At 40.0% G+C, this 72,089-nt stretch overlaps 2 protein-coding genes across 6 annotated transcripts; one reads left to right on the forward strand and one right to left on the reverse strand.

Annotated features, from left to right (window-relative positions):
- Nucleotides 1-5,681: 5,681 nt before the first annotated feature.
- On the reverse strand, nt 5,682-31,233 carry TMEM144 (transmembrane protein 144). 5 transcript variants are annotated; one of them, XM_072862548.1, is made up of 14 exons: nt 31,078-31,233; nt 28,515-28,600; nt 27,112-27,308; nt 25,792-25,914; nt 25,296-25,395; nt 24,679-24,759; nt 16,208-16,254; nt 15,653-15,702; nt 14,368-14,441; nt 13,349-13,467; nt 11,887-12,006; nt 11,302-11,399; nt 9,231-9,284; nt 5,682-7,813 (listed from the first exon to the last, which is right to left on the reverse strand). In XM_072862548.1, exons 3-14 carry the CDS (start codon nt 27,248-27,250, stop codon nt 7,730-7,732), a joined length of 1,089 nt encoding a protein of 362 aa, XP_072718649.1. In that variant the 5' UTR covers nt 27,251-27,308; nt 28,515-28,600; nt 31,078-31,233; the 3' UTR covers nt 5,682-7,729. The 5 variants fall into 5 exon arrangements, with proteins under 5 accessions (XP_072718649.1, XP_072718650.1, XP_072718653.1 ...); XM_072862549.1 differs by lacking the exon at nt 31,078-31,233 and adding an exon at nt 29,823-31,040; XM_072862552.1 differs by lacking the exon at nt 27,112-27,308.
- Nucleotides 31,234-36,630: 5,397 nt separating this feature from the next.
- Nucleotides 36,631-51,946, forward strand: GASK1B (golgi associated kinase 1B). Its single transcript, XM_072862385.1, has 5 exons — nt 36,631-36,813; nt 37,272-38,555; nt 45,685-45,899; nt 50,547-50,773; nt 51,058-51,946. The coding sequence occupies exons 2-5, from the start codon at nt 37,559-37,561 to the stop codon at nt 51,263-51,265; spliced, it is 1,647 nt and encodes a 548-aa protein (XP_072718486.1). The 5' UTR covers nt 36,631-36,813; nt 37,272-37,558; the 3' UTR covers nt 51,266-51,946.
- Nucleotides 51,947-72,089: the final 20,143 nt, after the last annotated feature.

The raw sequence follows: 72,089 nt of genomic DNA on the forward strand, positions 1-72,089 counted from the left end.
AGGAGATGTGGCAAGATTGGCAACTTCCAAATAAAAGTAATTTCAAACAAAAGGTGTGATCTGCTAAAGAATAGCATGGCTTGATATCACCAAAAACATATGATTGTACATGCATTGTACATAGTTCAGCTTATCCTCCTTTCTGTGAAATTCACTATTGCTTCATTGAATGGATTGTTGCTTAACCAAGTTAAGAAAAAGAATATATCAGGCACTAAACTACAATAAGTGTAATCAGTGGAGAAGAAAAAAAGGCAAGCATTTTACTTCAATGTCTGCAAAGTTAGAAGAGTGCAAGAAGAAAGTTTTGTGGTGACTAGTGTCTTGAAAGCCAAGAAAAAAAAATGTATGTTGCTAGAATCACAAGTTGCAAGTGCTTAACTTATTTTTTAAAAATACCTTGTTCATATTACAAACATCACGTAATATTAAATGCTGCCAACCTCTAAAACTATTCAAATGAGCACAGTTTTTAATCATATACAGCTTTAGTTAGCTAGAAATAGTAGCTTTTGTACAGGTTTATGAACTACATTTCAACTACTTCACTTAAAAGTGCTAGACGTAAACATCTGAAGCAGAAGTTGAAGATGAGGTTATGCATGCTCCCTGCAAGTACATTTGGCGGACTCACAACAAGCCAACAGTCTAAACTATTTCCTTTGAACTCGATGAGCACAGTATGCTTCAAGGAACACAAGCCATGATATGGTTTTATACAAGTTCCAACCTTTCAATTGGACACAAAATCAACTGGAAAATGAACTGCAGAGTCAAGGAATCGCTCGGTGTGAAATATTACTATCCAGTGAAGTACCAGATCAGCCCTTCTCCTAAGCTGGATCTGTGAAGAGCCTGTGACCTTTGCATTCCTGGGGCTCTTCCTCAGCTAGGACCAAAGCTCAGATGTGTAAATACAGGTGGGGAGCAGCTATCATCCTGCAGCTCCTGAACAAGTGCTCCTCTCCCCAGCCCCCATCTGTAAACAATAAAAATGAAAAATGATTCACCAGTTAGAGGCTGTAATTTTTTCTCTGGTCCATGAACAGCAACAATAAACAATGTCCTTTGAGGCTTGCCTATGGGCTCAGTGAGAGCAGCTCAGAGTACTGGGACACAGCTATTTCCCTCGCTGCAGCAAGCCAGAGGGCACAAAAACATCACTGCCACCGGTTCTCCCATATCATTAACTAGTGAGGTGAGGACCCTCCCCACCCCTTCCCTGCTTTGCCCTGGGAACAGTGTGGTTTGTCTCCCAGTTCTACAGGAAATGTTTTTAGAAGATCCACAGCATGAAAAATGCTAGGACATGGGAAATAACTAATATATCTCTGTGTAATTTATTTCATTACTAGTGTATTGGTTCCTATATAAATACTAAAACCTAAGATCATGAGGAGTTACTTACACAATCTGAAAAGGCACAGTGGTGTCAGACTGCCTGAATCACTGATATTAGCAGGACTAATGCAGGTCCCGCTTCCTTTGAGTCTTATTTCCCCTCTCAGGTTAGACTCTTAAACAGGCCCTTTGGTGCAATAAGGGGTACAAGAACTGTTCAGTGTTTACTTTAAAGAGAAAATATGTTTTAGATTTTTAAAAAATGTTTTGTGATAAGCATGAAAATGTAAGAACCATCACTTCAGCTGTATCAGCTAAAATACAAAACTCCATAGTCACTATCTATCAACATTATATATTGCTAAAGGACAGTGGAATCCATCAGTCATTCGGTAATTATGGAATAGGGCATTAAACTTCAGCCTTCTATTTGAAAGCAAGGTCAAAATTAAAAAAAAAAAAAAGACACTAATTGCTAGCTTGCATCATAGAATCATAGAATCATTAAGGTTGGAAAAGACCTCTAGGATCTTCTAGTCTAACCATCAACCCAACACCTCCATGCCTACTAAACCATGTCCTGAAGTGCCATGTCTACACGTTTTTTGAACTCCTCCAGGGATGGTGACTCAACCACTTCCCTGGGCAGCCTGTTCCAATGCTTGACAACCCTTTCAGTGAAGAAATTTTTCCTAATATCCAATCTAAACCTCTCCTGACGCAACTTGAGGCCATTTCCTCTCGTCCTATCACTTAATACTTGGGAGAAGACATCGACACCCACCTCACTACAACCTCCTTTCAGGTAGTCGTAGAGAGCGATAAGGTCTCCCCTCAGCCTCCTTTTCTCCAGGCTAAACAACCCCAGTTCCCTCAGCCGCTCCTCATCAGACTTGTGCTCCAGACCCTTCACCAGCTTCGTTGCCCTTCTCTGGACACGCTCCAGCACCTCAATGTCTCTCTTGTAGTGAGGGGCCCAAAACTGAACACAGTATTCGAGGTGCGGCCTCACCAGTGCCGAGTAGAGGGCAATCACTTCCCTAGTCCTGCTGGCCACACTATTTTTGCTACAAGCCAGGATGCTGTTGGCCTTCTTGGCCACCTGGGCACACTGCTGGCTCATATTCAGCCAGCTATTGACCAACACTCCCAGGTCCTTTTCCGCTGGGCAGCCTTCCAGCCACTCTTCCCCAAGCCTGTAGCGTTGCATGGGGTTGCTGTGGCCCAAGTACAGGACCCAGCACTCAGCCTTGTTGAACCTCATACAGTTGGCCTCGGGCCCATCGATCCAGCCTGTCCAGGTCCCTCTGCAGAGCCTTCCTACCCTCAAGCAGATCAACACTCCCGCACAACTTGGTGTCATCTGCAATCTTACTGAGGGTGCACGTGATCCCTTCATCCAGATCATTGATAAAGACATTAAACAGAACTGGCCCCAACACAGAGCCCTGGGGAACACCGCTTGTGACCGGCCGCCAACTGGATATAACTCCATTCACCACAACTCTTTGGGCTCAGCCATCCAGCCAGTTCTTTACTCAGCATCATCTTGACTGTCATTTTATTTTCACGCCAGATGCATGAAAGCTCAAGGATCAGTCAGACTGTTGAACTAGCATTTAATCAACCTTGAATATTGGTTGAAAAAGAAAATTATGATATAGATAAAATATAAAAATGTATAAAAAGATAAAAAAATTCCAGTTTTCACTGTTCACATTTGAAGACATAGGAATTAATGTACTTAAATTCTTTTTCCAGATAACAATCATTTTTACTAAGAATATGAAAGAATAAAAATCTGGAAGAAGGGCAGGGAGTCTCAGAAAATTAATTGATAATAAATACAGGGAAAAGAATAAACAGGTAAACGAAATCTAAAAAAGGTGGCACTGAGTTCCCTGGTTCCCAACACTGCACAAAAATCTTACTTGGAAACTCCCAGTCTACCTATATTTTAAAGACTAGTTTGCCTCTAAGTATTACCAGAGAAAAATTCTTAAAGTAAGCTCAAATATATTATTAGAAGTTATTAAACAGACACAAACAAATATTTGAAAATATAATTTTCTCCAAGAAATGTGATTCTTCCACCATGGTCCTACTTTTGTTTTTTCCTTCGGTTATATATACAAAAAAACTAACACCACCAACCGCCCCCCCCCCCAAAAAAAAAAATTAGAAATATTCTGGGTCAGTTCTTACACTGATATAAAAGCATGCTGATATAAACAGAGCCATGATAATTTATATTAGCTGTAGAATTTTCTCTTATTAAACTCAGTTGCTGCCAGACTGTTTTGTATAAACAGCCCTATAAACAGATATCTGTTAATCCAGCATTTTAATATGAAAGAAATATCAGTGTTACTTCAAACTTGAAACTTCAAGAACAAGAAAATCTCAGAAATGAGGGGAATATTTATCCAATGTATTCCAAGTGAACATCATAAGAAAATATTTTGGAATAAATACATATTTAAACTATAAATCCTGATGAATTACCACAAGGGATTTTTCACAGACAAGAGCTGCAAGAGGTGGGTTTTTTTTGCTGTTGGCAAGACAAATCCAATAGGATAGCTGCTAAGAAAGCATTTAACAAACATCTTACTTGAGCCTTCACAAACAAGAATTTTAACTAATGCCCTAGCAGTCAGCAATTAAGTTTGCACATCTGATAGCTTTACAATATAGACTGGAGAACTGCATCATGGCAGTTCTGCATGAGAACTGCAACATTACATGGCATTGCTACAGTTAGGAGCTCATTTTTTTGCACAACCAGCACAAGACAGAGACAGTTCTCTGATAAGGGATGGATGTAGCGGATTCACTCTCATTGTTCATTTTCAGATCTATCTTAAAGCACAACAAATAACAAATGCAGCAAGCAAAACAGAATCTGAACTGAAGCAAGTAAAACCAGGCACTACCAGGACAATTTTTTTCTACTACTTGCTGACCTGTCATAACATTTCCACTACAGCACTAGTAGCCAGCTTGTCCTGTCACTAAAAGTTATGGGCTAAAAATCTGAAAAACCCAAGACGCATTCACTCAGGATGCTTACACCATCAAACAAACAGAGCTTCAGGGTACTGCAGTAGTACACAAGGCCTATGGCACTTCACTGTACTGTAGGAGAGGAAATAGGTCGCCAAGGTTGGGGATAAACTAGGTCCCACAGTAATTCGGTTTGAGCAATTCTGTTCATTCCTCGCACAGCTGAGGATGTAGATTACCAAGCAGAGTTGGTGCAGGCCCACCAGCAATTGCATGACAGCCCCTCTGCATTGACTCTTCAGTGAGTACTGTGGCTTGCTCAGCTGTAGAAGACAACTAGGAAACACCATACTCTGTTTTTGCTCTGCGATACACCTAACATCGTCTCACAGCTTTGTCTGCTCCCGTTCCTTTTCCCTCCCAGAGCTTTGCTGTGCTAAAAAAGGGTGTCTTTGATATTCGGATGCTTAGCTCAGTTTTTGATCACGCCATGCATTCTTGCACCTCTTGATCCTCTGACCTCTGTTTCGGCTTGCTCCTGTTCTCCCTTGAAGGTGCTCTAGGGATCTCTGGGGCCCGAGAGACCTGTTGTGCCATATGGGTCTTACACACGCCTTAAAAGCTAGTTCTACCCTGGAAGCAATAGTGTGAACAGGCTAGTTCACTGTCCAAGCCCATGCATACATGGTTCTCCACCCTGAGAGTTCTGGCTGAACATTTTCCAACCATTTTTCCAGACTGAGGCATTAGTAATTCACTTAACATAAACCAGCGAAGAGTATACCTCATTGAATAGTGTAGACTGTACTTGCAGACTTTAACCAAATGTGCAAGGTGATGTAGTAGTAAACTAAACAGATGATCCTTCCTGAGCAATTGCATTGGTACATCACAGTGGACTGGTGCTGGAATCACACTATCTTTATAAATACTGAATTGCACTGTAATTGTTTTAGCAAAATAGTGAGTTACAAGACTAGTATTTTTGTCAGTAACTGTGTGGAAATAAGAGATAATCTGCCACTATTCAGCAATGACATTATAAACTGAAGCGCACAGCACCCTTGTTCCTTCAGTCTTACTCAAACAGATTACAGTCAGTGTTAACACAACTGTGAACACTGGCATAGGAATAAGGACTAATACTGCCTGGGAAAGAACTGACATTAAAGTATATCTATAAAGTAGAGGAGCCCAAGAACACCATATTTTGGTTTTGCCAATTCTTTATCAGCAATTTTCTGGCATGGGGTATATTCCAGGAATATAGAAGTTCTTGTGATCTTTAAGAAGAAGGGAAACAGATCCAGGGAAATTATAAATGTCCATTTTAATTCAAGTTATTTCAAAAACACGTGAACAAATTACTCTTCCTTGTCTGAGTCAATAGAATAATGGCTAGGTAAGTAACAGTCAAGGATCTGTAAAGAAGAAATTGTGTCTGACCTGGATATTAGAAAGAAAACTGACCTGTTTTCTTTCCAATAGCAGGTATTGGGGTCGTACACATCATAAATCTTGACTTGAACAACTGTATCAGATGTTACGTAAAAGCTGGGAGAATGCAGTCTAAATAAAACCACTGTAAGACAGAGCGAAATTGTACTCAAAAGAGTAATCAATTGTTCCCTGTCAGGGTGAAAAGAAGTATTTTACGAGATTCAAAAAAATTAATAAAGGCCAGTATCATACAGCATTTTCATAAATGATTTACAATAATAAGAGATTATGTTTATTAAATTTGCAGATGACATCTGGCTGGAAAATGCTGCCAACTTGTTGGAGGACAGGGTTAACATAGATAGCAAAATTAGAGAAATGCCTTAAGGGGGAAAAAACCTGTTAGACAGCAAGCTCTGACATTTGGGTAGGAATAAACAATACAGGACAGGGAAAAAGCAGGCTAAGTAACAGTTCTAAGATCAAATCTGATAAATAGTAGACAAAGAAAGGTGGAAGGGAGAAAAGAGAAATTATGGTTGCAATCTGAACACGTTAACAATATCAAGCCGTGATGGCAAAAAGTGTCATACTATCATGTGTAACTATGAACAGAGCTTGCAAATTGGATGAAAAAAAAATCCTTCTGCTGCTCTTCTTGTTTTCTATAAGACTGTAGCCTGACTGCCACGTCTAGTTTTACTAGACAGAGCTAGCCCACTTAGAGCTCAGGAAAGAGCGAGAAAAATGATGAGCACATTACAAGCAAGGGAAGACTGCAGGAGCTGGGGTTGTCTAATACACTGAAGAGAAGACTAAGGGGAGGTTCAGACAACATGCTTTGCACTCATTCCTCATAGGGAATTTCCTTTCGACATTAAGGCTTTCTAGCAGGACAGGTAATTAGAAGCTGGTTAGTTTGCCTAGAAATGTTGTGAAACCTACTTCTTTTATTTATTTTTTTCAAAGACACAAGTTAGACAATAACTGTCAGAAGTGATTTACATATAGATGAACTTGCTTTGGGTAGAACAATGATTGGGTAGTTTTACCATGATGTTTCAATGTAATAAATATTGCCATACATAAGTTTTAAGATTCGAATATGCTACATAGGAAAGTAAATATTCAGAAAATGCCCAAAGTTATTTGGAAACGAACTTTGAACCTCATACTTAGCTCATATTGCAACACCACAAGTTACAGAAATGTAATGTTTACTTGCAGAGTTCCATACAACTGAACTAAAAAACCCCCAAACTTCCCCAACTATTCACTAGTCATGATTTCTACATTATGTTCTTGCAACTAAACAAACAGTTTAGTAACAAACACAAGTAATTTATTTTACAGCACCTTTTTTCCCCCCCTATATTTCCTTCAAAATTCTGAAGTGATTGGAAGATAAAGGTTTTATGTAAACTGATGACTTGAAAGAATAATGCTTCTAAATAAAAAAATGCTTCACATCTTCATGTGTAACAATTCCATAAAGAATATTCCAAGACATATTTTACATTCAAGTCAGTAAGACAGAATGTTATAATTAAACAAATCAGCTTGCAAATACATACAGTGTTACAGATTAAGAATTAAAATCCATTTATCCATCATCACAACAGTGAACTGAAATTTATGATGACATGAAGTTTAGTACCTGAACCAGAAAAAAAAAAATTAGTAACTATAAAATCATTTAGCTTTATTTAATAAAATCCTTTGATATTCTTACTGTTCCAAAAAATGCAGAAACAAACATTTCCAGATTTTCTTTCATGGCAAATGGGAACATTTAGCAAAGGTCTTCTTTTTGACTTGCCTGAAGCAAGTTAGGGTAAATGTTGGACATGCATTTTGAAAATTATTATGTATTGCGATATACCAATATTGTCTTTCTGATTATATTAAACAGTAGCACCATCTACTGGTCCAGAAGATCCTTTCAAACTTTAGAAAAAGCCGTGGAGAGTGATCCAGCCAAAATGATGCAAAATGCTACTGAGAGTAACATGTAGTTTTTCAGTCCCTGGATAGCCAAAGGTAGAGAAAAAGAAAAATATCATATTGTCATAATAGGTACCACTTCAAACACACACACAAAAGTAAAATAAAGAACTAGGGGTTCATTTTATGACATTAATACATCCATTACATGAAATGGTAAATTTTATACCATTTTATTTCATATATATGGTATATTATTTCATATACATTGTAACATATTTGCTGTTCAAAACAGTTTAATACAAGTAATCTATGATGCCATACACTTAGTAAAATATTCCCAATTTTTAAAATTTAAAAAAATATTTTTGAAGGCCTTTGTCTATTTTCAGATTATTTTTAAGCAGTAAGCACTTATGCAGAGACTATTCTAAAATGTATGAAAAGGATGAAAGATTTGGTGAGTCACAAAGATTTGGATAATGAACATGATGGTCTTCTAGTGCGGTGCAACATTAATCTGCAGAGAGAGAGAGAACTTCTAGTTCCTGATCCAAGGATGCCTAACACATTTTACACAGTCACCAAAGATATTGGGAAAGATGATCTCTAATGGCAAATTAGGTACCAATGGATCCTGGACAGATTAGCTAAGGGAACCTGAGGATTACACTGCTAGCATTCAATGCTTCAAATTCCACTAGAAAAATAATTCCTGCCATATATATTCCTGCCATTCCTGGTCTCTTCTCCCAAGTAACAAATGATAGGACGAGAGGAAATGGCCTCAAGTTGCGCCAGGGGAGGTTTAGAATGGATATTAGGAAATTTTACTTCCCTGAAAGGGTTATCAAGCATTGGAACAGGCGGCCCAGGGAAGTGGTGGAGTCGCCATCCCTGGAGGTATTTAAGACGTTTGGATGAGGTGCTTAGGGACATGGTTTAGCAGTGGTCTTGGTAGTGTTAGGTTTACGGTTGGACTCGATGATCTTAAAGGTCTTTTCCAACCTATACGATTCTGTGTGATTCTGTGTGATACATGTTAACATCCAGTAGAGTAAATTAGCCTGTTCTAGGCAATCACTGCCATATCACTTTAGGAATCTCTACGTTATACTGTAATTACCAAGGCCAACTAACCTCTGTCTCATTTTTTGGTCCTTTGGTGAATCCAACTCTAAGTCTAATCTACTTGTCTATGTGATTATTAGGATAACTGCTCATTCCCCTGCCCCCTGGCCCTGCTACAGTCTTCACTTATTCCCACTGCTGCTTGTACAGTTATGGAATTCAAATCTTCATTCCTGTAAAAATTGTTCACAGTTTTTCACAGTTCTTCATCTTTCTTGGAAAACTTAGTATTGCATGATATGACTTTCAGCTTGATAATGCAATACTTGTAAGGAGGAGAAATCTAAGAATACAGCTGTATACTAAGTCATGCTATTCCTAGAGCCAGAGACAAGCGAGAGAGACAGTAAGAGACCTAATAAGATTACCTTGATTTCTTTAAATACAAGGACTCCCCACATTGCAGCAACAAGGCCAGGACCCTAAAGAATAAGATTCATTTGTACATTACAGCATTTAATTAAAGTGTGCTGCCTTCTCATTATTGTTCTCAGGGTGGTTGAATTTTGTTTGGACAACAAATTTAGGCCTTTCCATTCCATATAATTACAGCAGTCATGGCAAAAGCATAAACGTCACTGAAATCTTTACGAACTAAGAGACAATAAAATCTTCAAGAAGGGATAAAGAGGCAAGAGACTGGTTTTTTTCAGAGAAGGCACAATTTATTTCTAAATGACACTGTGGAGTCTGCACTGGCTGTTATACATGCTTTTAGCAGGCTCCAAACAATATGCCTCACTTAGTCCAAACTACGGTCCACAATGTTACCACATTTCAGAGGACTATTCAGGTTTATTAATAGCTAAATATTCCTAACATTTCCTTTATTAGCATGACTAACTAGTTGGACAAAGTTTGATTTTATCACTCAGTATGATATCAAGAGACAGGAACATAAATGTATTTCCTGTATAGCAGGCATCTGGACAAAGCAAAGCCAGACAGACAGACAGGTCAGGAAAACTACTGATTATCCTGTGATGTTGTCATACAGATTTCCTAGCTAACAGCAAACAGTGATACACAACAATAATTTTCAGGCACTCCTGGTAATACAGTTTTTCCCCTGTGGGAGCAATGATCTGAATTTTCATGACTGATGAGAAAATATTATCTGAATATGAAGTGAAAACTGGCTCTGTTAATGCTTCCCATTAGAGCTGCTCTCAGAAACACTTGACAGATGTTTGGACAGTGATCGTCCTCTCTCCATCTTCAGTACTGCTGATAGGACACAGATTTAGGCCAGCAGGAAGCAGTGTCTCATGCTGAATGTATTTGTGGGTGCTGTTTCCTAGTGAAATTGCCAACTATTATTTGAATAATAGCTAAGGAGTTATTTCACTTTCTAGATAATGTACGCTGCAAGAGAAATGCATTTTAAAAATGAAACAAATTGTTAAAGGGAGGTGATGAATACCTGTCTGAAATTCTCTCTAGGATGAAGTAAAGCAGCAGTTGCGAGCCTGTGGTCCAGATAGGCAGTTTCTCATCAGTGCTGTCCTTAAATTTTTCATTTTGTCATTTTACATCCTTGTCCTTTAGGCATACTGATAACTGAGTTACTAAAGCTGCTTTCCATTAATCCTTCAATTTCTAATTAGAATGATCCCAAGTCTTTTATTTCATTGCATACTGCAGAGTTTATTCTGATTTACTGCATCTTGAGGCAAAGCTTAATCCCTATTAACGTTGTTTCATTAGTTTGCTTCCAAAATACAGCTGTTCAGCAAAACTTTGAGTTTGATATTTATGAACTCTCATTTGCCAGAAGTTACCCACCTTTGCAGCACCATCTAGTAGATTGGCAAGAAAGTAAAGGCAAAGTTTATTTTTACTTGGTGAAGGAATTTATGCAGCTTCTGGAAATTAACAGTGCTTTAAAGGTACAGTATCATAAATAGGAATAAAGCAGACAAAACAGGCCAACCTATTTATCCCTCATTTGCATAAAAGCATTTTCAGCAATACATAATCTGTTCTGTGCGTTCAAGAACTGTAAAAAGAAAAAATACCTGACTTAACTAAGCAAAATGACTGCTAGAGGATAAAAATCACAAATGAAAACATCCAGAACAAAATGTATTTGCTGGAATGAAAGTATAAAATGTTTCTTCTTTTAATCACTTCAGTTTACTATTTAATATTGATATAGCTCTGGTTACAGAGCTTTGGCTTTTAAATAACCTAAAGACTCACACTTTCAATTCCTCTGTTTTTTTATGCTTGGCATTTGCCAAGATGGTGCTTGTCACAGTCATGTATGTTCCTAAAAAACCAAAGGTTAGCACAGACAAGCAGAAGAAGAGGCAATGTATACTCTTGATTAAAATGCTCTAGACACATCATAATTTCAACTTAATTCCACAAATGGGGGAGGAAAAAAACCCCTTCACTTTTAATTCTAGTCACAGATTTTATTTTTTATATACTTACTGCAGTAATTATTGGAAAGCTGACCACAGCACTGAGATAGTGATTGGCTATGAACCAGCAGCAATTGGCTATTGCCCAAAGCACACCAGAAACAAACCCTAGAAAAATAAATCCCAATCAAAAACATGCACAGCAAGGTATAGATAGCAATTTGTGGAACATTTATATTTATAGCATAATACAGAAATTGTATGTATGTTAGTATGTTAACTACTTTAACAAGCTGGCTCTGATAATCTAAACCAAAGCTCAAGGGATAAAATCAGTTACTCCAACTGAAGTAGCAAATTAATTAAAGTTCACAATTTTCTGGGCAATGTGCTCTCCACTCTGGCAGAGTCACTTTTTGAAAATCCGCTGTATGCAATATAATTTTGTTCTAATCTGAAATTAGAACAAAATTTATCATTGTTTCCTAACCTTAATTAATTAACCTAATAGGAGCAATCTTCCAAAAGAGACAAAAAGTCAAATGAAGAGACTTGAAAGGCAAACCACAGTTCCAACACATAGCTCAAACTAATCACTGCAAAACGGTCAGAAGTAGTAACTGAAATTAATTGATAATTTAAAAACTAGTCATACCTGGCAATATGGCTTGGGGATAAACATTAGGTTTATTTTTTCTGACTACACAGTAGATCAAAAAGTAGACGGTACTTGTAAGAAATATTCCACTGAAGTGTGCAAAAACATAATCTAAATCTGAAAGAGAAATTACAAAATTATATTAGTTTAAAACATTGGTTATTAATTTTAACCAAATTTATTTCACTGATAGCATTCACATAGACAAAAACACATAAGGTGCTACTGTTAACAACCCAAATTCAGTTGTGATTGTGACAAATACAGCTGCCAGTCTGACTGTGGATGGATTTGGTCAATCGCACATATATTAAACATGAATTAACTGCTGCATTGACCCTAGGATTTATCACAAGCTTTTATACATTTCTGTGAGTTGTTATTTTTGGAACTCTATTAGTCAAACTACTGAATTAATTTATTAAAAACTTAAGAAAATCCTGACGTGAGGCTACAAAACTGGGGTGGGGATTTTACATAATTACATCCTCTCCTGACCATCGACATTTGTATTCCTGTATATAGCCTTGTTTCTTTTCTGTACATTTAAGGGCAAGACAACTGCACATACTGTGTAAGCTAAACACAGCACAGTTTTGTCCTTTTTTTTAATCTTGAAGAACCTATCACAATTTTGATCATTATAATCATTAACAATAATAAATCCTTTATGGAGTTGGTATGTGCTAAAGAGAATATTTCCAACATGGTAAAGCAGAAGCACGTAGCAAGGTGATCTCTGTCTCCTTGGAGTTGTAAATCCTCAACAGGAAGTGCAGCTACAGTAATGATAACATCTGTTTTGTCTAGCTGGGGAATATATAAGTTGCAGTATTCAAGAGAAATTGTATGTGACATAAACAATTTCTTAATGGCAACATTACGCGGTCTCAGCAATACGCTGCTCTTAAGCTGCTGCTAGTATTACCTGATAGACTATACACTAAATCTTAAGGAAAATGTTTCTGGGGAAATGTTGTTTGAAACTGGTGATTAGGCTTATGTTAAAAGGTTTCAATTTCAAAAACTACAAGGTTTTAATTACTTACGTTGTTATATATCTCCTCTGCTCATCAGTTATGATCAAGCTTCTCCTCTTCCTTTACTGGTGTACTAAATAGGCAATTGGTACAGCTTGTGCCCTTGTTTACCTCATGTTCCAGGCATATGAGCTTTGTATTTTGAGAATGCTAGCTATGTTTCAGAAAGCTTTAAATACTGTGAGTTAAGTATGATATCCTCTGGGCTGTTTCTCACTCTTCTTTTAATGGTGCAATTCACCTCTGGGAAAAAGGGAGTACTAGTACTATGATTACAACAACATACAAGGTAGTGCAGAACTGGTAAGTTGTCATAGTATATTTCCAGGTGTATCAAGAATTTCACTCTATGCCTTTACGAAAGCAGGAGACCACAATATACTGATGAAATAAAGTAGAAGCAACCTATTAGCCTTTACCAAATTGACTTGCTCCTGTGTACATAGTTTCATTTCTTCTTCCATGGTCCTTGATGTAAAGTACTGGTACAAAACTGGAACCGTAGAGTATTCCAGCTACTACAGCCAGGCTACATCCTCTTTAAAAAGAGCAAAAATCAGAGAAAATAGCCTAGTGTTAATTAGGGAAGTAGACAATACACTTAAGTCCAATATTGCAGTTAAAGACTGCGTATCATACGAAAATTGCTAGCAACACTATAAAAATAATACATTTTAGCACATCTTTATTTTCTAGTGTAGAAATTATTCAACATAGTAACTTAGTTTTCCTGTACTTTGTGGCCAAGTAACACAGACAATTCCTGCCCAAAGAGCCTGCAGTCTAGATTAATGACAACAGAAATCAACTAACAAGGATTTCCTGAAAGGAGAGCTAGGAGAAAACAAACAAACAAAAAATTAAAATGCTCCCACCATCAGCTTCACTGTTGCAGTCTATATATTCTTTATAACTATTCCCAGGTTCATTGCCTCCATGGTCCCCTTCTCCACCTCCAGATTGTTGAGTTCTTGGCTGTCTCCACTCCCCACACTGTCCCCTTGCTAGCTGCTGCTTCCACCTTGGAGCACTTCTGCTATCTCCTCACCATACTAGCATGCCTTCTCCAGATGTATTCACTTGGAATCCACACCTGGAAGCATGTTATTAGCATGCTGGAGTGCTAATCAACCAGTTGATAAAAAACAGCTCTGTAATTACTTAGTTGCTATTGCTATTTACTTTGCAAATGTTGTACTTTTGTAGTAGCAACTAATACTTGATAAGGTAAAGCACACTCAACAGTGTGAAGGAAAAAAACTAATAAACTGAGCAGCTATTCATATAGAGATATGCACACTAGACTAGTACTTTAAAAACTGTTAGTGCATGACTGTGCTAGGAAAACCACAGGACACAAATTCTGCTCTTCCTCTGTGTTAACCTACTTTCTCTAGCTACTTGGCCTGCACCAGTAAAAGAACTCTTAATAACTTACATGAGTCTTTTTTTTGCAGGAGAAAGTCTGTTCACCCATGAGTCATCAGAGGTATCTTCAGGAACATTAATAGACTGCAAAAAACCAAGAGTTTTCACTCAGGCTTTTAGTTTTGGTTTTTTTTAATCTCAAACACTGTATTAAACAGAACAGTTTTGGTCTAAGAAAATAAAATGAAAATGGAAAGAGAAACAATAGGATTTTACATAAATACTCTGAAGAAAGGAGAAATATGTATTTTTTTAAAATAACAAAATAATAATTTGATCTACCTACATCAAAGTTTACAAGTACAAGTTTGGATATGGATTTTGGGTTTACTACACAATAGAGCACTCACTAGCATTTTTTTTTAATCTGCATGCAGGTAGATCTGACTTTCGAAACTCGTTCTTCCGTAAATGTGATGAATGATTTAATCTGTAGATTTTATTTATGATGTGTTTTTGCCTTCTGTTGATAGCTCTGGTGTTACCATTAGAATACCATTAGAATATTAGGACTATTTGCAAACAGGGAAATTAATATTCTTGTCTGCAGCATAAAGAAATTGCAACATCCCTTTATTATAACCCTGCAACCAGATTGTCTTCTGTGATATGCTCTGGTAGACTGGAACCTCTAGTGAGCATTGAGCACAGCTAGAAAATTCCGAGGGGTTCTCTGTTCAGGTAGCAATTGAGTTTTGATGCATCACTGTGCTGGTTTTGGCACAGTGACTACAAGACTAAGGTACAATGGTAGTAGGAGCCTACTGTTCTCCAGCTTTTGTTGCATACTTAGGGCTCCCAAAGGAGTGACAGCCAATCTGGCACCCCTCCTTGGACTCCAACCTGTGCCACAGCTGATGCTGAGAATCAGCGACTCTTGACAGCCTTGTGACCCTGTAATGTGGCAAAAATCTGGTGGATAAGTTATACACCCTGTTGCCTTTCATCTAAGCATCCTCCTAGTTTTACAGTTAAGTTTTAATTAAAACTGCTTCCTCTTTTCAGATAGGAAAGTAATACACTCTGCCTTTTATGTAACCTCTGTCATAATGAAAAAGGACTTTAAGCCATTTAAAGCTGACAATAGAGGAAGAACACTTGGGAAAACCTTTTCTGTTGCTCACATTCGACTGGATATACAAGATCCACAAATGAAATACAATCAATGCATATTTATGTAGTTTTATGTAGTCTACCACAAATCCTAGCAAAGCTGGTTAACATTAAGCAAATTTTTTGTTTTTCAATGGATATGTGCTTTCACTGCTGTAAAATAGCAACTGTATAGTACTTACACTTTCTCTCAGTAAAGGCGTACTTTCTAATGAAGCTGAAGAACTCTGGACTTCAGTTTTTATAAAAAGAAATATGACAGCACTCAGAAGAGAAAAATACACCAATAAATACCATGTCAGCTCATAAGGACATAACATTTAGCGTCCAGAGACAAAAGTTATATTTGGAGGCATATTACTTTATTTTCATTATTGCCCTAGAGTCACTTCAATATATTTTTAAAATGCAATTGCTTTTAACGGTCTTAACAAACAACTTAAGTGAAAGTAAGTAAATAAATTAGTCTTTGTATCACTTTATAGATCTCTTCTATGTAATGGGATTGAAATGTCTCCTTTTTACAGTGTGTAGTTACAACCACATGCTAACAACAGTTGCTTTAGTTAACAGTGCCCTTTTGTACTAAACCACACATACAATGGAACATCTGCATGAAAATTCTATATGGAACAACTTAAACCTGCACAGATTTGGCTCTGTGCTCAAGGAAAAATGTTAACTTTTAGTCTGCTATCATATGCAAGCGAGGGAATACTGCTCCTACAGGGCCTCACGTGTACATGGAAGGAGAAGGGGTATTGCTGAGTGGTGCTCCAGTGCACTAAATGAATAAAATGAAGAAGAAAGGGTAACATTACTACTTGTACCCGCAGCTCCAGTAAATCAGGTAAATACATGTAATCAGAACTGGCAGGATCTGTTTTTTATTTTTATGCAAGATATTTTAATGATTTAAGAATTCCTTCTCACAGCAGTTGTCCTGGTTTCAGCTGGGATAGATTTAATTTTCTTCCTAGTAGCTGGTATAGTGCTGTGTTTTGGATTTTAGTATGAGAATAATATTGATAACACACTGATGTTTTGGCTAAGTGGTGTTTACACTGGTCAAGGACTTTTCAGCTTCCCCTGCTCTGTCAGGTGCACAAGAAGCTGGGAGGGGGCACAGCCAGGATAGTTGATCCAAACTGGCCAAAGGGCTATTCCATACCATATGATGTCATGCTCAGTATAGAAACTGGGGGGAGTTGGCCAGGGGGCAGCGATTGCTGCTCAGGGACTGGCTGGGCATTGGTCAGCGGGTGGTGAGCAGTTGTATCACTGGGGTTTTTCTTTCTTTGGGGTTTTGTTCCCCTCTCTCCCTCTCTCTCTCTCTCTCTCTCTCTCTCGTTGTTTTCCTTCTCATTACAATTTTGTTGTTGTTCTTGTTCCAATGATTAAATTGTTCTTATCTCAACCCACAAGTTTTCTTACTTTTGCTCTTCTGATTCTCTCTCCCCCATCCCACCGGGGGGGGGGGGGGGGGGGGCAGGTTGAGCAAGCGGCTGTGTGGTACTTAATTGCCGACTGGGTACTTAATTGCTAAACCACAACAGTCCTTTTTTGGTGCCCAGTGTGGGGCTTGAAGGGTTTGAGATAATAACAGATTAACCAGAGCGTATTAAGGAATTTAGATCTGTTAGTAGTTGCGGGCCACGATATTGATTCATCTGTTCTCGATATTGGTTTACCTGATCTGCACCATGCTCATTTTTTTGCTGTACATGTTAAAGATCAGTGTTGGTTTTTGCAGTTTGCTGTGCTCTGCTATGATTGGTGATGTTTTGCCTGTGAGATTTGTTATTATAACAGTGACCTTGGGTTTATTTTGGTATCTAAGTGCTGTACTGAAACCATTACTGTATGTCGGGTACCACCTTATGGAGACAATTAGCAATTATACTTCTTCCTCTGAGAGGTTTTTTATGGAGGAAATACAAAATGACACCTTCGCTACTTTCTTCTACAATGTTTCCTCCTTCATTACAATAACTTTTCAGTATCTTGAACATCCTTGGGTAGTTAAGATACATCTATTGGTATTGCTTGGGAATACTGTTTCGATTTTGTCCAAGATTAGTAAACAATTTAAGAATATCATGCAGAGATCTGCCCCAAGGCCGGATAGTTATGAGTGGCAGGGTGTGTGGGATAGCATGGGCAAATGCGCAGGACGGTGGGCACCTCCAGTGTTTTGGAAATTCACCCCTGAACAAGTGCAGAATCCTGAAAAATTAGTAGAATATTTGGAATAAGTATGTTGTCACTCTGACAATTCTAGGGAGACACAAATCACTGCAATGTGCTGGGGCCTGGCCCATGCCTCCTGAGCCCTGTTCAACACTATTCAGAACCCTCAAGGATCTGGTGACAAAACGACAGACACCGTGGCTACTCCAGCCCCTCCTGCAACAGGCACTGTGGCTACTGCAGCCCCTCCTGCGACAGGCACTGCGGCTACTCTGGCCCCCTCTGTGACAGGCACTGTGGCTACTCCGGCCCCCCCCCGCGACAGGCACTGCAGTCACTACAACCCCCCTGCGACAGGCACTGCGGCTGCTCCAGCCCCTCCCTGTGACAGGCACTGCAGTTCAACCAGGGAACCAACCTGTGTCAGCATCAGTCGCCCCTATACACAAAAAGAAATCCTGGAAGCGAAAGTCAGCTTGTTTAGAAAGGGAAGATGAAAGACCAGGGCCATCACAAGGAGAGGAAGAGGAAGAACTCGTGGATGAGATGGGAAACTACCCAATCCCTACCCCTGAGTGAGCTGTGAGATATGCTAAAAAATTTCAGCCGTCGTCCAGGCAAGCACGTTGTCACCTGGCTGCTCTCATGCTGGGATAGTGGGGCCAGTAGCCTGTAATTAGAGGGTAAGGAAGCCAAGCAGCTGGGATCCATTTCTTGGATGGGATCCATATGGGATTCATAGGGAAGGGAGCATTGACAAAGCGATTGGAAAAGGGGCACCAGCCCTCAGCCTCTGGAGGCAACTCCTGTCAGCTATGAAGGAAAGATATCCCTTCAAGGAAAATGTTATATATTGCCCAGGGAAATGGACCACCATGGAGAAAGGTATCCAGTACCTGAGGGAATTAGCTGTGCTGGAGGTGATCTATGGTGACCTGGACAACGAGCAGTTACCCAAAGATCCAGATGAGGTCCAGTGCACACGACCCACATGGTGGAAGTTGGTACGGAACACACCATTGTCGTGTGCCAACTCATTGGCAATACTGAACTGGAAAGACGGAGAGGGTCCAACAGTGGATGAAGTGGCTAGCCAGCTCTGGGAATATGAAGAAAGAATCTCTTCCTCCCTTGTCTTGGCTGTGGAGAAAGTGTCCCAGAATGTCCAGCAACTTGAAGAAGATAGGTCCTACTTTCCACCTGTACAGACCAGTATCTCAGCTATTAGGAGTCAGCGTTCCTCTGCTCAAGAGAGAGGATATATGGGGTACACACCAGGGGGCACCCTATGGTTTTACCTGCGTGACCACGGAGAGAACATGAGGAAGCGGGATGGAAAATCTACCTCGACCCTAGAGGCACGGGTACGTGAGTTGCAAGGAAAAACAGTCACCAAAGGGGGTTCTTCCAGGAAAATTGCTGCTCCGGTTTCCAGTGGGCAGCTCCCCAGAAAGACTGAAAGGGCTGATCTTACTCCTGATTTTAATGAAGCAGCTCCTCACTTGTATTTACAAGAAGTGGGTAATGAATATTATGACCAGGACTAGGGCGGCCCTACCTCCAGCCAGGGGGAGGAAAGGGACAACTGGGTTTACTGGACTGTGTGGATTCAATGGCCTGGCACATCAGACCCACAGGAGTATAAGGCTCCAGTAGACACCAGTGCACAGTGCACCCTAATGCCATCAAGCTATACAGGGGCAGAACCCATCTGCATTTCTGGAGTGACAGGGGGATCCCAACAGCTGACTGTATTGGAGGCTGAAGTGAGCCTAACTGGGAATGAGTGGCAGAAGCACTCCATTGTGACTGGCCCTGAGGCTCGGTGCATCCTTGGCACAGACTGCCTCAGGAGAGGGGATTTCAAGGACCCAAAAGGGTACCGGTGGGCTTTTGGTATAGCTGCTTTGGAGACGGAAGAAATTAAACAGCTATCTACCTTGCCTGGTCTCGCAGAGGACCCTTCTGTTGTGGGGTTGCTGAGGGTTGAAGAACAACAGGTGCCAATTGCTACCACAACAGTGCACTGGCAGCGATATCGCACCAACTGAGGCTCCCTGGTTCCCATCCATAAGCTGCTCCGTCAAATGGACAGCCAGGGAGTGATCAGCAAGACTCGCTCACCTTTTAACAGTCCTATATGGCCAGTGCAAAAGCCTAACAGAGAGTGGAGACTGACAGTAGACTATCGTGGCCTGAATGAAGTCACGCCACCGCTGAGTGCTGCCGTGCTGGACATGCTGGAAGTTCAATACGAACTGGAGTCAGAGGCAGCCAAGTGGTATGCTACAATTGATATCGCTAATGCGTTTTTCTCAATCCCTTTGGCAGCAGCGTGCAGGCCACGGTTTGCTTTCACTTGGAGAAGCGTTCAGTACACCTGGAACCGACTGCCCCAGGGGTGGAAACACAGCCCTACCATTTGCCATGGACTGATCCAGACAGCACTGGAACAGGGTGAAGCTCCAGAACATTTGCAATACATTGATGACATCATCGTGTGGGGCAATACAGCAGAAGAAGTTTTTAAGAAAGGGGAGAAAATAGTCCAAATCCTCCTAAAAGCCAGTTTTGCCATAAAACAAAGTAAGGTCAAGGGACCTGCACAGGAGATCCAGTTTTTAGGAATCAAATGGCAAGATGGACATCCTCAGATCCCAATGGATGTGATCAACAAAATAACAGCCATGTCTCCACCAACTAGCAAAAAGGAAACACAAGCTTTCTTAGGTGCTGTGGGTTTTTGGAGAATGCATATTCCAAATTACAGCCTGATTGTAAGCCCTCTCTATCAAGTGACACGGAAGAAGAACAATTTCAAGTGGAGCCCTGAGCAGCAACAAGCCTTTGAACAATTTAAATGGGAGATAGTTCATGCAATAGCCCTTGGGCCAGTCTGGGCAGGGCAAGATGTAAAAAATGTGTTCTACACCACAGCCGGGGAGAATGGCCCTACCTGGAGCCTCTGGCAGAAAGCACCAGGGGACACTCGAGGTCGACCCCTAGGGTTTTGGAGTCGGGGATACAGAGGATCCGAGGCCCGCTATACTCCAACTGAAAAAGAGATATCGGCAGCATATGAAGGGGTTCGAGCTGCTTCAGAAGTGGTTGGTACTGAAGCACAGCTCCTCCTGGCTCCCCGACTGCCAGTGCTGGGCTGGATGTTCAAAGGGAGGGTCCCCTCTACACATCATGCAACTGATGCTACGTGGAGTAAGTGGGTTGCACTGATCACAAAACGGGCTTGAATAGGAAACCCCAAACGCCCAGGAACCTTGGAAATGATCATGGACTGGCCAGATAGCAAAGATTTCAGAATATCATCAGAAGAGGAGGCAACACATACTGAAGAGGCCCCACTGTATAATAAACTACCAGAAAATGAGAAGCAACATGCACTATTCACTGATGGGTCCTGTCATATTGTAGGAAAACATCAGAGATGGAAAGCTGCTGTATGGAGTCCTATACAACAAGTTGTAGAAACTGCTGAAGGGGATGGTGAATTGAGCCAATTTGCAGAAGTAAAGGCCATCCAGCTGGCTTTAGACATTGCTGATTGAGAAAAGTGGCCAGTGCTCTATCTCTATACTGACCCATGGATGGTGGCAAATGCCCTGTGGGGGTGGTTACAGCAATGGAAGCAGAACAATTGGCAGCGCAGAGGCAAACCCATCTGGGCTGCAGCACTGTGGCAAGATATTGCTGCCTGGGTAGAGAACATGGTTGTAAAAGTACATCACATAAGATGCTCACATACCCAAGAGTCAGGCCACTGAAGAACATCAAAACAAGCAGCAGGTGGATCAGGCTGCTAAGATTGAAGTGGCTCAGGTGGATCTGGACTGGCAACATATGGGTGAATTCTTTATAGCTTGGTGGGCCCATGACAGCTCAGGCCATCAAGGAAGAGATGCAACATATAGATGGGCCCATGATAAAGGGGTGGGCTTGACCACAGACACTACTGCACAGGTCATCCATGAATGTGAAACGTGCTGCAATCAAACAAGCCAAGCAGTTAAAGCCTCTGTGGTATGGAGGGCGATGGCTGAAATATAAATACGGGGAGGCCTGGCAGATCGATTATATCTCACTCCCACAAACCCGCTGAGGCAAGGGCTATGTGCTCACAATGGTGGAAGCAACCACTGGATGGCTGGAAACATATCCTGTGCCCCATGCCACCGCCCGGAACACTATCTTGGGCCTTGAAAAGCAAGTCTTACAGCAACATGGCAACCCAGAAAGAACTGAGTCAGACAACAGGACTCATTTCCAAAACAACCTCATAGACACCTGGGCCAAAGAGCGTGGCACTGAGCGGGCATGTCACATCCCCTGTCATGCACCAGCCTCTGGGAAAATTGAACGATACAATGGACTGTTAAAGACTACACTGCGAGCAATGGGTGGTGGGACATTTAAACATTGGGATACACATTTAGCAAAGGCCACCTGGTTAGTCAACACTAGGGGATCTGTCAATCGAGCTGGCCCTGCCCAATCAAAACTTTTACACACTGTCAAAGGAGATAAAGTCCCTGTAGTGCACATAAAAAACATGCTGGGGAAGACAGTCTGGGTTACTCCTGCCCTGGGCAAAGGCAAACCCATTCATGGGATTGCTTTTGGTCAAGGACCTGGGTGCACTTGGTGGGTGATGCGAAAGGATGGGGAAGTCTGATGTGTACCTCAAGGGGATTTGATTTTGGGTTAGAATAGCCAATGAACTAAATGGTATGGTGTTAATTGCTATATAATACTCTATGTCATCACTTTTACAGTTACTATACACCATATCAACAGTATTTCATTAAGAATCACCCAGATTAATGAAGAATGAACTCTGATGAAAAGTGCAGCAAAGTGCAGCAGTGATAGAACCAGAACGGGCTTCAGCATGCAACAATCCAACACCGCACACCATCTCTCCTGCCCTGAAAGACCGTTAGGACAGATGGAGCCCAAAGACATGGACGAAATGAACTCAACGGACATTTTAGAGGGATGGCCCATAGACCAAGGGAATGATATCTGTGCATATATATCAAAAGACAGGAAAACTGGTGGTGATTAACTGGAATGTATTAGAAAGGGTAGAACCTGGGCATGACGTAGATGGTATAGAATGAGGGGTGGATACTGTCCTGGTTTCGGCTGGGATAGAGTTAATTTTCTCCCTAGTAGCTGGTATAGTGCTGTGGTTTGGATTTTAGTATGACAATAATATTGATAACACACTGATGTTTTGCCTGTTGCTAAGTGATGTTTACACTGGTCAAGGACTTTTCAGCTTCAAGGACTTTTCAGCCCAAGAAACTGGGAGGCGGCTCAGCCAGGACAGCTGACCCAAACTGGCTAAAGGGCTATTCCGTACCATACAATGTCATGCTCAGTATATAAACTGGGAGGAGCTGGCCAGGGGGCAGCGATCGCTGCTCGGGGATTGGCTGGGCGTCGGTCGGCTGGTGGTGAGCGGTTGTATCACTGTTTTTTTTTTTCCTTGGGTTTTGTTCCTCTCTCACTCTCTTGTTCTTTTCCTTCTCACTACAATTTTTTTTTTTTTTGTTCCAATTATTAAATTGCTCTTATCTTAACCCACAAGTTTTCTTACTTTTGCTCTTCTGATTCTCTCTCCCATCTCACTTGGGGGGTGAGGGTGAGCGAGCGGCTGTGTGGTACTTAATTGCCGACTGGGGCTAAACCACAACAGCTGTAAACAGAATGTCTCAATTCGAAGAGTGATTAATCTCCTGCTGAAGGAATAAGGACAGATAGAAAAGGATGTCAGTTTCCTCCAGAGGGACTAGGCAAACATGCACAGGTTCCACACAGGAGGCTAAAATGAAATACCTGCTTCTGAGCTCTGCAGAGCAACATACACAGGCTTTGTTCAGCTTGCCAGGAAAACTTGTTTGGTCAGGATCTTTTTCCCTGTTGATCACTTCTCCATGATATCTCAGAAACAGGCAGGAAGCAGATGGTGAACTGAATGAATTCATCAGTCAGGAATAGCAGTACTGCTACTATTTTGTGAGTACCTCACAAAATCACATGCTACATGTAACGACAATGGGTAAAAAGCTGCGGAATCTTAAGAAAGAGGAAGAGTGTAAACAAAATTCATGAAGCTAAGGCAGCAGCTCTCTCCTAGCAATCAAGAATGGCTCCATCATCTCCATGTTCTTAACACCCTTCTTTCCTAAAGGCATTATGTGCATCTGCTGTTTAGCATGCTCATGGCAAACCTACTGCCCCTAGGTTTTAGGACCACTGTTATGTTCCTAGAAAGACCTTCCTGGCCACCCAGTTGGAAAGCAAGAACAATGCTACATAGCAAAGACCCTCTTTCCTCTGTGTTTGGACCAAAATGTGCACTCATACAAATAAACAAAAAATAAGAGTAGAATTCCTTCTGAAGATCCCAAAGGAAGGCACTGTTTGGGAGTTGTAAGTGGGGCTTAAGAGTTACAAGACAGGGAGCTATGAAGGACAAGACATAATGCAAAGCCTCTGGCTTTTCATGGACCTGCAAGGATCTGGGAAGGGGTCCTGTGGCATATTCTACAGTTAAGAGGAAGGAGTTGTACCGCTGACTGAGTGAAGTCAGATCAGAAATCTCACAGAGATTTTCTCACCAAAATTCTTCTAGTCAGTTTTTCCTCTGTCAAAAAATTTAGGGAAAGTGAAACATTTGACTAACCTAGCTAGGAAGACAATCAGTGCATCACTGCTTTGCCTTGAACATGCCTACCAGCATAAAAATATATTTCTGTGTTTATGAATAACCATTTTGCCACTGTATTGGATATCACGTATGTTTCTATTCTGAAATACAACACTGACCAGCTAGGTATGGATAGCTCATCGGCTAGGTATGGATAGCTCATGAATTCTGCAGTAAATCAATTTGCAAAAAATACTTCAATACATCTGCCCTCTAGTTAAATTGTTCCTGTGGTTATTAAATATATATTTTACATTACAGAAATTTATTATAAGAATAAATTTTTACCTTAATAGTGAAAGTCCAGCTCCAATGTAATTTAAGATTGGTCTTGATACGTCTTCTGGGTCAATTCCAAACCAACCAAACCTGGAACATTTAACCAGTTTCACTTTGTTGCACTGACTGCATACAAATAGTTAAATTATAACACAGTCTTGGAAATCTTTACTCTTGTAAATAATTCTGCTTAAGTTTATATTTGCAATATTGGATCGGTGCTTCAGTTGGCTTGTAAAAAGCTACGTCTACTTTACAAAAATAATCTTTAAACTAATTTAATTTACATTGATTTTTTTTTTAATCTGGGTATTTAAAACTTGAAGTTAATTTAAATTATTTTATCAGTCCATGCTGTAGAAGAAAAAAAATACAAACAGTGTACTAGTTTTACATTAACAAATACATTATTTATTCACTCAATTATGTTAATGAACATCACTGGATTCTTCTTATTGAGACAGAGGAAACACAAAAAGATAAAATAATTAACCTGAGTACTTTCCACTGAGGGAAAAAGCTATATATGATAAATCCTCTTTATTGGTGATAGTGTTTTCACTGCAGTTATTAATGAAGAATTGGCAACATTAATTATGTATGACTTAAGACTCAAACATACTCACCTTGAACTTGCCCAACCCATCAGCAAATTAAAAGAAGCCCATATCAAAAGACCAAGAGCTAAGCCAATAGTTTTAACAATAGGGACAACTGTAATATTGCCTGAAATACAAAAAACAAAATTAAAATCAGTTAAAAACTAGAACGTGACCTTGTATATTTTTTCTTTGGATTCTGTGACTGTTCAGAAGGCAAAGAAATTTAGGCAATTACAAGGTGGCAGGAAAGAGTGTTTTTTAAAAATAAATACATTAAACACGGACTTTTCCTCAATATCATTTTTAAAGTTATTTTTGGTGTGAATTTGCTGCTTATTTCATAAGCATAATAAAATAATATTTGCTATAAGGGTACAGCTCCATTAATACTGAGACTTTAAAAAGCTAAATAACTATCAAGTAACTACTACCTTCTATATGGAAAAGTTTTTATCACTGTTTTTTTATGAAGAGTTAGGATTAATTTGTGTTTCAAGAAATATAATCTCTTTACCCTTACCTGTAGCCCACACGAAACCCCCAACCATAGCCAGAGGCCAAAACCGGGGGCAATTCTGGATTAAATTGACCACCAAAGAAACTATCCATATGGAGGCACAGAGAATCCATTGGAAGAACATGCCTATGGAAAAATCAAATGCACACAATAGAGAACTTGTAGAATACTGCATGTGTGAATCTCTTAACATACTATGTTTTAGACAGAATAGTACAGAAAAAAAACTTGAAAGGTGGCCACCTCCTTTGGAATTTCAGGGAACCATGTTACAATATATTCAAAGGATGTATTTTAGGGTGGGGTGTTATAATTCTGTCAACCTTTTCCTTACCATGCATTCTTTATACACAGCTGCAAAAGACACTTTGCAGGACAAAGTTTACACAAGCTGTGAATCTCAAACACATGAAAATTTTGGCAGGCTTCTGACAAAGAGGATATTCAGTTACTGCAAACTTCTCCCACCACCCTAGTAGCAGCTAACAAAGATCATTGCACAGGACAAAACTCCTTCAAGGCCCAGGGCTCAGACTTTTCCACTAATCCAGGACATTGAGGATGATAAAAACTTTGGACAGATCTCTTCTACCTTTGTAGATTCTCCAAGGGTCAACTAGGCAGAACAGTTAACTTTATGTCAGCTGAGCTAAGACTTTTGCTTTAAAGTCTAGCCTTGTCTTGTTAGGACCATATTTGGCGCAAAGAAGAGCGAGAGGTTATATCCAGCCTGTAATGCAGATACTATCATTGCAGTAACATACCGGCAGATTTATTCATGTAGGGATCTGGTAATTGACTATGCTTCATATAAATGTGCAAATAAAACATGAACCTAGTACAGTAAAGTGATAAAATTCCAAGTAGGAAATAGAAGCGATTGTTTCCTCTTACCGAGTCACCACATAAAAGTATTAAAATTTCAATTTTTGATTGTTTTTATGTTAGGTCCACAACTGAAAGGCAATACTCCAAAGTCCAACAACTTTTACAGTATAAATAACACTGTATGTATTTGAGAGTCCCTACAAGGGTAGAAGGAAGGACATTTCACTTTCCATTGTGAAGTGCTTATGAAATGCACATCATCACTGTTAAAGTGCACAACACATAAAAAGGCTCTTCTAAAGACCTGCACATATTGAACCAATACATTATTGATTTATACCCTAACAATAGCAAAGTAAATTAAAATATGCTCAATGGATTAAGGCTGTGATGATATTTATAACTCCAGACAGAGAAACTCTCGTATTTGCTGGTAAAATATTATTCCTATTAGCAATAATACCCAAACCAACAAAAGAATATAACTAAGTTTACCATCACCAGTATCAAATTTCTTAACAGGCACAAAGTTTGTCCCAAACAGAAGGACAGCTACTGTGGAAGAGGTAAAGCCAATAGCTAGATCTGTTCCACTGCTGATGTTAAAGGTACTGTAAACTTTCTCGATGTTCATCTTTGTTCTGAAGGTGCCTCTTTTTGTGGAGTTGTTTTGCTGTGGGTCCTGACAGATTCTGAAATCAGAAAGTGGAATTAAACATGTGGAATATTAAATAATACCAACCTAGTTCAGAAATCTGAAACTTAAGGGACCCTACTTATCAATCTCTCAAAAGCTGGAAAGAACTGGAAAGTATACTGTAAAATCCCATGAAAAGCTGCCATAAAACATGAATGAACTTAAGAACAGATGCACAAAAAAATAACTATTGTGTGTTTCACAATCAGCTTCACAGAAAAGCATGTCTGAAAACACACAGCAACGTGAATGCAGAGATGCACTCAAAGGTTATGAGGACTTGAATCTGTGAGGCCTATGGGAAGACCTCATGCTTTAGGGAAATGCTCTATCAGAATATTCCTTATTCCTGTAGCCAAAGTGGGGTCACACTGGGGTGTGTAAAAAAGCAGGGGTTAGACAAAATCTTAATTGGCAGAAGAAGCTATAGCAATTTGCAGCCCCACTGCCCAGAAGTCAGGAACAGATGCAGAAATTCTATAGATGCCATAGCGGGATCAATATAGCATCATAAGGTAACCACAGGGATCGCTCTAGCTGATACAAAATGTGAATAAAGGCTCATTTTTTCTGTGGGGAACAAAGGGAGAAGCTGCCTCTAAAGTTTCTTCATTAATTCCACATAACTATAGTAAGACAGGCAAAGATTTTTTTAAATCCCATAATACAATTATCCCCAATACAAAAATCCCCAATACAATCCCCTTTTTAAAATTTTTTTTAGTGGGAGATTCATCTTGAGGTTACACTCAACAGAAACACCACATATATACTTTTGATATGGATTATGACTTTGACAGAAAAGGTGGCTCTCAGGACAACTATAGTAACATGATCTTTGCATGCATAATCTTAACACCACACTCAAAACACTACATACAAGAAAAGAGTTTGGAAATTTAAGTTCAAATGGCAACAGGATACTTAATATGCTGTGAGTATAAAGGGGCATATTTATAGAGATATGCATGCAATCCTGTAGTCAAAGTAATGCTATTTATACGGAATCAAATGACATCCTAATGCAGTTTGACGTTCACCAGAGTAGGTGGACTAGCTACTGCCTGGAGGAAAAAGGTTGAAATAGAATGGTGGAAATTTTGCCAAGTCTTGTAAAGGGTGCTGTGACTACACTTTCCGCACAAAAGGAAGAGCTGAGCTGCTGCACATTCTTTCATCTTATTTTACCCTCCAGTCTTACCTTCTCTGGAGTCCTTAGGACACTGAAAACTGCATCTGCTGAGGTTGTGCTTTTATCTACAGTTTCAGCAGGGCCATCAGTGTCGGCTGAAATTAATTATTTGCATTAGCAGGTGAAAAGTTCAATCCCACAACTAATATAACCATTTAGTTTCTATAATTTTTCCCCTTGAAAGATGTCAGTATATTTTTAACTTCAGTACTTAGGAAAAACACAGATGACATTTAGAAGACATATCATGAAGGTAAAACAGCACAGATATTTCCATTTATCTTATATCTATATATCCATTTATTTTCTCCTTCACTCTTCATCTTTCTTGCCTACTTAGAGGATAAACTTCTCCAGGAAGTCTTAACTGTATTTAAGACTCTTCTATAAAGTATGTTTTACCTAGGACCTGTAGACACTGAGCAGTGCAAATAATAATGCTGGATTTCTTCATAGACTGACTTCACAGGCTAAGAAACACTGTGACATCACAAGAATGGATTAAGATAGGTAAAGACTTACATTACCTATCTTCATTCCATCCAACTTGACTTACTGAGTTAATAAATTTAATTCATGTAGTGGAGAAATAAGGCACAAGAGCTTGCTTTTGCACAGGAAGAACTTCATGCTGTTAAGGACACAGAAATAAAGCTGATTACACTGCACCTCTATAAATGCAGGACTCTGTACTTTAGCCTTTAAATAAGTAAGTCATTATGCAGGTGAAATACTAAGAACCTTTCAAATTTAAAGTGGTTTATCAGCCTTTTTGATTTTGTTAACGTACAGAGAAATGTTATTTTAAAAACATGTCGGTTTTGTATCTACTAAGAGAAAATCTGTGTGCTGCGGGGCAATATGCTTTTCTGCTTGCTTTTTATCTTCCAAAAATATCTATATTGTGCACATTGAAGACTGTTGCACAACTGGAGAACCAGAATTATGACACCACAAATGCAAAGGAAACACAACTTTCAATTAACCAAGGAAGAGTATGCTTCATTCAGACTATTTAAAACTCTGTAACTTTCCAAGGTTTGGGTCACTTAGTCCCCAAATTTGGCTAAATTTCAGACCCAACTTTCAACTCCATTTTAATGCCTTCAAGAGAAAGCACAACCAGACAAGGCCTGGAGCTACCTGCTCTAACTTTGATGATGCACTGCTTTAAGCAGGGAGTTGAACTAGATGACCTCCAGAGGTCCCTTCCAAGCTAAATTATTCTATGATTGTATGATCCAATGCCAAGAGCAAATAATGAACTGGCACACAGCATTAAGTTGACTATACTTTTTTGCACATGCTTGCACATACTTTGCACTTCAGAGAGTTTCAGAGAGCTCACTAAAAGCCTCTTCTCTTCTCTACAATCCTAGGTATTGCCAGACTGACTTGCAGCATACGGGCCTCCAAAGGTTTACAGCTACCAAATGCCAAACCAAAAACACTTGGTGCAGCTGCTGAGATGTTAGAATGTAGTGGTTGTATGTGAAACGGAAGCAGAGACAACTGAAATTGTTGCTGTTATTGAAGGTTTTTTTTCACTAATTAGCCCTCACTGAAGTGCACGTCAGGGTTCCCAAGCTGCAGAGGAATTATAATGGAATTTTGTTGGCACACATTGCCCTTATCCTACTAACTTTACTGGTTTACCTCACTGGAAGGTTGTGCTCTGTATTTTCACTGTTTCTTCAGAAATATGCTACCATTTTCTTTCTTCCCACAGAGACACAACAAATTATGATGCTCATTTAATGCAATAGCAACACCCTGCTACAGTCTCCGCAGACAGGCATGAAATCAAGAAGCCTGCCCTTGAGAGTTTCCATCTCAAGGTAGATCCACGGTGTTGTCAAGATCAGAAAGAAACTGTCTGCGCTAATTGAACGGGTATTTTTAGAGGTTGCGTGTAACGTTGACTCTTTATTTGCATGTTTCTCCTATCATCTATTTGCCATTAAGGGTGGATACTTTAATCCTTATTTTAGGAGACTCCTGTCAGTCCCAAGGTGGCTCAGTGATGTCCTCAGGTGACACCGCAACCCCTGACTAGCTGCCAGAGAAACGTTTCTTTGCCTCCCTAAGATGAACACTTTTGAAAGACGTTCTTCAGGCAATATTTTCAGTAAGCGCTATCACGCAACAAGGGAAAGTGCAGCTGAGCTCTCGACATTGGCGGGTGCTGCTTCTCCTACCGACGCCAACGCGCCCGGGCTTCCGCAGGGCAGGCCCGGGCTGCAAGCGGGACACGGCCCGCAGACGGGGCAGGCCAAGGCCGCCGCTGCAGGAAGTGCCAGCCGGCTGAGCAGGCCAGCTGCTCGGCAACGCACCCTGACAGGAAACTTAGGACCCCCCCTCCAGCCGGACACCTTCCTTTCCCCAGCGCCCTGTCCCCGCCTGACCGCCGCGGCATGTTTTACGGCGCTCCCCTCCCGCAGCCGGCGGGGCGGGAGGCGGCCGGGGACGGGCCCGCACCGGCTGATCCCTCTCCTGGGCCCTCCGTGCGGCCTCGGCCCTCGCCGCGCCGCCGCTGCCCGCGCCCCTCCGCCCTCCCGCCGCGCTCACGCACAGGCCTCTCCCGCCGCTCCGGCCTCCCGCCAGGGCCTGCGCCGCCCGCTGCACCGCCCCTCGCCCCGGCCGCCTCCTCCCCATCCGCTGCCCCGGCCGGGAAGGGGGTGGAGGCGAGCAGGCGGAAGGCGAGGCAGGCCTCCGCGCCGCTCTCGGCCGCCTTTCCCCCACGGAGGCCCCGCAGCCGGCAGCCGCCGCCGAGGCGCCCCCGGGCTGCGGAGCGGCGCTGTCATGGCGGCGGCCCAGCGGGGCTGTCCCGGGGTGCCGGCTGTCGGCGAGAAATGCTAAGAGAAGTCTTAAATTTAGGCACTCGGGGAGTGATGAAAGCGCCTTTGCCCCTCCCCGGTCTTAAACGGCAGCTGATGAGACTCATTTATTTTCTAGTGGAAGTGCACCTGTGTACTTCGTAGGCTGTTGCTGTTACCGTACTACCCACGGAGTAAAAGGCGCCCTGGCTTTGGCAGCGGGTGCCCAGGCCCACCCGCACGGTGCGAAGACAGGACTGCTACTGGAGGGGACAGGGCGGGCTCCTTGCGGCTCCTCTCTCGGCCCCGGGGCCTCCCTGCTGCCGGGAGCTGCCAGGGGGCTGGGGGGCCGCGGGCCCCCGCCGAGGGCAGCGGGCATCCGCATTTCCAGGCCACGCAGCGGCCGCTGGCCCTGTGGTGTGCAGCAGGGCAGGGCAAGCTCCCTGCCAGGTCAGGGCATCCAGGCTGGGCAGCCAGCAGACGGCGGGTTTTTTTTTCCTAAGCACAAAAATTACCGCCTTTTGCTCCAGGAAGCCTCCACGTTGTTTGACAACCAAAATCGAGTGGGAAAAAAAATCTTTTGCGTGATGTCAGGAGGAGATTTTTGCAGATTTCCCTGTAAGGATTTGACCCACACCACTTAAAGCTCAGACTATTAGTCAGCATGTTTAGTCACGAAGCAAACATTTCTCTCTGTCCTCTTGGAGTACAGTTTCCAGATGGCAGCCCAAATCGATCTTGTAAAGACAGCACAAGCCTTCTAAAGTAATGCTTCACATTTTGCAAATCAAATCTGCATTATCGATAATAAGGACACATGGTTTTTCTCCAGAGAATAAGTTCTCAGTCCCATGGACTTCGTAAAGCTAAGAGTGGACCATTTATCAATCATTTTAAAAATAAATGTCTGTCCATGTGACATTTAGAGAGATGAACTGCAGAAGGTCTCTATGGAAACAGTTTAGCTGTAGGGCATCCAAGAGGAACAACATCCCATACAATAATCACAAATGTAGCCTGGAAAAAAAGAAGTACTTTTTATTCTAAAGGCAATGCAAGTCTACATGTTACATTATTCAGAAAAAAAGAAAATGTTAATCTTTTACATTGAACTACCTGCACATGGAAAGCAAGAGCACGCACCATAAGGAGCGTAGCCTGAAATTACATCCTTTCAAGTGTCCAGGGATAAAGAGGGATGCTGAGTTTCGGCTCCAGAAGAATCTTGATATTAAAGAAAATGTTTTCCAAAAATCGTGCCCCTGGTTTCATTTTGAAGAATGGATCTCAGAGTCATCACCAGCAATCACTTCTAATTACTGTCTCTATCCCACTTGAACTGATACTCACCTATTCCTCACTGTTTCATCTGTTCCTCACTATTTCTTCAAACCATGCTGGTTTTGGAACATTGTTTTTCTCATTAACACAACAGTTGAAATGGCACTAATGGTACAAATGAAACACCTCAAATATGGACAGGCTCTTATTAATTCATTTGTGCTGTTCGGTTTTATTGAAATCGTAGGTTGCTGGAGGTGAAAAGTATAAGGGAAAGGAAGTTCATGAATGCACAGTGTTTACTAAAATGGAAAATGGCAACATTCATATTTCAAATTTCAGAGCAGCCTTCTATGAATATAATAAGTGTCCACATAAAGAGCATCTTTTGTTGCAAAATGCTCTACAAACCAGCACAGACAATATTTTGTTCTTTGCTGAATCACAGCAACTTCTGCAGTCATAACTACAGTGGGAAGAACCAAACTGAGACATCTTGGAAAACTAAAAAAATAAGCATCTTTAAATCCCATATCTCTTAAAACTGAAATGACTGAGTGGAGCAAGAAGGAAGGGTTAGATGAAGAAATAAGAGATGTATTGCTTTAAATTACAAAACTGATACTTGTAAAAATTGACACCCAATCTGTCATTTTGGAGAGAAACATGCTAGCTGCTGGGTAGCTTTTTGTATTAACAATGATATTTTATCACTGTATTGTTACAAATTGTTTTCTCTGTGTTTTTCTTTAGTTCTCCAGGTGTAGTATTCACTATCCCAAAAGGCTGTACTTAGTCTAGATTAAGGAAGGAAGAAGATCACCTACGAAAGAAATTGTAAAAAAGGAGTATGAATAATAATTCAGATGAGAAGGAAGGAGCTGTACTTGGTAGGATTAAGAAGGATACAAAGGTGAAAGGCTATAGGAGATTGTGTAGGGGAGGATGATTGATGTGTAAACCCTGTGAACAGGAGGTTTTGAGAACTTTCCAGTGAATTAGTGAATTTTTGTTATTTCCTAAAAAATTGGTTACTATTGTCTTCCCATCTTCAGAGATCTGAAAATGGAGCAGAGCGTTTAAGTAACCGGATGGTTCTCTTGGAGGTTGCCAGCACATGAGTCAAGATGCAGGAGCATGTGACTGGTGGTCATTGGCTTATTCCACCCATCTCCTGAAGGCTGGCCAGAGACTGTCTACTAGGAAGGCTGGTGGCAGTGCTGGCCACTAGCTGCTTCAGAGTCTGTGGCTTGTCCAGCACCATCAGCAGCACCCTGGGTGACAGTCCTTCCCGCAAATACAAGTTGATCTAGTTTCTTCTACAAATGCAGGTACAGGTGGAGATGAATTTCAGAAGTTAAACCAAAAAAAAAGAAGAAAAGAATTGCAAATCCGCAACTCAGCTATTCTTTTTTACATTTTCAAACTATACCTAGCAATGTCAAGGACTAGAAAATACTTCTTAAATTCCCCTCTTCCATTCATTGCTATTCTCCAATATTAATTTTGATATTCCTGTGTTCCTAAACTTAGGAATGGATAACAATGGCCATGAAATATGGATATATAAAGAAATGACATGAGAAGTTGAGTTTAATGGACGCAGATGGCAGTACCACAGATATAGTTTAGAGCAAGAAATAAATACAGAATCTAACTGACATTACAGGCTAAATATAGGTAGGCAAAGTGCAGTAACCTTGGCCAGAATTTGGTCAGACAACTAGCATTGTTCAGTCTATTCTTTCAAAAAATTGGTCTTGAATATTTTATGATCACAGAGGAAGTACCCTTTCAGCTCAATAATGCCCTTTAGTGCCCTGCTGCAGCTTTGGATTAGTAATGATTCCAGAAAGAAGAATACTACCCACCTGAACAACAAACATTTTCTTTGTCTTTCCTGAAACACAAAGAAATGTTTGTTTTCCAAGCAAGTCCATAGCCATTCCAGCCTTGATTATTTTGTGAAATCTAGTAGGGCGCTGGAGCTGTACACCACAAGAGCTGAAAAAAAGAATGTCTCTTGATATGTTAGCTTTTAAAGATCCAAAATTAGAGGCAAATATCTGCTAAATTAACAAGATATTGAATGCTATTTAGTTGAATTCCTACCACCATCCATTCCAAAGAATGTAACAGTGCAACATTTAAAGAATGAGTTCTCCTTTCTGAACATGAATAATAAAGGAAATATTATTGCTGTCATCACATTTAGAAAGCCTCAAAAAGCCCTCAGCAGTCAACACTGTACATCAGTGGGTACACCACATTTTAATTTCTAGGCTAGATAGGAAATGAGGAGTGAAGAACAATTCTCCATATCCTTTTATAATTTCTTCTAGACAATCTTTAAAGAGTTGCAGTAAGAAGATTATATAGGTTCCAAATTTTTAATTTAAGAGAAATGTTGTAGCAAAGGAAAAGTGTTAGTAACTGGAAAGGTCTGTGTTTTGGCACTGCGGTACTGCTTGATTGTAATGGACAGGTCATGGTACTGTCTACATGCAAGAACTGGGTATTTGAAAACAACTGTTGCAGTGCGATACATTTCCAACTCAAGCAGCTCTGTGCCATTAGCAATATAAAGTAAAATCCCCAAAATAATTCAAAGACACTTGGAAGAAATATAGTGGAGTAAAAGCTTTATGCTGAATTATGTGCAGTCAGAATCAGCAGCAAGTCAAAACAGAATCCAGGAGGTGTAATTTTTTTTTTTTTTAATGCATTAATTATCCTTAAAGGGGGGGAGCCTATCTTAGACATTTCAAAAAATTTCTTCATGCCTGTATGTAAATACACACTATGGGTGAAATTCTGCTCTCAGGCTGCAATACCCAGTTACCCTTATTTACCCTGGTTTTAGCCATATAACTTTTGTGGATATTTTGTGCTCACTTTGCACTGGTATTAAATAGGATATAGAAGGCCATTCTGGCTGCGAGCCACGTACAGTGTCTGTTGGTCAAATGAGCTGCAAAGCTGGTGCCTCTCGCTAATGACCCTTCATCTTTCAGAGGGACCCTCAAGCATTTAAGGCTGATCTAATAATGACTATCTCTGGCAACTTCTTTAAAGTATAAAAAATGTTAAGCGGCAGCAGCCACAGCTTTACTGACTATTGATACACTTGTCTGGAGCTTTTTGAATTATTCTTTGGGAATATGTCCCTTCAGTCCAATTTGAACTAAAAAAAAGAGAGAAGAACTTAAGTGGCCAGAGAGATTTCTTACAATCCCTATTCCTCCAAGAACTCAGATTTGGAAAAAGCAGGTGATATGAAAGCTCTTTTCCTGGTAACGGGCACGGATGCTGACATCTTAACTTGATAGTACGCATTTAGACAAAAAGTAAAGTGATGGCCAGTGAAAAATTCCACTCACAAAGTTTTATAAATTCAGATTGGACCCATCTGAAACATAAACCATTTCCTTAACTGTCTATTCCCCTTAGTATTAATTATGGAGAAGAGAGTATCTCCATTAGCTTGAATTGCAGCAAACTTATACATTTTATTATTTTGTACTTAGACTAGGCAAGGAGTCAGAGCTTTGCCAGTGTCTCACTGCTTAATGCTGCACAAGCCCTTAACTTCTCGCTGCCTCAACTTTTCCATCTGTATAGTGATTATGCTGTGCCTTGTTTTGGAAAGCACAAATAGGAAACGCTCCTGTGCTGTTTAATAGCATGATAATAGCATTTTAAAAACCACTATCTGTTTTTCATTTCTCATCAGAAGAATATGTGATTCCCAAAAGTTCTAAAATTCGGGGGGGGGAATGTATTTTAAATTAAAAAAAAAACCAAACAAACGCAGAAAATGGGAATTTCTTCAGTACATTTGCATGCAGCGCACTAGAGGGCCCTCAGGAGCTAGAAATAGATGGAATGCACTTTTGGAAGGCACATACTTCACAAGACTTTTCATTACAGAATTTAAAATAGAAGTTGCTGGGTTTTGGGTTTTTTGTGGGTTGTTTTTTTTTTTTTTTTATAACGTGAGGTTCATGTGAGTTTATAGCAGTTCATATGCAAACCACCTCTCAGTACAGTTAGCTTCCAAACAGTATTTAGCTTGCAATGAATACCTAAATGTGAACCATACTTAAAACTGAAATATGTGCTAGAATACTTTGAGAACGTCAGCTTTTACTAAGTTATTTTATTAACCTAAGGACTTTACCAGAATGAAGGATGTGTCAAGCTGTGAATAGGTAAGAGATTTTATATTTTTATAGCAATATATATTTATGAATGTGAACTGTATTCATGTTCAACTAGGGAAATTTGGCACTGCTAATATATGTTTCTGTTAGTGAATATGTGCATATTTAACTGCTACAGTTACTGGTGCTTAATGTATAATTTACAGCACTTCCATAACACGAGGTTTAGTGAAGACTTTGTCTCATAAGAAAAAGATGACCATGATCTGGGTTTGACAAGCTTTTCTTCTAATGCTGGAATACAGCTAGCTGAGATTGCAAATTGAGCCTGTATTTCATGATTTTAGTGTTTAGTTTATACTGTAATGAGAAAGTGAAAGATATATCCTGACAAATTTCTAGATGCATACTGTCTCATCTAGAACTTCTATCTCTTAAAAATATAGAACCACAGATGCCATATGAGAGAAATGAAATGAAATGCTACTACTCTTTTCTTTTTGCAGTTTGCAAAGGAGATGCTTCAGATGTTTTAGACTACAAGTCAGTAAACTTTGCTTACGTAGCTGGCTCCATTCATTCTCTGAAGCCAATCACTCCCCCTGTGGTGGCCGATAAGAATTTAACGGCTTGAGAAGGTGGAGTGTCAGCATCCTTAGTGCTAAACACGTTCCCAGGCATATCAGTAGCCTCTGTCCATCACCCATCCTGGAAGCTATTTTGAAAAGGAGAAATAGAAATTGGGAAGGGAAATCATGCATCATCATCCTGGCTGGAATGTACAGAAGACTTTATGCTGTTTTCATCATGTGGATTCACTAGAGAAATGACCACCTTTGATCAGCCAAGTAAAATCAAAAACTTGTTTATTTGCTGCCTGTGCCCCCCACGGGTGCTGAGGCTCTGGACTTGCAGGCGCCCAAGGACAAGGAGGAATCTGCTAGTTGGCATTGCGTGTGTGATCTACCTGGGATTCCTCGTCAGTCAAGTGGGTCATGTTTTACCCCAGCACAAAGGAGGACACCAAAAGATCAGTTCCAGAAGTCTCCACGATGCAGCCCAAACTCCTTTTCTGGGCATCCCACTGGATGGCACCCTGTCACCACCCAATTTCCAGGAACCCCAGCTTGGTAGCAATGGGACCTTGCTGCCGCCCAATGTAGTTTATATCACCCTGCGGTCTAAGCGCAGCAAGCCTGCCAATATCAGAGGCACAGTGAAGCCAAAGCGCAGGAAGAAACATGCAACCCCTTTGTCCTATGGGCAGCAATTTCCAAAAGCTGCTTTTATAGGCCAGGAAGAGGCCTTTGCCCAACAGCTGGGGAGGACCACGCGTGACATGGGTGCAATGGGAGCAGCCGTAGCTCTGGAGGCGAGAAAGCACCAACTGGATGAACGCAGGCATAAAGGAATGGCAATCAGGGAGAGGGGTCACCGGAGACCTGGGGGGATTTCTGGAGCTATGAAGGCACAGCCCCAGGCTGAGGAAAGCAATATCAGGATTTACAGCGAGAGCTCTCCCTCTTGGCTGAGCAAAGAAGACATCTTAAACATGCGCATGCTGGCAGATTCTCGGATAGAGAACATCCAAGAAGTACCTTCTCACAAAGCAGTCCTGGTAGTATTTGCGAGGGGTCCGAGCACCACAGGAACCGCTTGTGTCCAGGGGCACTGTGGCATCGTCAAAAGACCCCTCGACATGAGCGAGGTGTTTGCCTTTCATTTGGATAGGATCTTGGGGCTGAATAGGAGCTTACCTTCTGTAAGCAGGAGATTGGAGTTCTTCCAAGGTAACACATTCCTATGGCTTTCAGCTTGCAGGTGGGGTGCTGAGGTTTCCTTCCCCCTCCCGTGTTAATCACAGGGCAGCAGCCACCTTTAACTCCTGCAAGCCTGAGAAGTAACCCCATCATTACAGGGAGGTAAAGCTGGTATCTGTGTGTAATTTCTGCAGTGCAATTATCCTGTTCAAAGGATGCAGTACCCCAAAGTTTAGATAAAGTACCATTGAGCTGCTGAGGGCAGTAAGAACTTCTCTTCCACAAGAGTCTGGAATGAGAAAAGAGGGCGTCCTCCGTAGATCGCATGACGTTGTACAGTCTGCCCAAAGTGAAACTGGTGAAAGAAATTCCAGAATACCCTGTGATTCAATGGGTATTTCTGATATTTTTTAAAATTTTCTCACCTTTTAGATTTGACTTTAATAAAATGTTGTTGAAAGTGAGCACAAGAATTAATCTCTCAAACAGTTGGTAGGAAAAGGGGTTTGTATTTAGTCAGATAAGCTACTCGGAGAGGCAGGGGAAATTCCTGCAGAAGTTTGATGCTACTTTCATGATACTAATACCTCTGGGAATTGAAAAATTTTTAAAAAGTGCTTCCCTCTCCCCAGTAATTAAAAAAAAAAAATACTACATTGCAGTGAATTCTGCTGTACATTTTGAGGTTCATTACATACATCTATATATTATGCCAACAAAGAAATATACACAGTAAATATCTCAATATGCCTGCTACATGATTGGTATAAAGTTTTCAATTAAAAATTTGATTTTTATTCTTTAGTGAAATTAAAGATAGATTTCAGACATGTAATGTGAGTTAGAAGTAAGTCTACTTCTAACATTGCTATCTTTTAAATATGTCTTCAGCCTAACTGCTATTTTTGTACAGTCACAAATCACAATCCAAAAGGACTACGTTGCATTTTAATGAATCATTGCTAAAGTGGCTAGCTATGTTTTTGCTGTTCCTTTCTTGCTGCTGAAATTAGCTTGTACAAAGTATTTTTATATCAGTCTGCATTTCTTAAAAAAAAAATAATGCAAGAATGACTTTCGAAAGTCTGACAGCAGGAAGAGGACCCAGTAATCTCTGATTTTTTCCTGTTTTGTAAACCTTCCTTTTGGCAGCCTGTGCAACAAAGTGAATGAATCTCTAGGAACAACAGTTTGGAGGCTTCTGAATATTATTCATACTTGCAGAGCATGGAAGATACATTATGTCTAGTTTATTTTTAGGAATAAGATTTATTGCTATAGAGCTGTCACAAGGCATTAAGGTAGTTCGGTTGGAGGAACTCTGCACAGTGTGGCTGCAGAGATGACAGACTGCAAGCCTCTGAAAACTGCTATTAGGCTAATTGTGCATTGTGTTGCTCAGTGTCTGTCACCTTACAGTATGTTTTGGCCTGTCTGGGACAGAGAGAGTCATTCTGCCCTCTTTAATTTTCTTTTCCTCATAACTGGCTATGTTCCTATAGCAAGAAGAGTGTTGCTAGGTGATGAGAAGAGAAATAACATTATTTTGGTCCCACTTCATTTTTTCCAGCTAAAGGGTGAAGAGAGCATTTGGAACAGTTACTGTACCTTGTCTCTCTCCATTTGTTTAGCCTGGAAATATGCTGGAGCTCAGATGCCTAATATCTACTTGAGCTCATTACTATTTACATGCTTGTGTTTGGCATAATCTGGAAAACATCTGTGTTGAGAAGATGAGCAAAAATATATTCTTAAAAATAATACGAACAATTAGTGAGCTCATTTCTATAACCTATATGCATTTAAGTTAAGATTAGGTAGGCACTGTAAAGTTTTTTACAGGGTAGCTTGTGTGAATCATGGTTATTCATATGGGAAAGAAAGCAATGCAGGATTAGAGAGTGTGCATGTATGTATGAACATACACAGTTTCTGGGCTGGCATATCTCTCTCCACGACACATCCCTTTAGCTTGCCTCAGTTGTGATCTGATGTAACAAGACGTGTTTGATGTAGCATTAAAATCTTAAAAAATGGGCTTTTCAAAACTGTCATTCATGTTGTCAAAAGCAGTTTCAAAGAACTGCTTAGTAAATCCCTGTACAGGTTCTGTTTCCCCTATTCCCACAAATCCCACACTGATTTTTTTTTTTAAAGTCTAAAAAACTACTGTATGCAAGTCCTCTATCTGCTGCCCTTACCTTCCCTAGTTAATTGTAAAACCTTTTAAGTGTTAACTGAATTTTTTAATCTTAATTTTCCATCAGGGATGGAAAAATCAGGTATGATAACTCTTTCCCTCATATTTTTGCAATGAATTGGCCAAACGTAAAAAGCCTGGGGAGTACAGGTGGGCAAAGCCCTTTTGAGTTCAGTGTTACAGGCGAAAAGAGCATGATTCTGGGCATATGCAAGCACTCATTCATTGCTACCTACAAGGCATGAAAAACACCAAGAGCTCCAAAACACCTATAAACAAAGAAGGATAAGCTTATAAAATAACAAGAAATAATCATAAAACTGTGTCTGTTGTGGAGCAAATGGAGGCTGACCCTTGTATGTCTGAGTTTTGGGATGGTCACATTAATACCACAGGACTGAGAATCTTCATTACTTGATCATCCTGAGGAACAGGAGAGGCATAAGTGACCTTGCTTGGTGTCACAGCCCTACCTCAATTAATTTGCACAGAAGCTAAGTAAAAGGACTGCACATATTGCCTCTAGCTCAGCAACAGCGTTTGCAGGGTAGGATGATGCCAGCATTTGTTAGGGCTTGAGCTGCCACTGGAGTACCATGGGCTGGAGCAGCCTTGCTCCTGTGCTGCAGCTGACAGCTGTGGGAATAGGACTCTGGCTCCTTGAATTGTAGCAACAAGGCTGAGCTCTTTACTCAGCTTTTGGTACAAAATACGCAGCTATTGCTATGCAGTTTTGTTGTGCCACTGGCTGAGGGCCTGAACTACTGCATGCTGACAACCACCCCTCTTCCCCCCTGGTTTTCTGATATCGTAAATTTGGCTAAATATGCTCTATCCTGTGCTGAGAAGAATAAGCACAGGTATACTCAATTCAGCTGGGCTTTTTTAGCTAAAGATTGAACATACTATTTGCCCAGAACCACTTTTTCCTAAAACTTGCAAGAAACTCTTCCTTTGAGGAACACACTTCATGGTTGGTTTAGTGCAAATAGACAAATGACATACGATAGATAGCTCCACTGGTTGTACTTGTCATTTTGCTTTACTGACCTCTACATAATGCTAAATGGAGCCATAGGTTTTTCTGTTATACCCTGCACTATCAGCCTGCCCTTGCCATCCCACCAAAAGTTATGCAAAAGCAGGCAAAGATATTATGAATCACTAATATCAGGGCAAAGAATAAGAAAAACCTAACACTGCCTTATGCATTCAGAATGCTCTAAAAGGCTTCAATTTATCTGTCCTCTTTTCTATCAACCCAAACAACTTACACCATAGTGTTGTACCTCTCAGAGGGGTACTACCAGAGGGCATATTTCCAATATTTTGTTGGGTAGAGAAGTTCATGTATAAGCAATTATGCAGTCCATAGTCTAGAGAGCAACTAATGCACATTTTGTGCATTCCTTAAATCTGACATCCATATGAGCGCAGGACAGAAACATTGCAAATAAGGTGCAAAGGGAAGAAAGAAAAATGGCCTAACTTCTCTTTGCTTTCTGCTTCTGTCCCTTGTATCTTCCCTCAGAACTTAAACTCTCAAATTCAAGTAATGCTTTGTATGTCAGTCCCTCTCATCTTTCCACAGGAAATTACCCTCTCCTGCTAATATGTGGGCAACTACATTGTTTCTTTCAAATGTGGCAGTGTTAAGCTATACTGCTTTACAGTGAACAATGAAGAGTTTGAGAAAGGGCTTTAAGTACCTCGAGAAAGATTTGCTCCTTTTAGTGATGCTCTCATGGGCATGTTTAAAAATATTTTCTTTCAAGGAAGTTAGAAAAATTGCTGTAGGTACAAGTTAGAGCACAAGATGGAACAGTAACATTTGCAATAGCATCTTTGTGGTTAAGAAGCATACAGGCTATTTTCAAAGTGATGTGGTGTGTGGATATCTAAGATGATGCCTATGTTGAAGAAGCCATGCAGTGATACATTATCTAACTGCACATGAAGCAGTTTGAGTACCTTGAGGTACTCTAGTCTCAGCAGCCTGTGGTTCCACCTGTGTTATCTTATTCAACTTAGGATATCCTGAGCCAGTAGCTCCTTAGGAGCTAAGAAATTTTTAGAAATATTTTGATGTTTAAAAATCTATATGAATTACTAGGAAGCTGGTTCTGACACAGGTTTTGAAAAATCTTTCCCATACAATTTTGCAGATCATCTTTAGATAGTCAAGTAGATATATCAATCTAAAATGGCAGATGAAAAGAAAACGGAGTCAGACAGCTTTGGGCAAGATTCAGTGCAATGCAGCTGCAGCAACATAAAAGCAGTAGCCCTTTGTGTTAATATATAAAGCTGATTAGGAAAGAAGTGCATGCAGAACACACTGGACTTATTCTGAAGTGTGCTCAATCTCCTCAGTTTTGGCTGTATCAAACTGGAAGCTCTGATTCTTAGCCAGGCCCTTACGTTTCACCATTCAGTTAACTTCAGCCCCATCCTCACAAGGTTTGAATCAGAAGAGGTCCACTGATTTCAGTGGGGTCATGCCAATTCATGCAGCTGTGAATCAGACCACTTCTGCTTTAATTCAGCATCTTTATGTTTTTCCCGTGAGTATAAAAAGTTTGAGTCACTGCTCCTTACTGAAGCTGCTGTTTCATATTCCTGTAATTCAATTTATATTACAGAGTTGAAAGATTTTATTTTGGCTCATCTTTTCTGCTCCTATTTCCTCTGAAATGCAAACATTTCCTGTATTTGGCCTTGGTCTTTTAAAAATGTTTTTGTATCTTAATGGAAACTGGCAAGATATTATTCATATTTTTCAAGTATTTATATTACTATTGTTTATCATTTCCCTTTTGGGTAGACAGGAGATGTTTGTTTTGTTAGAAGACCGTTTATGTATTTGGTTTGTGGAAGAATTCATGAATAGTTACAGAAGCTGTTATTGGAGATATAAAAATAATAGATCCTGAAGAAAGCTGTCCTTTTTTGTGACAATTCCCAATGCTTATATAGACTTTCTCCAACTGGCTTGGAAAAGAACCTTAGCTGATAGTTGAACTGACTTGGCTAAAGTCATCTACAATATCGGTGACGGAGCCAGAGCGAGAGAGATGAGGAAATGGCTAAGATATTTCCCCAATCAAATTTCTAAGTACTTATTCAGGCACCTCAGTAGAATAGAAGCCTGATTTTCAGGAGTGCTCAGTGCTTTTTTCAACAGATGAAATAGTATGGAGCATGGTGCTGGTAAAGGTAGTACTGATCCCAGTGAAAGAGAGAGATTGATGTTCCTAATGGAAGGACGCATTCTGTGTTCCTAAGGAAACATTGGGCAACTGGAAGGGAATTTAAAGAGGTGGTGGAGCTGCACATTGGGTTGGCTTGAGGACTACCTTGTATGTGCAAGCCATGGCAGAGAAGGTCGAGTACATTCTGGTTTTGGAGATGAGTTTGTTTTTCTCTTGGGCTTGATTGCATGTGGGGCCTATCATGCTCCGTTGTCGAATACGAGATGATCTTTACATATGATTCACTGCTAAGTATGGGCAAAGATAATTTCTTACCTGTTGTTTTAGATCAGTCAGCATCCTTTGAACAAGTTGCTTTTTGATTCAACTGTATGGAGATCTGTTTTTAACAGTTCTTGCTGCTTACAGATGGAGCATTCATGTTAGCAGCTTTTACCTTGCCGTTGGCACCAATACCTGTTTTCTATGTGCTATTCTCTGTCTGGGTTGCCTCTGGAGAAGGTGCCATGGATCTCGTTGCCTTCATGTGAGTTTCTGAAAGCTTCTTTTCAGATGCATCTCTGGCTCCATAGGCATGTGGAAGAAAGAGACAGTTTAGGCTGCATTTAACTATGCAATAAATTGTGCAATAGCATGGACTTTAGGTTCATTGACCTTCAAGGTGAATATAAATAAATTTTAAAGCTTTATACATGTTCCAACACTTGCTATTAAGCAAATAGCAGCTTTGAGGTTAAATGGTTCTTCCTCTCTGTACCAAGACATCGTAGTTTGGTCTTCTGTCTACACCCAAAAATAAAGAATTTCTTTGTTTTAATGTGTGTACAAGCCACATTCAGTCCTGGGTCCTCGACAGTTTAATGCAGCAGCAGCATTACATCAGGAATGAAAGGAGAGTTCCACTTTCCTAAGATGGCAGATATGCCTGTTACTTGATATTGGGTGAAATATATTTATCAGTTCTTATACTGGGAAAGCTCATTTTAAATTCTTTGCCGAGGTTTCTTCCCACTAAGAACTCTGAACACTCAAACTCACCAAAGCTAAGGCCCTTGACATAGTTTCACGGAAGAGCAGAATATTCTTTACACAGAAGAATTACAGAATTTGGCCAAAATAGCTGCTATACAAAACAGATCTCATGTTATAGCTGGGTAAGAAAAAAAATACTTGTCAAGGTGTTTATTCATGCTAAGCCCACACTCTCTAGTATTCTCATATATCATTTCAGAGCTGTGAAATCATACATTATAAGCCTAAAATACTAAAGATAACAAAATAAATCCACTTTGAGTATAGGATTTGTAGTGTTTCTATGCCCATTATGCAGAAAAAATACTTTGACATATGTTTTCAGCTCTTGTAAATCATCATCAGTTCACTGGAATCAGAGGGAAATTACATTGTTGATTCACAGTAGCACTGTAGGCTCTTAATCTACCTATAAACTTTTTAATAGTCTGGTTTAGTATATGATTTTGTACATTAATCTCTTGCTTCAAACAGAGAAAGCCTTTGTACAACGAAGGCGTTTATAATGTCTATGCTTCTTCCATTCCTGCAGTTGCTGGTTTTAGATGTGGAGTAAGACCACATTAACCAAAGGATATCAAGTTATTAGTCCCTGGCCATTTTTCCTGCCACATCTGTAAAATGGTATAATTATTGATGCTTAGGCAATGTCTAAAGAATGATCAAGTACATCTGACAGCATTGCACTATACCAATGACGTTTTTCTTTTTTCAGATGGTCAAGCCTGTCCTGTTATTCTCTGGGATTCCTCACTGAGTCCAACAGATAATAGTACCCATTCTTCAGTGAGATTAACCTGGGGGCAATATCAGCAGCTATTGAAGCAGAAATGCTGGCAGAATGGTAAAGTTCCCAAAGCTGAGTGGGGGTGTACTGAAATCCATCATCATGAGTGGTCCAAGATGGCACTCTTTGATTTTCTTCTGCAGGTAAAACATTTACTGAATGCAACTTTCTGCCTCAAAAGTCATGTGAGCACACATAGGACTGCTAGAAAAGTCATTTTAGTTTATTTCCTTTTTTTAAATGGGGAAGAGATGTATTTGGACAGTTTGAACTCGTTTCTGGTTGTTTCTTATGATTAAAATATCCAAAACTCAACTTATAATCAGGGAAAGAGACCAGGAACTTAACTGACTCGTTTGCTAAAAGAGGAAGTGAAGGCTTTTGTCTTGAGACATCTTGATTTACTTCACCTTGAGGCAGGCATACTGTTTCTCCTTGACTCCTTGTTTCTCCAAACATAGTTCTTGACTACGTTCACAACTGTAAATCACTGTTTTTCACTGTGTGGTCCTTCCTGCACCTCCCCAGCTCCCAGGGGTGATTTAAGTGGTTTTAGTCAGCTGAAATCTGGATCAAGATAACAGTTGTAGTGGCTAATTTTCCTCCTTTTTAAAAACCTAGCCAGTGCTTTAGTAGGGAAAAAGAGCAGGGCAGCAACTGATGAATGATATGGCTGCTGTTCTTCAATTAGGTATTGCACATAATCATTAGCTCTCCAAATAACACCAAACTAGGACTCTGCCCAGTGGTATCACAATGTGTGGCTACAGTTACAGCAATTATGTAGTATAATATTAATACACTCCCTGTATTAGTAAGGACTGAACTGAACAATCTGGCTGGAAGCTAATTTTATGGCTTCCTGAGATATGGCACTACTTCCAATTGTCCTTGCCTGCCAGACAGGTCTGGGTGACTGAGCCTCCTGCAGCACTTACTGATTTGTGTAACACTCTTTGTATTTAAAACTGCAGCAAGCACTAGTTTTATGCACTGTGTTTGGTTGTTTATACAATTGTCCCATCCCACTCGGTGGGTTGTGAGATGGGTGAATCTTTTCAATTCCCCAACGGTCTGTGTACCGACAAAGGCCGATCTCTGCTCGGCAGAGCTGCGGGTTCAGTAGAGTCATGACAATGACTCAGAGGAATGGTCTGACCAGCAACTTTGTTAACTGGCGAATTCAACAAACAGACAAACTTAAACTGGCAAGCCCAATGAACAAACACAGGCGATTTGGCAATGGAGCTATTTTTCCAGGCAGCCCGTTACAATTTATCCAAAACTCATATCCAAAACTCATATACCCAAATATATGGTGGAAGAGTGGAGGAAGAGAGAAGGAAGAAAAGGAAAGGAGAAGAGAGGAGGGTAGAAAAAGGAAAGGTATCACCACCCTTGGATCCTGTGATGACGATGACAGGCGTGGCAATCCTCCAGTGATGGGCACACACGTGGTTCCCTGGCGGGGTGTGTCTTTTATACTCTAGTCCCCACCTCCAGGTACCCCTTGAGGACTTACATGGTTCTTGTTCTAGAAAGTTCTCAATCTTCTGCACAGGCACTGCAGAGGGGGGTAGTCATGAGGGGTCTCTGGTGGTCGCAAGCCCCTTCCTCAGATAAACCCTGTGTGATCTCTGGCCATAGATGGTAAAGTCCGTCAGAATCCGGGACTGCGCATCCTCCGACACGCTCTCCACATTCCACTCTCCCCTCTCTCCATCCCATGCTAGCCAGCCTGCTGTCGCCATCAAATCACACCTCGCCTCGCCACAATATTTGAGACATTAACTCTTTCAGTCTCTCACAAGAATTCAGCTTTTTATAGAGTTACATTTCTGAAATATAAAAGTCATGACTTGGCTTATGCATAACCTATTCCTGTCCTTCTCAGTCCTGTTCTAGGATGAATGGGTATTTCCAATTTTTTGGGGGGTTACATTTTTGCAGACTTGTTATGTTAAACAGAGCATTCAATTCTTCTCTAAAAAAATAGATTGTCACTTGTCTAATGACTCCATCTTTAGTCCCACTATGAGCAAGTAATTCTTAGAAACTAGTATAAAACTGTATATGGATTATTCTGATGCTAAACATAGTAATACCCCTATAGGAATAGTATAGAATGTGTCATAGAGTAAATATGGTTTTATGCCATTGTCTTCTTGTTGAACAGTTTAAAAATTCTTATGAGTTCTGTGTTGATTTCTAATTTTAAGGTCTTCTAAGACAAGTTTTTAAACTTCATAGTAGAAGTCCTATTATCCAGAAAGAGAGGTCAATTAAAATAAGATACAACAGGATTGAACTGTACATGAAATAAAGAAACAAATTAATCTTATAAGAGTAGCTGGTATCAGAGTGATTTATACCTCCAGTTGCCTACCAGACAAGAGCGTGCATACCAGAAAGTGAGTGAAAGTGGGTCTTAAGGTTCTTAAAGATTAAAATATTATCTGGATGCTCTCAGCCTTAACTTTAAAGTTTATCAGCAGTAGAACATGAAGACTCTAAAACAAAAAAATGCCAAGAAGGTGTTCAGAGTTTAAAAAAAAAAATCTGTGCTTCACAAGTCATTCAGAAATAAAGAATAATGGTGAAAAGTATTCTCTATTAAACATACTTCCCTCAGAAGAATGGGTTTGGTGCCCACAATAGATGTTCCTAATCTCTGCTTTGAAATGCTATAAAACATAGGAGCAGGCTGAAAAATGCTTATAGCTGACCTTCACTTGCCTTCTGCAAGAACTCAAGTAAAATAAGGACATTAAATGTAAAACAGCTTCTTTAATTTTGGGGGTTTGGACCTCTCATGTCCATAAATATATGGCAAAACCCAATGCTAAACTATTAAGGTTGCAGCATCAATTCTGGAGCGTCCCATCATTCTGTCTTAACACTGGAATGATGCAAGGTATTATGAAGAAGCTGTCTGTAAAAACATGATCTCCTCATCTATTTAATGCATGTAGTGAAGTGCAGTGCAGATGAATTAGCACTATACATCAAAGGAGTCTGTCTGGAAGGCCTCTGCTTCTTTTTTTGGCAAAGCGTTTGGATGAGTTGAATTAGAGATCCCATGAGCTAGAACACTGCAAGCAAGAGGGGCTCTAGTGCCTGCAGATGCTGAATGCTGCTCATGAAAGGAGAAAGAAGAAGAGAAATCTATTTCTTTCCTCAGGATTTTCACAGTTGAAAACAAACACTTCCACCAAGACCAGTGGCAACAGTACTACATACTTAAGAAAAAACAAAAAAACTCTCAGACTTTCATTTGATGAACAAAATTAGGAGGCCTTTTCAACATGCAACATAGTTCTACAGCAGGAGAAGAGTCCTAACAGTTCATTTCACTGGGGTGTCACAAAAATAAATTTGTAATTTTAGAAGGCTTATGTGAACATTAATGTTTTTATGCTTAGAGCAGTTTGAAGAGTTAGCAGCATACAACAAACAAGGACAGAAAAAGATTATTTACCTTTGATAAGCTACTCATTAAGCCTTAGATGCACCAGATCAGGCTTCCTCTCTGTGAGCACCTGTCAGCAGGAGCAGGGCTGCTCCCTGGGGAGATGAGCTGGAGCCAAGGGTAGCCCCATGGCAGGCAGGACAGGCAGGGCCAGCAACAGGAAAGGCAGCCCAGCAGGAAGGATGGTGGAAGGCATGGGTCCCATTGATAGCCCAGTGGGCACCAGGCACGTGCCTAAGCATTGCACATGCAGCGAGCCAGCTCCAAGGCCAATGAGCAGGAACCCCAAGCATCAATCCAGGAGCAACAGTCAGCAGGACAAGCAGCAGATACAAACCCCCACCCCAAGAAGAGCTCAGACAGGGGTTGAAGTGCCAGACCTGAGCTTAAGCGGGGCTCCTGGGCCCACGGGCAGAGGGTGGGTGTGTGTGTGGAGGTCCCAGGTGAGGGTGCTTAGGGCAATTAAGGCCTATTTGTGCACTCAGGGCCCTGGCAATGTTGTGTATTTACTCTCATCTAGTCAACAGGGGTAGAAGCACTTTTAAGGAGTGATTTATCCTTCCTGTATTAGATGATTATCCTAAAATGGCATCCTTTGCTCTGGGGGTGCCTTGTTCTTGTCATCGTTTATGAAAGGGAACATAAACGACTACGTCAGAAGAGATGCTTAACATTTACACCACTAAAGTTAGACCAGATGTATTCCTTCCAGCTAAGTGCTGTGTGATGAATAAGTGAGGGTTCGCATGGGAAAAAATAGCCTAGCCCATCATGTCATTAAAGTATATACCACAGTGCAACTCAGGGAGGCTGCTCTGTGATTATAAATGCACTCTTCTTGCATTTTGTAGCTTCTGATGGTTTGCTGTGCCCCTTACTATAATCTTTTCAATTATTTTGCGTACTATTAGTCTAATAGGTCCCACAAAATGGAGACCCTCTGTGTGTATCAGGCTGTGCTATTTCTATTGTTCTCCAGCAGAAAAAATGTAAAAAAACTATAGCCTTCTGAAAAAAAATGGAATTGTGTTCACTATCTTGTTATTCCAGTTACACAGCGGTATTGTTCCATTATTTTCAAAGAATTTCTACTGACATAAAAATCGTGGCTATTGGATGGATAAAATACAGTCTGGGAAATTGCTTCTAACAGTACATGAAGTACGGGAACCAGGTCTTCAACGCCATTTCACTGCTGACTTTAACTATACTTGTCCTGAGCTTGCTCTCCTGTCAGCTGTGTTAGTGAGCAATGACTGACACTTTGCACCAAATACTTTGATACTGTTTTCACTTGGCACTCTGCTGTACTTTGTTTCAGATCTATAATCGACTAGACAGAAACTGTTGTGGATTCAAACCTCTCAAGGAGGATGCCTGTGTGCAGCAAGGACTGAAGCTGAAATGTAGTGATCAGGATGCTGTTGACCTGACACACATAGTTCAGAGAAGGCATGACCGAAGGCACTTGGCCTTTGTAGACAATAAGGGTTTCTTTGACAGAAATGAGGACAATCTTGACTTCAAAATACTACAAGGAATCAATGAGTAAGTTTTGTAAAAAGATTGATAATTTCTTCCCAATTTGAGCATGAGACATTACGTTACTGGAATAGATATCATGGGCCCAAGACATTTACAGGATGTGTCTAAAAATGTATGAGTAATCCCACTGCTGTAAAAGATACAATTAACATGCATATGAGTAGCCATGCATAGACTTCCTTTGCTGACTCACAGCCTATATGCATAGAATTAATTGCTAAACCGCAACATAAATATTGCAATTCAGAGTGATGGCAAAGCTGATGAATTTCTTTGTGCTTTTCCAGATTCCCTGAATCTGCAGTTTCAGTGCTGAGGAGCCAGCGTTTACGCGAGAAGTTGCTACAGTCTTTGTTCCTTGACAAAATATACTGGGAGAGCCAAGGAGGCAGAAAAGGAATTGAAAAGCTTATTGATGTAATAGAAAGGAGGTCCAAAATTCTTCTTACTTATATAAATGCGCATGGAGCCAAAGTGTTGCCCATGAATGAATGAAGCAGTCTTGTTTCTATCTGAGAGATAGTCTTTAAAAAAATTTGTATGAGACAAAAACTGACAGTAAAATTGGTTTAATTCGCAGGCTTATTTAATTTTTATTTTTTCCAAACTTTCAAGTTTATTTATAATAAGAAATCTTACATGGTTTAAAAGCAACATTTAAAAGTCAGCTGCAGTTCAACACAGTGCAGTCTCTTCTATGTCACTAGTGAAATGAAATGAAATATAACCAAATGGTACATAAGTAATGTAGTAATATGTAGGTACCATGAACACTCTTTCTGTTAAACTGTTTGAAAATTAGCAACAGGATTTTCAGTACATGAGGCTGGATTACTCTTCCTTCCCTCATTCAAGTCAGTAAAAGTTTTATTGCAAATTTAAGTGGGAACAGAGATTTGTAAGCACTTAATACATTGATGAAAACTGTCATCACATCTACCTGCTGAAACATATCAGGAATTTGTCTTTTTGATTACGAATACTAAAATGCCTACATTTCCAAAGGCTTATTTTGTTTTATTTTAATTTGATCTTTTGAAATCTGAGGACTACATTCAGCTCTTTTAAATGCAGGGGTGTTTGCACTGGACATGAGGGAAATTTAAAAAAAGCAAGGCGAACATGGCATTAACAATAATGATTAATTTGACAAATACAGTTTTTACCTGTCCAGTATGGAGTACAATTCCTCATGAGTCATTTGTTACAATGTACTATTTTCAGTACAGGTTATTTTGATGTGTGGGTGGATGATCTGTTATTTTCTGTCTATTGATTAACGGGGTGTTACTCACAGAATCGTCCTTTATTACCACTATTTTTAAAAAAGAAATTCAGCTTTAGCTTTGTGTGAATATGCTGCTAAATAAGTGTACTCGTTTTGTTTTTGCAACATTCTTGACAATATTCTTTTAGAATATTATCAAAGAGCAGACCTACTAAGGATGTGAGTGTTGTTAAACTCAGCACAGAAAATGTTTGTGCTGCATGCTCAGCTCTAGCCAGCAATTCAGGCTCTGGTTTTCCGTTACGATTGACCACTGTGGGGCGATGATTCTAGCTGACGACTTGCACGAAGTATTCGCACAGGTAAGGTTGTTAGAGAAGGTTGGATAAGCACTTTGGATTCTTAACCTTCATCTGCTCCAGAAATAAAATATCAACTGATATAGTCTATCATGACATATACCTTCTACCTATCTGTTTAGAAAGACTCTTACCATCTTTCTAGAGAAATATCTATTATCTTCTTTCCATGAGATAATGGCAGAAGTTGAATACTTCCATAGCTTTCATAGCTACAGTAAAAAAATATAGGATGTATGAGATTTTAAAATATTTTTGAAAGTGCTTGGGTAATGGTATTAATGAGAAACTAAAATGTTTCATCTCAATGTTAATGTGGGTGGGTGAATTTAATGATTTAAATAACTACAATTCCACTGCAGCTAAAACAGATTTTCTTTCTTAGTATCAGAGCAGCTATTAACAATAATTGCTTTACTAGAAATAATAGATCTCATTATAGGCAGAGTTAAAGATACTTAGTAAAATTTTAAGAGCTTGGCCATCTAAATAATATTTTATTTTATTCTGTCAGCAAAGGGCAGATAAATTTGTAAAAACTTCTTAGAACTTAACTATTGCCTTGAGAGGACACATTTTAGAGTGTCTTGGACTTTTTAATAGCACCAAAGTAGAATTTGATAGGATTTTCATATTATCCCTTTCTTAAAATGTTGTAACTTATTAGCCAGGTAATTTCTATCACAGAAACAAAAATATTACTGAAGCTTGCACTGTGAACAGAGCCTAGAGAAAAAAATAATCATCTGGATCCATTTCACATGGAATTCCTGTTGCAGTAAATTCCACTCTTTGGTGACCGTCACAATCAATTTGTCTCATTTTCTAGCCCATCTCACAGTTTTCTTCCTGCTAGATACCTGTTCAAATGGATTATCACACACTGCTGGGAGTGAGAGAAAGGCACGACTCTCAGCTACACTGAACTTAGAAGAGGGCCAAGTGGAGATACAAGAGTGTACCTGATCATGAAAAATAAGTTCCATGAGAACTCTGTCTTCTAGCTTCGCCTCTGCTATCTTTAGATTGCACATCCCGATGCCAAGTCCATTGCCTCACATTGCCCAGTTGTTGTTTTTTTCCAGAATTGACTCATTGCCCAAGAAGAGAAAGAAATCAGAAGTCAGATTTTTTTTATCTTTTAAGGTTAGGTCATTTATTTTTATGGTGACAACTTGATGCGTTCTTCTCCATTTCTTCTAGACATGGACTAGTGTTTCCTTGAGCATGATACATGCTTTTTTATTTGCCTGGCAGTTCAGTGCCAGCTCTTGGAGCAGCAATGTAATTGCCAACTAGTAAGTAATTGCCCTGAAGCTGACCTGGAGCAATGCCTCTCAGTAGTCCTGAGCTTAAGAGGTCCAGTTAGCCATGATGCTGTGCAGCACGTAAAAATTTGACCAAGTATGAAAAGTGTAACTGTAAAGAGCACATCTTCTGGAGACAAGTCCTGCAAATGAATGTCCTTAGGAAATGAACAGTGTTTTTTGCTAGACATTTTTGGTGGCAGAGGCATACAGAGCAAGTTGTCATTAGAGCTAATCTACAGGACAAAACAATATTCAGACTTACGTAGAAAGTACAAGGGGAAGGATAGGTGTATCTCCCTGTGCTGCCCAGTATGGACCAGACAGGCACATAAAGGCACTGTCTTCTCAGAACTGCTGCAGGGACCAGTGAGTCCAGAGTGAATGGCCAAGGCAGACTGAGCTGTGCCATTACTGCACACATTACACTTTCCAAGGGCAAAGGAATACTTCTTACTCTGAAACTCTGAATTTGGGTCTAGGACAAGGCATTCTGCATCCTGCTCTCAACTTACAACAGTGCCTTAGCATTGCAGTATGCATAGCTGGAGGCCTTGCTTTCTATGCTGTGTTAACATGCCATATTTCTTAGGCATACAACCACTCTCATAGTCTTCAGGGAAGTCAGGAGAGGCTTTGTTAGGTTGGGCAGTGGGACTGGACTGTAAATTGCTTCTAATTCTCTAATGTTGATAACAAACTCTGGAAAGTGCCTTTTCTCCTTAATGTTTATCCTGTTGCTGTAGAGCTTGGTACTTGAATCCAGTATTGTTAATAATACAAAGTATGATTGTGATAGTGCTTATGAGTACATACGAGCCAAGTTCTATTTTTTTTTACAAAAGTGAAGAATTCTGTACTTTTTGAGTGCATTTGCATAAATGCTCCAGTAAAAAATACAAAAGCAGCACTTTGCAGAGCTTGTTTATTTGCTGCTACTACCTTCAAGATATCTGCTCTCCCTTCAATGACAGGAGTAAAGTTTATTGGGAAATCAGCCCACTTCCTTTTAAAACAGCATGACATTGGACTGGCATTCCTGCACTGTAGCCTAAGTAATACTAACCGATAGGAAAAAACCCAAAGAAGCCTTACTCTACCTATGGCGGTGATTGACAGAAAGCCAAGAAACTGTGTTTTAGTCATCTTTGCTGGGCTGTCTTCCATTTATGGGCATATGGGATCAGACAAAGACTCATGTTGCACATTACTAGGAAGGGTGTAACCAACGGCAACAGTCCAAAACCTGTGGGTGGGAAAAGACGATTATGTCATTCTTGAATCTGCCTGAAAGCCAGAACCACATGAAATGGAATTACTAAGAAAGTCAAGAGAGTTTGCTGATTTCATAACATTGGAAGACAGAGCTTAAAATAAATAGCACAGGCACAGATGCCTTAAAATTCCTCAGGAGCCTGCCAGCAAGTTAATAATCTTAAATGTTTCAGAAGCTGAGGACATGAAAACTTTTGTGGAGCACTGTGAGAGCAGTTTCATTCTTTTTGTGTGTGTGTATTCTATAAGGCACTATCTTAAAGAAAGATAAACTCCACGGTTTCAAAAGAGCAAATACAGATTTAGGGTACATTAAGGGACAAGCTTCCAGTAGCAGTTCTGGGAACACTTTCATGCATGTGTGTGTATGCAAACACAAACGTGCATGTATATGTGTATATATACCTTGGCTTGCTTCTATAAAATGGTCAGTGTGGCTAACAAAGAGTAAGTAAGTAAGTTGTTTATACAATTTGCTGTTTATGTGTCGAATTGTATTTGTGAGTGTAAGTCCAATTTGGGGTATACAGAAGTGGAAGTTTAAACAAAACATTATTATGGATGAAACTTTTGTTCTCAAAGGATTAACTCTCCCCTTGCTAACAAATGTATATAATCTTAAAAGTTTGCTACTTACAATTGTGGAGAAAAACAGCAATAAGTTTGTATCTGAGCTAAACTGCCAGACAATAGAGTGATATCAAATCAGATGTTTTTATTGAGTTTTATATTAGATATTGAATTTCCATTTCCTTTTGGAATTTGTGCATTTTAAAAGTCAACATATTTGTCCTTTTATTAGTAACAGTAAAAGCATTATCACATGTAATGAATTGTTTGAATCGCTGCTGGTATTGTCATAGAATGTCCGGGAATATACAAAATAAAATAATGTCTTCATCAGATTTTCAGCTGAGATTTCTAAGTTGCAGTAACAAAACCGTAATACATATTAATGTAATATGTGGATCATTAGATACTGTTTAGACAGAACTATGGCCTTTAAACAGCTTCTTCAGAGAAACAATCCAAACCAGATTATGAAGTTCTTCCTGTGGAAATATTTTCTAGTTGTTTTCTCATGAGACTTGCAACTCTTTCTTACTAAGCTGATTCACTGTAGCTGTGGAGCTTCTGGTTACTGCAGCATTAGTATTTACTGCCTTCTTTAAGCATTCTGACAATGCCTACTTACACAAACATTGAGCAGAAAAGGCCATGCCCATTTATGATGCCTGAACAGAAGTATTGGGCAATGACTGGTAAACTTTCTAATAGACCATGAGCAAGTACAGGAATAGGAGAAAGACACTGAACTCTACGTGGAATAACGACTCTCAAAGAGTTAAAGTAGCCTAAGAACTTTTGGTCTCTGAAGTTTACATTTTTTCCATGATCCAAGAGAGATTAATGGGAAACACAAAGAAGTTGAAACATTTTTAAACGTTCTCTTTCCCACACAAAGTAATTTGTTTTGTTTTATTAAAAACATTATTAATTTTTGCACATTACTGAATACTTCAGGCTAAATTCTCACAGGTACATTTGTGGAAATTCATTACAATTCCACTGAATTATCCCATTTCCAGATGAAACAGTTAAAGTTAGTTAGGTTAATCCATATTCTCAGAGGTTGGAGAACTGAACCCTAAGGTCGAAAGGAGACCTTAGGAGAGTGGCAAACAAATAAGAAGGAGAGTTGCCTGAGATATAGCATGGGTATAGAACTTGGCATGCAAGTTCTCTAAACAAATATCTGTGGGCTCCAAGCAGGATCTACAAGTTTTCCTTGAAGACTATCAGCCTGTTTCACCTGTGTTTCTGTAGGAAGCCCTTGCCTAGCCAAATACAAATGTTTGAAATAAAAAATAAAATAAGCAGTGCATCGGTATCTTCTTTTAGTCTGTCATGAAATATATGAACTGCATTTCAAAATGACACTATTAAAAAAGAATTTTTCATGGTATATGAACAATACTTTATCTGTGGATTGAAATCTGATTAAAAGATGGCAAGCAAAAGGTAGAGCTTCTCAGAATGGAAGAGAGTCAAGCAATGGGGTCCTCCAGCAATCAGTGCTGGGACTGATTTTATTTATCATCTTCATCACTGATATAGAAAAGGCAGTGAACAGTGAAATTTTCAAGGATGCAAACGATACTAAGATTTTTTGCAGATTCATATGAAAGACTAATAGTGAAAAACTGTAGAAGAACCTCATGAAACTGAGTAGGTCAAACCTGGCAGATGAGCTTCAGTATGGATTAATGTAAAGGCTTTACTTCATCGCTGTTTAAAACCTTGGAGAGTTTTTAAATCTTGGACTGTGTGTGCAGCCTGGTCTCCACATCTCAAGAAGTACGAGCTGAAGTTAGAGTCAGTAGAGAGAAGAGCAACTGAAGTGGTCAAGGTGCTGAAACAGCTATCTTGTAAGGAGAGATTTCTTCAGTTTGAAGATGAGAAAGCTGGAGGGGCTGGTAATTTAGGTTTACAAAATCATGAAGATGATGGATGAGGTGAATGCAGAAAAGGTTATTCGGCAAATCCTGCAATACCAGAGGTGTGGAGCACCCAGTGAAACTAGTGTCTCTTTTAAGCAGATAAAAGAAAGTTCTTCACACAGCGGCTATTGAGCTTCTGGAACTTGCTGCCATGAGGGGCTGTGGAAACCGGTAATAGCAGGAGATTCAAAGGGGATTAGACAAATTCAAGGACAGCAAGTTTATATATGGACTTTATAAGAATTATGCAAGCTTTCATCCTCTAACATTCCTAATACAACAATTCTGGATGCTGAGGAATATAGGGGAAGGGGGCCACAGATATTGCCCCAGGCTCATGTGCTTACCTCATGTTGCCACAGTCTAAGATGGGCTAGGTGGCTAGGTGGCCCACTGGTGTGACCCAGAAGGGAATTCCCTGTATTCTTATATTTGAAGGCTGTTCAACCAGCTGCAATGTTGGAAGCTGTTCAGGCCTTTTTCCTATTTAAAAGAATATATAAAATTATATTTATTTGCAAGGATGGAGATGCTTGGGTGTTGTAAGTCTGCTTTGTCTTTGATGAAAGAAAAGAAAGAAAGCAGATGGCAACCTTCTAATGCCTGAGGATGGTTTTCCAATAGCAGTTCCACAGGTTTTGTTCTTTTGGAAAGGATGAAATGCATACCAAATGCAAAACATTTTTTTCCAAACTGTGAAGCATTGTTCTATCTGTATTTGGCACTGGATATACCAATGCCATTATTTAACTGAACCAGATCTTGAAATAGGTGGCTGACTTTCTCTAAAAATTAGTTCAGTTCCAGTAGTTATTTCCTTTTTAGCCTTCTGCAGTACATTTACTTCTTATTTAATCATTTGGTTTCAGCATTCGCTGTTCAGGAACATTATCTGTATTTCCTTCAATGGAAAAGCTGGCATGGCATTCCATGGAGGTCTGTTAAGCTGCACAAGCATGCCTTATCGGAGGTATTCTTCAGCTAGCTATGCAAAACACTTTGAAATTTGGATGGAATTTATTAACTGATAAGGAAAATAGCACCAGTGTGAGAGCCAGCCTTATGAAGTGTGAGAACTATGTCTGACAGATGGTAAAAGCTGGCGGTCCAGCGAGCTGCTCTGCTCTGGGAATTCTGAAACAACAGCAGGTCGTACATCTTAATTTTCAGATATACGTGGATGTATCACATGCCTAAGACAGGGTCTTTTCTGGTCACCTAATTTTTTCCTACCTCAGGTCTCCTAAAAAAGAAATATGCAGTCAAAAATTTTAAATGAGAAGTGACTGAAGCATACTCTGAAGGCAGCTGTGGCATGGTTGCAGCAAACATGGGCAACTGGTAATACCCAAACAGCAGCTGGAGCTTAGAGATACCTTCAGCATCATGCTGAAGGAAGATAAAAGGGTTTGTCCTGTTAAATATGACAAGATCTAGCTTTAAAAATCTCACTGTGTGAGGAAAGCATCTGAGGCATTTTATCTTAGATAGGATGCTCAGGCCTACAGGGCTGTAACAGATCTCTCCCAAAACTCCGCGTTCACTTATTCTGCTACCTCTTTTCATGGTCACATGGACAATTCTACCATCACAGCTGTCACTGGCCTATAACACGAACGTTACCGAACTTAGACAGCTCTCTAGGTTTGAACACCTACAATACTCCTAAATCTTGCTGATTCTTTCCATGTAATGGGCTTAATCTTTCCTCCCTCTGGGGCTGAATCACTTAAATGAAAAACTCACAACACTACACCTGCAGCTTTTATTTTGTACCTGATCCCTACAAGATACAGGTCTCCTTTGCAGCCGATAAAGACCTGTTTGCTTTTCTCTTGGTGATTTCTACCGATGTGAAGCATCGGTACCAATCGTCTCGGATTTCAAATACAAAAGTAACATCTTTTTTTCTTACCAGATCTTTTTCTTCCATATAGTATTCCTGTTATAGCAGCTATCACTGCTACTGTCCAGAATTGCAGTTGCAGCTTGGATACATAAATGCATGGAGAGAATCTCCTAATTTATTTCATGTGTATCATTATTAGAGTGTATCTGGCTAAATTTTTGAGAGGAGGACCCAGGGGAGAGATAGATTGTGATAGCCTGTTTTTTTTTTTTGAAGAGTCTGGTGTGAGAGAATGTGAGACCTGGTATCACATAGCTAATCCACAAATTACTGCTGGCTCCATCTTGACTGATCACCATTGCGGAGGGGCTCAGCTAGCTCCTTCCTTCTGCTGTGGGTTCCTTTTGTAGTCATTCAGTTCCTGTTGCACTTTTAATTAGGAGACTTCCATTATCCGGCTGTTAGCTGAGCAGGCTTTGTAACATAAAACAGAAGGGGAAATAAAAAATGCCTATTACATACACTGAAAATGCAGTGTGTTGTTTTCTTAATAATCAGACATGAAAAAGTTATGTTATGAGATGTTATAGTTCTGTTCAAGTGCTGCTCTGCCTTCTTCTGGCCTTCCGCAGGGAAGATGCTCAGCAGACTTGGGGGTTCCCCCAGGCTCAGTGCACTGCCAGCTACCTGAGCAGTTGCTTTCTAAAGTTGCTTTCTGACAGAGGTATGAGGCTCTGTCTGTCTAGCTGCAGGAGTCACTGCGCCTGGGATTGCAGCTGCGGCCTGGGCTAATTCACAGGATTTATACCCCATTGGGTAGCGCTTATAGTACTTGCTGCTAGAAAGAGTGCAAAATACCATCAAAACCTACACTTCTCGTTGCACTTGAATGCTTGCTCGGCTCTATCAGCATGAACTAAGCCAATAAGGCAACTCATGCGACAGAAGCGTTGATGTATTCTGAGAGCCACAAAAGGTCAAAGAACAAAAGAGATTAAATCCCCATTAAAATCACAGCTTTCCACTTCATTTTGCTTTGTGTGCTCACATGTCTAAACTTGAACTTGAAATGCTAGTTTGCAAGTAGCTATAATGTGCAAACACAGCTTTTGTCAACTTGTTAGTGTTTGTGTTCTGAAGCAAGAGATCCGAAAGGCAAAGAACAACAGATTAAAGTTTATGCAGTGTCAACACCATACTGGGAAAGAATTCTTACCCTCTATCACAGTCTTATCTGAGTGATAATCTGCATGGCCATGGAGAGCTGACGTGTATTTTTTGTCACACCGTTGCCTTAGTGCTAAGGTTTCTTTGATTTTCTGCTGGAAGCTTTACCACCCAGTGTAGGTATCCTCAAACTTTCACAATTGCTGCCTTTCCTGCTAAGAAAACAGAACTTACATGTGTTTCAGTACTTCTTGGCACCCTGCCTCCCACATATAGTTTAGGGTCAAATTTTCAGCCTATTCCCTTTCCCTGATTTTAAGTATAGGTAATAGTGTAATTAGCAAGGAAAAATAAATCATTTTTCCTCTTTGGTGGAGGAGAAGTCCTGCCAAAAACTGTGTAAATATGCCTTGTAAGGAGGGATTGCAAATCATCAGAGAAAAGCATACTTCATAAGTGTAGATCTGAAAATGTGATCTGATATTCATTCAGTTTTGCAAATACAACTTGTGGAGCTCAATATCATGGCTATTCTACTGTTTAAGGACTGGATGAATGTTTAAGAAAATGAAGGGAATTTCCTCAAATGAAAGTTTTTATAAGCTGCCACCCTCCCTGCCACTATATGACAAAAGCCTGGAAGAGTCCTGCACTTTGGATGACTTTCACTGTGGGATCCCCATAAAGGGAGGCCACACTTTCTCATGTGGCTGGCTCTAATCTCCTCTCCACTAGATTACATCCGTGGGGGCCACTCTGGCAGCCTCAAGTCTTGGAGCCACAATAGGATTATGTTGCAACACAGTTTATGGTCAGTTTTGCTAGATTTTGTCCAACTCTTGCATATGTTTCGAGTCCATAACAAAGTCCTTGTTGGCATTAATGGGAGCAAAGGTTGTGTCCCGTAAGGCTCAAACCTGAACCTCCCGTTCCAGGGAAACTTCTGCAATTGCACATCATATTCCCGAGCTTTGGCTCCTGTTTCTTGGCATAGACATATCACCAAGATCCATTCAAGCATTCTGGACTGAAGTGAAGCACGTATTATGCTTACAGAAACTTCTGTAAACCTAAGCCTTTGGTCTTCATATTGAGATGTGCTTAAAGCCCAGTGGAACTAGTATGTCTTTTTTTCTTAGGGATGATGAACACAGTAGAGACCAGAGCTTGATTCCTCTGCATTTCAGACATCTGCTCTGACCTGCAAGGTTTTCTAGTGAATTTTCTGAGTGCCAGTTGGAATGGGTTCAACAGAAGAAATTCAGAAATATCCATTTCAGAGAATTATTGTAATGGTTCCTTCACAATTGTAATCGTTCCTTCCCCTGTAGAGAGGTGGGATACCTATGTTCAAATACTATTTAACTGAGGAGGATTTCAGTCCAGGTGCTTTTCAACCCACAAGCGTGCTCTAACCATTAAGCTCCTTTGAAAAAGGACCACTTTGGCCAAGTTTGCAGCTGTTATTTCCCAATGGAAATAGGTGATTTCCTCCAGCCTGCATGTAGACAGCCAGCTTTCAGCATTTCCTTCTGGCTAAGTCAGGAGATTGCCTAGTCAGTGTGCTGTGTTTTGTGGCACATCTCTCACATCATGAATCACGGGCAAAGAAGGGGCTAGCAATATAATTTGGAAAGAAGATAGCTAATGGAAGATTAGGTAATGTGAGGTTGTATCTAGGTTCTCTCTTAGTTTACCCAGCTCCTCCCTAAATGCTAACAATGTTTAAATACACCCCTGGGCATGATTTCACAAAAATGGAAACTTTGAATTATCCACATTAGCTCTTTATGTGTTCCTAATGGGGTTCTGATTCTCATTTATAGTGGTGTTTTTTTAGGAGAGAATTCTTTACAGTAACTTTAGCATAAGGCTCTTCAGCATGTTTAATGATACCAAAATATATTCTATACTTGCTAAAATAAGTAATAACTTTTCAGAAGCACAGTAGATAACAGTGAATTGCTAGACTGGACATGGTGTGACACATCTTTCCATTAATTCCAGATAAAAAATCTGCCCCTCAGAGACATTCCATAAATGGTCTCCAATGGTCTTGCAAGAACACAAGCAAATGAACACTTTATACTCTTATTCACTCATGAAGTTTCCACCTGTGTTTCATGTTATATTAACAATACTTTTCATTTAACAAGCAATCCAAGTATTATTCCACACATTTTGCAAATACAATTCAGAGTTGATTTTCATTTAAACCAATTTATCAGACTTCTGTGTAGAAGGATATGATAGATTAGAAATTGCTAATGTGGTTTATGAGGAAGGACATCAGTGCTTTCTGGCAAATCATTCACCTTTGAATTAATACAAATACGTAATATCATGACTTTTTGTCTGAGGAAAGCTCTCAACTTGTTCAATTTTCATAATCAGTTCAAAAGCTGCTAAACTGTACATGCTACATTTTACACAATGCTGGAGTTCTGAGGTGCATAGTAATATGGATCAAGTATAGCAGAATATGTCAGAAAAAAAAAGATCCTAAAATCATTTCAGCTCAGAATACATTTCCAGCTAAAACAGGATGTCTAAACTGTTTGGATGTTGCCATTTTATCTAAAGGTCATTCCTCATTAAAACCTGGTGAAACACTCCCTGAAGACCTAATGGCAGCAGTCCCAGGGAATATGGTAACCGTTGGCTCAGGCACGTGATAACAATGATACATGCTCACTTGAGAGTCAGGCTAATCTGTGCTTCCCAGCACGGTGTGTTAGATCTCTGATTTCCAAAGTAGAGTAAGATCATTAAGAAATTTGCTCCAAATAGACAATCAAAGCCAAAAACCAAAGCTAAAATAATGCAGCAAACTGAGTCTATAATAATGATAAAGACGAATGAATGAAACAGATTTAGAAACTAGGCAGTTATCTTGGATAAAGCGCAGTTTTCTGAGGGTGAGTTTTCTTACAACACACAGATGTTGGGAAACTTTGAGCACTTAACATTTTTCAGCGCGGTCAAAATGGATCTGAAAAGTAAAAGCTATCTTCCTGTTTGTTATGAAATCTACACTGACACTGTGTGTGCGATCATCACAATGACTCCTGAGAGCAGAACTTCTTTTAATCATAAAACAAGGGAGTTATTTCTGCCTGGCACAACAGAGGAAAAATGTAGCAAAGGGCAGAAGTGAGCATTAACTCTGATGCTGCCTCCTCATAATACCTTTCTCTGGGCTCATTCGTATCGTTTGCTTAATTTCTTTTTCATTGAAGACATAGTCTTAGATGCCACATCAAATTAATTAATTAGTTACATAATGATGCAATCAAACTGTTCTTATAACGGGCATTCATTACTTACCATTTTAGATATATTTTAGTAAAAGTATGGCACACTGAAACAGTTGAATTCCCTTTGACTTCTCACTTTGTGATGGTGATATATTTTTTTAAACTCTAATTAGAAAATTTTACACAAACCTAATGTTACTATTGAAAAATATTTCCTAAAATTATACGAGTTACGGCTGACTTAGGATCTGATAACAGCTTTGAAAGCCAATCGGTGATGACAATAGCCCCATGGATGACAATACAGCTTCAAATCCGCTTTAAAACAATCACCACAGGATGTCCAGGTGAATACCTGCAATTCCTGAAGCTGCAATCAAATTAGACAGCTTTAATTTACTTGTAAAAATATGAAAAGATTTCGATTCATTCTCTGAGAGATGTGAAGCAGGTATTAATTTTCGGCAAAGAGCATTAATCTTTAATTAGGCCATTCTGATTCGGAGCCAAGTTCTGGAATGGGTGACACTTGCCAGCTCTTTGTCTCTGGTGGTGAGGGGGGTGTTGGGTTGTCCCCAGGAGACCAGGAGGTTGTTAATGAAGCCCCGTGTGCTTCCACTCGCTCTTGTTAACACACATTTCCCTTTCATCTCCTGCTTTTCTGTGGGTTTCTTCTTCTGTATCTCTACAGGCAGCTGCTTTCTTGTAGTGATTATTTTTTATTGTAGCTCTGAGAGCAGACAAAAGTGTGTTTCAGGAGTTAGTAATACCAGTGTTAAGGTGCAACAGCAGAATTGTAGGCATTTTGTCTGCCAGATGGTTTATCTACAGCTACACAGAAGTATCTCCTTTTAAATGGGCCTGTTTCCTGGAGCTTTGATACAGTTCAGAACTTCAAATGTATAAAATTTCTCACACATCCAAAACATTTCAGTTACATAAAAGAACATTTATGAAATATGATGGACTGAAAAATCAGAGCGCTCTAAAAATTACATGTAATTAAATGTTTTTTGTTTGAGTTTTGGAAACACTCCTTAACTTGGAAGCACTCAAAATAGGATTCAGTTTGCATGTAGAGCTTGTCTGATGTCTAGCTTCAGTTTTTACACAATTATTGTTCCATCGCATTTTCTTTCTGCCCAAAAGTAGGATGCAAGTAGTTAAAAAGATAATTGCATGGTTGTACAAAACATTGGCAGAAAGACCTGATTATATTGTGGGATTGTGGGAATGGGTGTTCAGTTCATGTACAAGTGCTCGGGTCTCTCTTCTACTTCAGGTGCCCTGTATGTCTCTATGCAAACAACTAGAGCACAGATTTGTAAGTGTAGTTAAATGTGTAATTCTTATGACTATCATTTGGATAGCTATACCTTTACTTATTGGCTATGTACTTTGATTCACAGCTGGTAAAATGGTGACTCTTGCCTGATGTGCTGACCTGTGATAAGAATAACTACATTAAAAATTGCAACAGAGGCACCATTGAATTATGATTGACTGGAGTTCTGTGCCTGAAAACTTGCCTATTTTTTCCAAGTGTATCAAATAATTTCTTAAAAGCTAATGTCTATTTCAGTAAATTGCTTTGCTCAAAAATCAAGGTGTTTAGTACATTAAAGGGAGCCATACATCACATATATAGACTTCTTTCTACATTCTGATTGAATGTTTCCTTAGCCTCTTCTTCTGAATTCCTTAATCCTGATTTGATAACATTTTCAACAAATAAAGAGAGAGCTGGTAGGGGGGTGAAATAATACATATAATTTTGAGGATTAAATTAGTGATGTCCTTAAAGATCAAATGTTTGATAGACATATTTCAAAATCAGTTGCTCAAAAGAGAGACGTAAAATCCAAAATAGAGCAATACTTTGAAGATAGGCTTTAACAAAGAAAAGGGAAAAAAAACCCAACAAAAACTGCCAGAAAGCCAAAAATCCAAAAGGACAGATAGGAAACTATAGTAGCAGGGTTAGTTTTGCTTATTTTTCTATAATTCAGCCATGCAGCCGTGCACTGTTTGAGCTTTCCAAGTAAGCTTTATAAACACTTTCAAGTTGACCTCAGTGAAAATAAAAAACAGGACAAAAACATTAAATGAAAATTAAATAAATCCTTAAATGTCTTTTGACTACTCAACACAGGGAGACTGTTTCTAAAAATAATCCTTGGTGTAGAATAGAACTCTCATGCAGGATGAACATCTCTGTTTAAGGCACACAGCAGCCTTGCTTCTGTTTCAGCATTTGCAAAAAGCAATGGGATGATGCTGCAAACCTAGCCTTGCATCCCAGAAAACCATGCAAATAGTAGTTTTTAGTAGTTCTCCAGCATGAAACTGGAGAATATTAGGAAGTCCTGTGTCTGCTTTGCATACTATTGTGCAATTGTTGCACATAGAAAACTTTCAGAGTACTTCCTGGGAATCAGAATGGGTGACAGCCGTGTAATGGATGCTAAGTAATAGCATTTCTGAGTCCTCCTTTGCTTTCCCAAATACTTTTCAACAAAGTTTTTGTGATGAACTTTGAGATTGTAAATTAATTAGGTTTTATAACAAAATCAGGTCAGGAAAGCTCAATTGCTTCTATTTTCAGGATAATACAGGCAATTTTTATAGACAGGGACAAAACTCCACCAGAATCTATTACAGAAAAAAAGGCTGCTTTGTGCGAGCCCAGCTGCTTGGAACTGTGCCAGCACGTATCCTATAGAAATTAATCTTGTTTCTTGGGTGGGAGGTGGTGTCTAAATTACTGTAAGACACAATTTTCCATTTCTGAGGCTTGCTTAGTACACAAGGCTGTCTTAATGGAGCATGGCAAGTAAAGTCAGCCACTGGAAAATGAATACCATAAAGCATCTCCTTGAAAACTTTTGCTCACTTTGCAGAAGCGATCAGTAAAGCTTCTCCTGAGCCTCTTGCTCTTCTGGAAAGTGAAGGAGACACGGAATGCAAGACTTTGTAAATCCGCTGTCCAATTTAATGTAAATGAAGGAGACATTGTGGGACAGTGAGCATTCATTTGTGAGACAAATGATGCCAGAGCCAAAACCTTCAGCAGAAGGATGTTCACACCATCTGTGTAACCATCCAGCCACACAGGAACTGGGAAACAATTGTCTTTTTTAGGATGAGGATGATGTATGTGATTGTTTATCTAGGCTGGGCTGCTTGTCGTAGAGTTAGCTCAAAAATGGAACCAAGCAGAAAAGATAAGAGCAAGATTAAGAATATCTCAGCACAACTCAGCTGAATGCATCGCGTTGAAAGGCAGGTCCCCAGTATTAGCCATAGAGAAAGAATTGCTTTCCCAAGAATGGAGGGAGTGATGAGGAGGAACACTGGAAGGTTAGATTGTCCCCAGTCCTTTATCTCAGGGGCCTGTGGGACTGGAGGTAAAGCTGGCAGCTGAGGCTGGCCCCAGGGGCAAGAGTGCTGTCCCACCATCCCTAGCCAGGAGGGACAGAGTGGGTCCAGTGAAACCAGGTTCAGCCAACAGTGTGGTGACCACCAGGCAAGTCCGCATAGTCACAAGGCAGGTGCAAGGCCAGGCACAGCCTGTACATATAGCATATGTACAATATAGCTCAGCCAAGGTCAAATTTTCTCCAGTGGAAGGTAGTTTAGGGAGGGAGGACATGAAAATATGTAAGTTTCTGCTGGGAGATGATAGTGAAATGGAGGGGTGCTAAGGTTCATTGCGGAGGAGTGGAGGGGAGGCTCAAGGGTCTGTGCATCAGGGCAAGAGGGGGTACAGCAGCTTGTGTTTGGCAGCCATGGCTGCCTATGGACTTGGAGGTGCAATTCCTTTAAGGCAAATAGGAGGTGCAATTTTTTTTAAGGCAAAAGAATTTAGGAGACAAAGCTTTATTTTCCCTCCTAGCCTTTCAGCTGAGCCTTATTGTCTCCGTCTCCACTTCCTCTCCAGCTGCCCTGTATAAAGTGGTTTTCTCCCATGCCCTGGTACTGCTGGGCTGGGATATGGGACTGAGGTAAAGCTAAGCTGGGAAAAGCCACAAAAAACCAGAAAAATACTGGAAGAAGCTGTAATTAAAAGGCTTCTAAGGTGAAGTCATGCTCTTGCTGTAGAAGGATTTTTCAGTCATGACAGTGAGTAAACAGGAAAGAGCATAGTGATTTAAATACACTAGATGTCTGAAGAAATTGAACAGCAGGCTAAGGAAAATCATAATTTATGTTTAATAATAATAATATATGTTTAATATAATCCTTATAGAGATGGGTCATTGTCGTGGTTTAACCCCAGTCGGCAACTAAACACCACGCAGCCGCTCACTCATCCTCCCCCCTCCCAGTGGGATGGGGGAGAAAATCAGAAAAGCACAAGTAAAAAAACTCATGGGCTGAGATAAGAACAGTTTAATAATTGAAATATAATAATAATAACAATAACAATAATAATAATAATAATAATTTGTAATGAAAAGGAAAATAACAAGAGAGAGAGAGAGGAACAAAACCCAGGGAAAAACAAAAAAACCAAGTCATACAACCACTCACCACCCGCCAACCGACCCCCAGCCAGTCCTCGAGCAGCGATTGCTGCTCCCTGGCCAACTCCCCCCAGTTTCTATACTAAGCATGACATCGTATGGTATGGAATAGCCCTTTGGCCAGTTTGGATCAACTATCCTGGCTGTGCCCCCTCCCAGCTTCTTGTGCGCCCGGCAGAGCATGGGAAGCTGAAAAGTCCTTGACCAGTGTAAGCACTGCTTAGCAACAACTAAACCATCAGTGTGTTATCAACATTATTCTCATACTAAATCCAAAACACAGCACTATACCAGCTACTAGGAAGAAAATTAACTCTATCCTGGCTGAAACCAGGAAAATCATTCTTGATTAGAAGTTTGCACCAAATATATATTAATTCAGTACCCTTTTATGTTCTTTGAAAATGCAGAAATTTATGAATTTTTCACTTTTGCATGTCACTTTTCACACCAAGATAGTGTTCTTCTGCGAAAAATTCAAGACAAACTATAAAAAGAATCCGAAAGTTCACCATTGTTTCAAACAGTTCCTCATTGTCTGTATTTTTTAAACTGGCTTGGAACACCAAGCCTCCAGTTTGACTGGACTCTGCCTGATACCATCTCATGGGTTTCTTGCCAGCAGCTAAAGTTTAATGAAGATTTTAATCTTTTTCCTCAAATCCTCACAGACAGCTCCTCTGTCACTGTGGACAACATCAATAGCTGGCTTGTCACTCAGGCCTGCAACTTCGCTGTCAAATTCAGCTTTGCAATTCTTCTGTGCAGCTTCTGTAGGATACAGCCTTCTTTCTTCCACCCACAGCTAAGAGTTTTGTACAAGCACTCACACCATGCTTGGAGTCCTGAGACACCCTTTTCTCTGGGGTGTGCTTGCTGTTGCAATGTTGCCCTGTATGCAGCCATTCATAATACTACTAGCAAAGGCTATGACCATAGCAGCTTTCATTTGGATCTTACTAGTAGCCTTCAATTCCCTACCACACCAAATGCAATCATTGTCTCCCCTTTCAAGCACTTTTATGGCATATTCCTATGACAAATTCTATCACGTGTTAGCGCCAAAATCAACAGGCTCCGACGAGCCCATGGTGCCAGGCTTATTGCTAGACTAGAAACGGTGTCACTAGCATTTCACTATTGTTTTCAGTGAAGGTTGCCTCTTATACAGGTCCAGAGATAGCCCTAATTTTATACTGCACAAAAAGGCAAAATATATTTGACACTTAGCAGGCAGTAGAGAAAGAACGAGGCCCAGTGTTGCAAAAAAAATGTTGGATCAGTGGATTCAGTATTCTACTGGTCGGAAGGGGTTGCACACCCAGCGGTAAATTGTCACAGGATAAAACAGAACGACAGTGATTTTTTGCTGTAAGTCTAATTTAGAAATGCTTTTCCAGTGCCAGTGGAAACAGAAGTTAACTTCTTGGGTAACATGTAATTTCTTTAGTATGACTACAGAGTTATGAAGGGCTGTACAATTGCCAACTTTGTTTTGTTTTTTAACTCTAACTGGACAAATGGAATGAGTCAAAAAGGAAAAGACCCACAAAGTAGGTGGAATCCAGTCCATAATATGCATTAAAACCTGGATGGAATGTGAAAAGAGAAGTTAATCCATTGTTGTGATTAATGAACACTAATTATAACTTGCTAGAATATTCCCACAGTTCATGATAAATGTATAGCTAAATCTCTAAGATATGGTTATCAGTCTTTTGCTCTGTACTCAATGTGAGACAACTGCTGACAGAATTTGCTCCTTATGTTTTATAAAGTAGCCCCCAGACACCAGATTTCTGAGACAAAAAACATTTTGAGAAGTTTTGAGTTTGCAAGCTGAATTGCTTAATTTTGCAAACAAACTGTAAAAGTTAAGATCTCTGTGGTACTACAGTGATATATTGGGACTAAAGATCATTATATCCCAAGAGGAATTTTGCAAATAAGACAATAGCAGCATTCTTTCAAGCAAAGGGAAAGGTGATTGAGATTTATAACGTTAACTTGTTCTTGTGATGCCTTGGTATTTTGCTGCATATGTAGGAGGATTTGCAAATTCAGTCAACAGCAGCCCATATGGCAGAGCCTTGACCAGAGCTGAATGAACCATTGAGAACATTCCTTTGAATAATAGCTTTCTAATACATCATGAAATTCAGTAAACATATTATTTGCTGAATGCATTTGACAGACTATCTGGTTCTAGAGGGAGTAAAATCTGAAACACAGCTACAATGCGACCAGTAATTTTAAAGAAATGTGCCGGAAAGGTTATTCTGCACATATTAATCAACAAGCTTTCAACCTGATGTCAGATGGTGGCTGAGTGCTTTGGCAAGCACCAATGGAGCATTATTTTCTGTGGGAAAAAAAGGTAATCTTAACATACTGCAGGTACTGCTTCATACCCTCCTGCTCACCAGGTCAAATTCTTCCCAGCTTCTTCATGTCCTTGTGCATGTCAGTGTTTGAATTCGACCATATGCGTCTAGTCTTTTTCTTGATGTGTTTTAAGCTCTGTAGTATCTAATGGCAATGAGTTTCATGAGTTATCAGTTCACAGAAATTTTCAAGTGTCCAGCCTTTTAAAGAACATTGTTTCCTCAGTCTCCTGTGAGCTCCGAGTAGGAATTTATACCTGACAGGCACCACTCATTGCATTTGCCTTTGCAATGTGTCTTTCTCCCCTTACAATAAGCAGTTCTGATCTTCTTGCTGCCCTTTCTTAACGTCTTGGTTTTGGACATGGCAAGGTCAGAGCAGCTATGCTGTTCCTGTCAAGCGAGCATGAAGGCTGGGAGCTCGGTGGTGGAAATGTGTCAGCTTTAAGCATGCAGAGGCATTGCAAGGAGCATTTGCTATTTCAGTAATGCTGGACTTAGGTATCTAAAAACCATGGCTTCATGCATGGAAATGAGTTCAGATGAAAAATAGTGAATTAAAAAATATGACAAATAAACATTAGCTTCTTTCCTGTGGCCCCCTGTTTTCTGTGCCCCAACAACTGTGTATGTTTCATTTTTTCAAGCCTTTTTTTTTTTTCCTTGCCAAAAGATCTAGAAACATGCTTTAAAAAGAGGAACAAAAAAGTCTCCCTTCCCTGAGATTCTGTTGTTGGTCAGCAAGTTGGAAATACTGCTCAAAAGGGCAAAACTAATACTAAAACTGTAAGCTCTGGCAACATCGTTGCTGCATATGACTGGTAAATTTGCATTTTCTTCTGAAATGTAATGTATTGAGATGTCAGTGTTCTCATGGCACTTGTTGTGGGGCCAGAGAGGGAGCGCTGACCCAGGGATTTTAATGGCAGTGTTGAGACAGTCAGTGCAGCTGTTGTATAGCACAGCGAGGAGAAAAATTTCCATCAAATTTCTGCTGTGTGGGGTGCGAGTGGGAACATTTAAACCTTGTGTTTAGCTCCCAGATGCACAAACCACATGTCTGAGCTGACACACAGGGAAGTATTGTTCATCAGTTAAAAATTGGCATCGATTACTTCCTCCCTTTGGGCCAAACGGGGAACCATATTGTGACTCCTTAGCTGCTGTGGCAACAAAATTACATACTGCCCCACACTGAAGAATTAATTATTAGTCCAAAGGGAAGAACTATGCAATACTACAGAAATCTGGAGTATGAAATGCAATTAGATGAGACAGGCGACAGGAGGCATACATACCCATATGACTTCGAACTGTGTCATATTAAGGGAATCAGTGCATGTGCCACTGCTGTACACGTTTGTCTCACCTTTTTTTTCCCGATCTTTGATAAATATCGGAAAAAATACATAACAAAATGAAAAACTCCAACCAGAGAAGAGAACTGTTGATGTTTACAAGACCCC

Source organism: Ciconia boyciana, chromosome 5 (genome assembly GCF_034638445.1).
Source record: "Ciconia boyciana chromosome 5, ASM3463844v1, whole genome shotgun sequence".
In the NCBI taxonomy this organism is placed as follows: domain Eukaryota; kingdom Metazoa; phylum Chordata; class Aves; order Ciconiiformes; family Ciconiidae; genus Ciconia; species Ciconia boyciana.

Excerpts from the sequence above, each read along its gene's own strand:
- TMEM144 (XM_072862548.1), bottom strand. The coding sequence starts at position 27,250 with ATGAACATCGAGAAAGTTTACAGTACCTTTAACATCAGCAGTGGAACA. Across the intron at positions 12,007-13,348 it reads CACAGGAGCAAGTCAATTTG|ATTTAGATTATGTTTTTGCA; the intron begins GTAAAGGCTAAT and ends TTTCTCTTTCAG. Across the intron at positions 9,285-11,301 it reads GCTTTCCAATAATTACTGCA|GGTCCTGGCCTTGTTGCTGC; the intron begins GTAAGTATATAA and ends CTTATTCTTTAG.
- GASK1B (XM_072862385.1), top strand. The coding sequence starts at position 37,559 with ATGCTGTTTTCATCATGTGGATTCACTAGAGAAATGACCACCTTTGAT. Across the intron at positions 38,556-45,684 it reads GAGATTGGAGTTCTTCCAAG|ATGGTCAAGCCTGTCCTGTT; the intron begins GTAACACATTCC and ends TTCTTTTTTCAG. Across the intron at positions 45,900-50,546 it reads TCTTTGATTTTCTTCTGCAG|ATCTATAATCGACTAGACAG; the intron begins GTAAAACATTTA and ends ACTTTGTTTCAG.